General features: G+C 40.8%; 1 protein-coding gene and 1 non-coding gene across 2 annotated transcripts; one reads left to right on the top strand and one right to left on the bottom strand.

Annotated features, from left to right (window-relative positions):
- Positions 1–8,036: 8,036 nt before the first annotated feature.
- Positions 8,037–8,144, bottom strand: LOC130959535 (small nucleolar RNA R71). Its single transcript, XR_009078609.1, has one exon. It is a non-coding gene; the product is annotated as a small nucleolar RNA R71 (small nucleolar RNA).
- Positions 8,145–17,760: 9,616 nt separating this feature from the next.
- On the top strand, positions 17,761–20,828 carry LOC130956039 (ATP-citrate synthase alpha chain protein 1-like). The gene is made up of 5 exons (XM_057883061.1): positions 17,761–18,040; positions 18,503–18,583; positions 18,660–18,711; positions 18,836–18,950; positions 20,671–20,828. The coding sequence occupies exons 1-5, from the start codon at positions 17,885–17,887 to the stop codon at positions 20,804–20,806; spliced, it is 540 nt and encodes a 179-aa protein (XP_057739044.1). The 5' UTR covers positions 17,761–17,884; the 3' UTR covers positions 20,807–20,828.
- Positions 20,829–72,089: the final 51,261 nt, after the last annotated feature.

Genomic DNA, 72,089 nt, shown 5'->3' with positions numbered 1-72,089 from the left:
TCCCTGCACTCGAAATGGATTTTCTGGACCTACAGAACTCCAAATGGCGCGATCTCAACGGCGTTGGAAAGTAGACATCCAGAGCTTTCCAGAAATATATAATAGTCTATACTTTGTTCGGGAATTGACGACGTAAATTGGCGCTCAACGCCAATTCCATGTTGTTGTCTGGAGTAAAACGCCAGAAACACGTCACGACCCGGAGTTGAACGCCCAAAACACGTTACAACTTGGCGTTCAACTCCAAAAGAAGCCTCAGCTCGTGGATAGATCAAGCTCAGCCTAAACATACACCAAGTGGGCCCCGGAAGTGGATTTATGCATCAATTACTTATTCCTGTAAACCCTAGTAGCTAGTTTATTATAAATAGGAATTTTTACTAGTGTATTAGATATCTCTGGATGCCTAGTCCTTAGACCTTCATGGGGGCTGGCCATTCGGCCATGCCTGAACCTTTCACTTATGTATTTTCAACGGTGGAGTTTTTACACACCATAGATTAAGGGTGTGGAGCTCTGCTGTACCTCAAGTTTCAATGCAATTACTATTATTTTCTATTCAATTCTCTTTATTCCAATTCTAAGATATTCGTTGCACTTCAACCTGATGAATGTGATGATCCGTGACACTCATCATCATTCTCACCTATGAACGCGTGTGACTGACAACCACTTCCGTTCTACCTTAGGCCGAGCGCATATCTCTTGGATTCCTTAAACAGAATCTTCGTGGTATAAGCTAGAATTAATGGCGGCATTCATGGGAATCCGGAAAGTCTAACCTTGTCTGTGGTATTCCGAGTAGGATTCCGGGATTGAATGACTGTGATGAGCTTCAAACTCCTGAAGGCTAGGCGTTAGTGACAGACGCAGAAGAATCAAGGGATTCTATTCCAACCTGATTGAGAACTGACAAATGATTAGCCGTGTTGTGACAGAGCATTTGGACCATTTTCACTGAGAGGATGGGATGTAGCCATTGACAACGGTGATGCCCTACATACAGCTTGCCATGGAAAGGAGTAAGAAGGATTGGATGAAAGCAGTAGGAAAGTAGAGATTCAAAAGGAGCACAGCATCTCCATACACCTATCTGAAATTCCCACCATGGAAATACATGAGTAACTTTATCTTTATTTTATGTTTATTATTTACTATTAATTTTTGAAAATCCATAATCAATTACTATCTGCCTGACTGAGATTTACAAGATGACCATAGCTTGCTTCATACCAACAATCTCTGTGGGATCGACCCTTACTCACGTAAGGTATTACTTGGATGACCCAGTACACTTGCTGGTTAGTTGAATGGAGTTGTGACCACGCATAGCAAAGTGCCATAATAATAAATTTCATACAAGTACAAAGAGACCAACTTTGATGCTCACAATTTCGTCCACCAGCAGGTCGCAACCCACCTCGGTGAGTTGCATGGGTGGTGATAGAAGTAGAGGATCCAGATATCTTTTTGAAGTTCTTTTGATTTCTTTTGTTTATACATCTCTCATTTTTGTTTTTTGTTTTGCCTAGAGGCATATATAGAGAGAATAAAACTTGAATAAGCCATTTTAAACTTCAATTTCTTTTGTCTATATGTTTGGCTAGCCAGCTTAAACTCCGCGAGCCGTGGCTAGATTTTTTTGATATTATACTAGTATCTCTTGTTATATTGTATCTGTTTCTTGTGCTTTAAGTTAGTAGCTTCGGTATTATGTTATGCGCTTTTCAAATCCTATTTTTGAGTTATACCTTTCATCAGGCTTCTAGATAATATTATTTCTTCTATATATTATATGTATGAGCTTAGAACTGTCGTAATTCTTGATTAACCTTTGCTTTGCGTCGCGAGGTAAAGCTTAGGCTAATTAGGGTGTTACATTTAGCAGTATCAGAGTGGTTCGTCCTCGTGAACCTGAGGGATGGACCGATTCTGCTTCATTGCATACTCTGTGTGTCTTTTCTTTGATGGTATTAGGTTATCTACTTGATATTGCATAGCATGCTTGTTTGTGAGTGCCTGTTTAGGATAAATGAAACACTAGGCTTTTGATATTGAGAATGATCACCTCGATATCGATTGTTTGGTGTAGACAGGAAACCCATTGGCCACTCGTGGACGAGGTCGAGCACGTTCACGAGAGTATAGAAATGAGCAACTGGCCGATAACCATGCCGAGTTCATTGTGGCGATGGTGAATTTGGCCCATGGAAGCGAATGCTGCTGCGACTTTGCAAGCTGTGTAGAGGTTAACCCAACCAGTCGGAAGCGGAAACTAAAATGGAGAGGGTTCATGGGTGGAAATTAGATTTCCGCACAATCTCACCAACAAGTATACTGGGTCGCATCAAGTAATAATAACTCACAGGAGTGAGGTCGATCCCACAGGGATTGATGGATCAAGCAACTTTAGTTAGGTGATGAATTTAGTTAAGCTAACAGTTGTAAAGTGAGTGAAATTGATGAACAGAACGTAAATTGCAATGAATATAAAGTGCTGAATGTAAATGGCATTAAATGTAAGGGGACTGGATGCTGGGAAATTAAATGAAGCAGAAAATCAAAGCAAGAACAAGTAACAGAAAGGAAAATTCATTAGGAATTGGAGATATCATAATCCACAATGAATCAAATGAGGCTCAACTTCTTTCTCAATCATATGAGTAGATCTATGGCAGATTGAAATTAATTGGATCCCAATTCATTGGCAATCCAATCTCTCTAATCATAATCAATCTCGCCAATTCCTTGATCTAATTGTCATGAGAAGAGGTGAGGTGCATGTCTCTCGTCCATAAGCCACACTAACTCTCAGGATCTCAATTTCTCCCGAATGGTGTTGATCAAGAGAGTAGTGAAGGATAGAGCCTCAGTTCTAATGCTCATGATTCCCCTTCCGAGGCTCACACAAACATTCACAGATTCAAACCCCATTCCAGAGTGAATGAATCATCAATCGAAATAGAGGATGTCCAATAGCTATACAGATGATAGATAAGAAGAAGAAGTTCACTCAATCATGTGAATTCAAATAGAGCTCCTCCCCCTAATGAATTGGGGTTCAATGGATCATAGGTCAAAGAATATTTGTAGAAAATGTAAATTGCAGGAAAGTAAATCAAGCACGAATAGAAACAGAAATGTAAACTTGGTAGAAAGGAAAGTTGCAAAAGAACAGAATTGCAGGAAATTGAAATTGCATAAGCTAAATTGAATTCAATACTGAAATGTTAAAGTGCAGAAATGTAAAAGTGTTTACAAGAGCCTTCTACTCTACTCTTACTCCTACCCCTACTCCTACTACTACTACTACTCCCGTGAGAGCTCCTCACTAACCTCCTCTGTTAAGACCTCCATTCTTAACATAACTAAAGCCTTTTTATAGGCATTCTTAAATTACAAATGAAATTCAAATTGAAAAAAAAATTATAACTCAAATGAAATTCCTATTCTAACTGTTTCTTGTGCCTTTGAGTGATGTCAATGGGCTCTGCTTGCTTTAAAGTTTTAATGGGCTTGGAATCAGATTAATTTGGGCAGAAATTCACTTCTAGGAGAGCGTAGTGTTCATTTAGAGAACGGAGCGTTCAGGCACCCACGTGTATGCGTGCTATACACTTGCGCGTCCCTGATGTTTTGGCTCCTCGACGCGTACGCGTCATACATGCGTACACGTCCATTGAAACATTCACTAAACGAATGTAGCATTCATGCAACGAACGCTCGTTCCACGCGTATGCGTTATCCACGCGTACGCGTGGATTACAAAATGTCACATCCACGCTGAGCCTCATTCATGCATTTGCGTGCTTCATCCCAATTGCCACACCCACGTGTACGTGTCATGCACGCGTACCCGTCGATGGCTAAACATCAAATCCAAATTTCGTGCTTTTGTCGCAGGCGTTCTTTGGTAATGAACGTAGCGTTCTTGCTGAGTGAACACTAATCCTCCTTCCACGCGTATGCATCACTTATATGTACGCGTCGCTGACTCTTCTCTGCTTCTTCTTTTTTTTGCTTCTCTTCATCTATCATTAATTAAACACATACATCAAAGCCTTGCCAAATCATAAGATATTGCATCATTCATAATATCAACTAAATCTTGCAAAAATCTCATGATAATTGATGAGCGGATAATTTATACGCTTTTTGGCATTGTTTTTAGTATGTTTTTAGTATGATCTAGTTAGTTTTTAGTATATTTTTATTAGTTTTTAATTAAAATTCACTTTTCTGGACTTTACTATGAGTTTGTGTGTTTTTCTGTGATTTCAGGTATTTTCTGACTGAAATTGAGGGATCTGAGCAAAAATCTGATCCAGAGACTCAAAAGGACTGCAGATGCTGTTGGATTCTGACCTCCCTGCACTCGAAGTGGATTTTCTGGAGCTACAGAAGCCCAATTGGCGCGCTCTCAACGGCGTTGGAAAGTAGACATCCTGGGTTTTCCAGCAATATATGATAGTCCATACTTTGCCCAAGATTTGATGGCCCAAACCGGCGTTCAAAGTCACCTCAAGAAATTCCAGCGTTAAACGCCGGAACTGGCACCTAGATGGGAGTTAAACGCCCAAACTGGCATAAAAGCTGGCGTTTAACTCCAAGAAGAGTCTCTACACGAAAATGCTTCATTGCTCAGCCCAAGCACACACCAAGTGGGCCCGGAAGTGGATTTTTATGTCATTTACTCACCTTTGTACACCTTAGGCTACTAGTTTTCTATAAGTAGGACCTTTTTACTATTGTATTTGACATCTTGGTAGCTATCTTCAAATTTTATGCTATCTTAGATCACTTTGGGAGGCTGGCCATTCGGCCATGCCTAGACCTTGTTCTTATGTATTTTCAACGGTGGAGTTTCTACACACCATAGATTAAGGTGTGGAGCTCTGCTGTACCTCGAGTATTAATGCAATTACTATTGTTCTTCTATTCAATTCCGCTTGTTCTTTGTCCAAGATATCACTTGTTCTTCAACTTGATGAATGTGATGATCCGTGACACTCATCATCATTCTCACCTATGAACAAGGTGACTGACAACCATTCTTGTTCTACAAGCATTCGAGGCCCTAGTGTTTATCTCTTGGATTTCTGATTGCATGATGCATGGTTGATCGCCTGACAACCGAGTGCTCGCCGGACAAACGAGCCAGCCATTCCGTGAGATCAGAGTCTTCGTGGTATAGGCAAGAACTGATGGTGGCATTCAAGAGAATCCGGAAGGTCTAACCTTGTCTGTGGTATTCTGAGTAGGATTCAATGATTGAATGACTGTGACGTGCTTCAAACTCCTGAGGGCGGGGCGTTAGTGACAGACGCAAAAGAATCACTGGATTCTATTCCGGCCTGATTGAGAACCGACAGATGATTAGTCTATGCTGTGACAGAGCATCAGGGACGTATTTTCAATGAGAGGATGGGAGGTAGCCACTGACAACGGTGAAACCCTACATGAGCTTGCCATGGAAAGGAGTAAGAAGGATTGGATGAAGGTAGTAGGAAAGCAGAGAGACGGAAGGGAAGGCATCTTCATTCGCTTATCTGAAACTCTCACCAATGATATACATAAGTATCTCTATCTTTATCTTTATGCTTTATTCGTTTATCACTATACCCATTTGAGTTTGCCTGACTGAGATTTACAAGGTGACCATAGCTTGCTTCATACCACCAATCTCCGTGGGATCGACCCTTACTCGCGTAAGGTTTATTACTTGGACGACCCAGTGCACTTGCTGGTTAGTTGTGCGAAGTTGTGTTTATGCCATGGTATTGAGCACCAAGTCTTTGGAGCCATTACTAGGGATTGTTTATGTTTTGAAAAGTAGTGATCACAATTTCGTGCACCAAGTTTTTGGCGCCATTGCCGGGGATTGTTCTTGTGTATGGACAACTGACGGTTCATCTTGTTGCTTAGATTAGGCATTTATTTTTTTTCGAAATTCTTGAAGATGAATTCTAGAGTTTCATGATGATTTGTTGAAATCTGGCTGGCTGTAAAGCCATGTCTAATTTCATTGGACCGAGGTTTCAACTTATCATCACAAGAGCTTGTTGATCTTGCTTTTGGAGCAGTGATCTGCTAAGGCTTGGTTGGCCTTTGGCCATGTCTAGTGTTTTGGACCGAAGCTTTCTTTGAAAGCTTGGCTGGCTGTGAAGCCATGTCTAATTCCTGGACCGGAGTCTTAGACTAGCATTGCACTGATTCCTGGAATTCTCATTAAGAATTTTGATGTTTTCACTTAATTTTCGAAAAAACACAAAAAAATTTTACAAAATCATAAAATCCAAAAATATTTCTTGTTTGAGTCTGGAGTCTCATCTTAAGTTTGGTGTCAATTGCATGCATTCATGTGTCTTTATTAATCTTCAAGTTGTTCTTGATGATTCCCTTGTTTTGATCTTTGAATTCTATTGACTTGAGTGTTTTGTTATTTTCTCATATGCATTCTTATTTAGTTAGTGTCAGTAGTGTACAAACTGCTAAGTTTGGTGTCTTGCATGCATTGTTATTTTATTTTAGTTGCATTTTGATTATTCCTCATTTTTAAAAAATCCAAAAATATTTTCAATTTGTGTCCTTTCAAGTCAATAATACAGAGAATTGAAGACTCAGAACATACTGCAGAGGAATTATACAGAAAAAGCTGGGCATTCAAAAATGCCCAGTGAAGAAGGCAGACTGGCGTTTAAACGCCAGCCAGGGTACTTGGTTGGGCGTTTAACGCCCAAAAAGGGTGCATTTTGGGCGTTAAACGTCAGAATGGATGCCATTCTGGGCGTTTAACGCCAGGATGGCTAAAGGGGGAAGATTTTGTTTTCAAAATCAATTTTTTTTCAAATTTTCAAAGTTTTTCAAAATCAAATCTTTTTCAAATCATATCTTTTCAATCAAATGTTTTCAAAATCAATTTCTTTCTTTTTTTTAAAGACACTTACTAACAATTAATGATTTGATTGAACATCTCAGATTTGTTACCTTTTCTGTTGAGAAAGGTTTAATGTTTGAATCATATCTTTTCTTGTTAGGCAAGTCATCAATTTTTAAAATCAAATCTTTTTAAAAATGTTTTCAAATCAAATCTTTTTAAAATTGTTTTCAAATCATATCTTCTCAATCACATCTTCTCAATCACATCTTTTTCAAAATAAGTTTTCAATCAAATCTTTTTAACTTTTAATTTCAAATTTTTTTCAAAAATCACTTGATTTCTTTCTCACTCTTATTTTCGAAAATCAATTAGTGTTTTTCAAAAATGTTTTCAAAATATTTTAATTAATTTTCGAAAAATTACTTCCCTCCTTCTCACATCTTTCTATTTATGGAGTACCACTCCTTCTCAATACACAATTCGAACCTTATCTAATTAAAAGTTCGAATTCTTCTTCTCCTTCTTCTTTCTATTTCTCTTCCTCTGACACCTCAAGGAATCTCTATACTGTGACATAGAGGATTCCACATTTTCTTGTTCTCTTCTCTTTCATATGAGCAGGAGCAGAGACAAAGGCATTCTTGTTGAAGCTGACCCTGAACCCAAAAGGACCTTGAAGAGAAAGCTAAGAGAAGCCAAAGCACAACTCTCTTTAGAGGACCTGACCGAATTCTTCAAAGAAGAAGAAGACATGGCAGCCGAAAACAACAATAATGCAAACAATGCAAGGAAGGTGCTGGGTGACTTTACTGCACCTACTCCCGACTTCTATGGGAGAAGCATCTCTATCCCTGCCATTGGAGCAAACAACTTTGAGCTTAAGCCTCAATTAGTTTCTCTAATGCAACAGAATTGCAAGTTCCATGGACTTCCATTGGAAGATCCTCATGAGTTCCTAGCTGAATTCTTGCAAATCTGTGACACAGTCAAGACTAATGGGGTAGACCCTGAGGTCTATAGACTTATGCTATTCCCTTTTGCTGTAAGAGACAGAGCTAGGATATGGTTGGACTCACAACCTAAAGAAAGCCTGGACTCTTGGGAAAAGCTAGTCAATGCCTTCTTGGCAAAGTTCTTTCCACCACAAAGATGGAGTAAGCTTAGAGTGGAAGTCCAAACCTTCAGACAGAAGGATGGAGAATCCCTCTATGAAGCTTGGGAAAGATACAAACAATTGATCAAAAGATGTCCTTCTGACATGCTTTCTGAATGGAGCATCATAGGTATTTTCTATGATGGTCTCTCTGAACTATCTAAGATGTCCTTGGATAGCTCTGCTGGAGGATCTCTTCATCTGAAGAAGACGCCTACAGAAGCTCAAGAGCTCATTGAAATGGTTGCAAATAACCAATTCATGTACACTTCTGAGAGAAATCCTGTGAACAATGGGACAAGTCAGAAGAAAGGAGTTCTTGAGATTGATACTCTGAACGCCATTTTGGCTCAGAATAAGATATTGACTCAACAAGTCAATTTGATTTCTCAAGGTCTGTCTGGAATGCAAAATGCACCGAGTAGTACTAAGGATGCTTCATCTGAGGAAGAAGCTTATGATCCTGAGAACCCTTCAATGGAAGAGGTGAATTACCTAGGAGAACCCTATGGTAACACCTATAATTCTTCATGGAGAAATCACCCAAATCTCTCATGGAAGAATCAAGAGAGACCTCAACAAGGTTTCAATAATAATGGTGGAAGAAACATGTTTAACAATGGCAAACCTTTTCCATCATCTTCTCAGCAACAGACAGAGAATCCTAAGCAGAACCCCTCTGACTTAGCAACCATGGTCTCTGATCTAATTAAAACCACTCAAAGTTTCATGAATGAAACAAGGTCCTCCATTAGAAATTTGGAGGCACAAGTGGGACAGCTGAGCAAGAAAGTTACTGAACTCCCTCCAAGTACTCTCCCAAGCAACACAGAAGAAAATCCAAAAGGAGAGTGCAAAGCCATTAACATGGCCGAATTCTGGGAGGAAAGAGAGGAAGTGGACGCCACTGAGGAAGACCTCAATGGGCGTGCACTGACCTCCACTGAGTTCCCTAATGAGGAACCATGGGAATCTGAGGCTCAAAATGAGACCATAGAGATTCCATTGGACTTACTTCTGCCTTTCATGGGCTCTGATGAGTATTCTTCCTCTGAAGAGGATGAGTATGTCACTGAAGAGTAAGTTGCTAAATACCTTGGAGCAATCATGAAGCTAAATGACAAGTTATTTGGAAATGAGACTTGGGAGGATGAACCTCCTTTGCTCATCAAAGAACTGGATGACTTGTCTAGGCAGAAATTACCTCAAAAGAGACAAGATCCTGGGAAGTTTTCCATACCTTGTACCATAGGCACCATGACCTTCAAGAAGGCTCTGTGTGACTTAGGGTCAAGTGTAAACCTCATGCCTCTCTCAGTAATGGAGAAGCTAAGGATCTTTGAGGTACAAGCTGCAAAAATCTCATTAGAGATGGCAGACAACTCAAGAAAACAAGCTTATGGACTTGTAGAGAATGTTTTGGTTAAGATTGAAGACCATTACATCCCTACTGATTTCATAGTCCTAGAGACTGGGAAATGCATGGATGAAACCATCATCCTTGGCAGACCTTTCCTAGCCACAGCAAAGGCTGTGATTGATATTGATAGAGGTGAACTGATCATTCAAATGAGTGGAGAATCCTTTGTGTTTAAGGCTCAAGGATATCCCTCTGTCACCATAGAGATGAAGCATGAAGAGCTTCTCTCAAATCAGAGTCAAGAAGAGCTCCCACAGTCAAACTCTAAGTTTGGTGTTGGGAGGCCATAACCAAACTCTAAGTTTGGTGTTGAACCCCCACATTCAAACTCTAAATTTGGTGTTGGGAGGTTCCAACATTGCTCTGAGTATCTGTGAGGCTCCATGAGAGCCCTCTGTCAAGCTACTGACATTAAAGAAGCGCTTGTTGGGAGGCAACCCAATATTATATTTTACATATTTTCTTTTGTTATTTTATTTTATTTTGTAGGTTGATGATCATAAGAAGTCACAAAATTAATTGAAAAAGCAAAAACAGAATGAAAAACAGGAAGAAAAACAGCACACCCTGGAGGAAGATGCTGCTGGCGTTCAAACGCCAGTAAACCTAGCAGTTGGGCGTTTAACGCCCAGTCTGGCACTATTCTGGGCGTTTAATGCCAGAAAGGGGCACCAGACTGGCGTTAAACGCCAGAAAAGGGCAAGAACCTGGCGTTAAACGCCAGGAATGGGCACCAGCCCGGCGTTTAACGCCAGCAATGGCTCAAAACGTGAATTTTGATGCCATTTGGTGCAGGGATGACTTTTCCTTGACACCACAGGATCTGTAGACCCCACAGGACCCCACCACCACTCTCTCTCTTCTTCCCCCATTCACCAATCACCTCAACACCTCTTCCCCAAAAACCCTTCACCTATCAAATCCCATCTTTCTCTTCACCACTCACATCCATCCTTCATAAAACCCCACCAACCTCACCCTTCAAATTCAAACCACTTTCCCTCCCAAACCCACCCATAATGGCCGAACCTCATCTCCCCTCTCTCCTATATAAACCCTTCTTAACCCCTTCATTTTCACACAACCTAAACAACACTTCTCCCCCTCTTTGGCCGAATACACCACTATCTCCCTCTTCCTCATTTCTTCTTCTTCTACTCTCTTCTTTCTTCTTTTGCTCGAGGACGAGCAAACATTTTAAGTTTGGTGTGGTAAAAGCGTTGCTTTTTTATTTTTCCATAACCATTATGGCATTCAAGGCCAGAGAAACCTCTAGAAAGAGGAAAGGGAAAGCAAAAGCTTCCACCTCCGAGTCATGGGAGATGGATAGATTCATCTCAAGGGTGCATCAAGACCACTTCTATGAAGTTGTGGCCTTGAAGAAGGTGATCCCCGAGGTCCCCTTTTCACTCAAAAAGGGTGAATATTCGGAGATCCGCCATGAGATCCGAAGAAGAGGTTGGGAAGTGCTTACCAACCCCATTCAACAAGTCGGAATCTTGATGGTTCAAGAGTTCTATGCCAATGCATGGATCACCAAGAACCATGATCAAAGTATGAACCCGGATCCAAAGAATTATCTCACAATGGTTCGGGGGAAATACTTGGATTTTAGTCCGGAAAGTGTGAGGGTGGCGTTCAACTTGCCTATGATGCAAGGAGATGAACATCCTTACACAAGAAGGGTCAACTTTGATCAAAGGTTGGACCAAGTCCTCACAATCATATGTGAAGAGGGCGCACAATGGAAGAGAGATTCAAGAGGCAAGCCGGTTCAATTGAGAAGGCATGACCTCAAACCCGTGGCTAGAGGATGGTTGGAGCTCATCCAACGCTCAATCATTCCCACTAGCAACCGGTCCGAAGTTACTTTAGACCGGGCCATCATGATCCATAGCATCATGATTGGAGAAGAAGTGGAAGTTCATGAGGTCATAGCCCAAGAACTCTACAAGGTGGCGGATAAGTCCTCTACCTTAGCTAGGTTAGCCTTTCCTCACCTCATTTGTCACCTCTGTTATTCAGTTGGAGTTGACATAGAGGGAGACATCACCATTGATGAGGATAAGCCCATTACCAAGAAAAGGATGGAGCACACAAGAGACCCCTCTCATCATGAGATTCCTGAGATGCCTCAAGGGATGCACTTTCCTCCACAAAACTATTGGGAGCAACTAAACACCTCCCTAGGAGAATTGAGTTCCAACATGGGACAACTAAGGGTGGAGCACCAAGAACACTCCATTCTCCTCCATGAAATAAGAGAAGATCAAAGAATCATGAGAGAGGAGCAACAAAGGCAAGGAAGAGACATTGAGGAGCTCAAGCACTCCATAGGACCTTCAAGAGGAAGGAAGAGCCGCCATCACTAAGGTGGACCCGTTCCTTGATTTCCTTGTTCTTTATTCTTCTGTTTTTCGAATTTTAGTGCTTATGTTTATCCATGTTTGTGTCTTATGATCATTAGTGTCTTAGTGTTTATGCCTTAAAGTTATGAATGTCCTATGAATCCATCACCTTTCTTAAATAAAAACGTGCTTAATTGAAAAGGAAAAGAATTGCATGAATTTTGAATTTTATAACAGTTTAATTATTTTGATGTGGTGGCAACACTTTTGTTCTCTGAATGTATGCTTGAACAGTGCATATGTCTTTTGAATTTGTGGTTCATAAATGTTGGCTCTTGAAAGAATGATGAAAAAGGAGACATGTTACTGAGGATCTGAAAAATCATAAAAATGATTCTTGAAGCAAGAAAAAGCAGTGAATACAAAAAAAAAGAGAAGAAGCAAGCGAAAAAAAAACCGAAAAAAAAAGAGGAGAAAAAGAAAGAAAAAGAAAGAAATAAAGTTGTGATCCAAGGCAATAAGAGTGTGCTTAAGAACCCTGGACACCTCTAATTGGGGACTTTAGCAAAGCTGAGTCACAATCTGAAAAGGTTCACCCAATTATGTGTCTGTGGCATGTATGTATCCGGTGGTAATACTGGAAGACAGAGTGCTTTGGGCCACAGCCAAGACTCAATAAAGTAGCTGTGTTCAAGAATCATCATACTTAACTAGGAGAATTAATAACACTATCTGGATTCTGAGTTCCTAAAGAAGCCAATCATTCTGAGTTCCAAAGGATAAAGTGAGATGCCAAAACTATTCAGAGGCAAAAAGCTAAAAGCCCCGCTCATCTAATTAATACTGATCTTCACAGATGTTTTTGGAGTTCATTGCATATTCTCTTCCTTTTATCTTATTTGATCTTCAGTTGCTTGGGGACAAGCAACAATTTAAGTTTGGTGTTGTGATGAGCGGATAATTTATACGCTTTTTGGCATTGTTTTTAGTATGTTTTTAGTATGATCTAGTTAGTTTTTAGTATATTTTTATTAGTTTTTAATTAAAATTCACTTTTCTGGACTTTACTATGAGTTTGTGTGTTTTTCTGTGATTTCAGGTATTTTCTGACTGAAATTGAGGGATCTGAGCAAAAATCTGATCCAGAGACTCAAAAGGACTGCAGATGCTGTTGGATTCTGACCTCCCTGCACTCGAAGTGGATTTTCTGGAGCTACAGAAGCCCAATTGGCGCGCTCTCAACGGCGTTGGAAAGTAGACATCCTAGGCTTTCCAGCAATATATGAAAGTCCATACTTTTCTCAAGATTTGATGGCCCAAACCGGCGTTCAAAGTCACCTCAAGAAATTCCAGCGTTAAACGCCGGAACTGGCACCTAGATGGGAGTTAAACGCCCAAACTGGCATAAAAGCTGGCGTTTAACTCCAAGAAGAGTCTCTACACGAAAATGCTTCATTGCTCAGCCCAAGCACACACCAAGTGGGCCCGGAAGTGGATTTTTATGTCATTTACTCACCTTTGTACACCTTAGGCTACTAGTTTTCTATAAGTAGGACCTTTTTACTATTGTATTTGACATCTTGGTAGCTATCTTCAAATTTTATGCTATCTTAGATCACTTTGGGAGGCTGGCCATTCGGCCATGCCTAGACCTTGTTCTTATGTATTTTCAACGGTGGAGTTTCTACATACCATAGATTAAGGTGTGGAGCTCTGCTGTACCTCGAGTATTAATGCAATTACTATTGTTCTTCTATTCAATTCCGCTTGTTCTTTGTCCAAGAAATCACTTGTTCTTCAACTTGATGAATGTGATGATCCGTGACACTCATCATCATTCTCACCTATGAACAAGGTGACTGACAACCATTCTTGTTCTACAAGCATTCTTGGCCCTAGTGTTTATCTCTTGGATTTCTGATTGCATGATGCATGGTTGATCGCCTGACAACCAAGTGCTCGCCTGACAAACGAGCCAGCCATTCCGTGAGATCAGAGTCTTCGTGGTATAGGCAAGAACTGATGGCGGCATTCAAGAGAATCCGGAAGGTCTAACCTTGTCTGTGGTATTCTGAGTAGGATTCAATGATTGAATGACTGTGACGTGCTTCAAACTCCTGAGGGCGGGGCGTTAGTGACAGACGCAAAAGAATCACTGGATTCTATTCCGGCCTGATTGAGAACCGACAGATGATTAGCCTATGCTGTGACAGAGCATCAGGGACGTATTTTCAATGAGAGGATGGGAGGTAGCCACTGACAACGGTGAAACCCTACATGAGCTTGCCATGGAAAGGAGTAAGAAGGATTGGATGAAGGCAGTAGGAAAGTAGAGAGACGGAAGGGAAGGCATCTTCATTCGCTTATCTGAAACTCTCACCAATGATATACATAAGTATCTCTATCTTTATCTTTATGCTTTATTCGTTTATCACTATACCCATTTGAGTTTGCCTGACTGAGATTTACAAGGTGACCATAGCTTGCTTCATACCACCAATCTCCGTGGGATCGACCCTTACTCGCGTAAGGTTTATTACTTGGACGACCCAGTGCACTTGCTGGTTAGTTGTGCGAAGTTGTGTTTATGCCATGGTATTGAGCACCAAGTCTTTGGAGCCATTACTAGGGATTGTTTATGTTTTGAAAAGTAGTGATCACAATTTCGTGCACCAATAATGCATAAAATTAACAATGTTTGATTGAATCAAGACAAGCATGAAATTCTTATTCAAACACTTACTTATGGCTTAAGAAATGTATGAAAACTAAGAAAAAATAGATAAAAATTGCTAGTAAAAGATGCACAACATGACTTGTCCTCACAACACCAAACTTAAACATTGCTTGTCTTCAAGCAAGAAAAGGATCATGCAGTAAAGTTTGACAAAGCAAGGTGAGAAGAGTAGTAATTTTTATGTTCATGGTTGGCTAATTTTCTATGCATGCATCAATCACAAAAAAAATTCAAATGATTGATGTTTTTATCTAGCTCATTTTATAAGATCTTTTCTTTATATTTCTTCCTTGAAGCAAGCTTTTCATTCTCTTCTTAGCTTCTCCTTTTGGGTGCTTTGCACCATGAGTTAATAACAAAGCTACGACTCTAAATGCTTTGTTTTCAAGTATTATCACTTGATACATAAGCACCACAAGCATTTGATTAGAGGAATTTCTTTAAGCTCATTTGTTTCTTTTCTTTACTCTCTAATCATTGATGCTCAGAGCCTTGAGCTTTGAGGGAGTGCTTTTGCACTTGAGCCTAGCCTTGATTTCTAAGTGTTTTGTTTTCAAGCTTTTTGCCTGATACATAAACACCACAAGTACTTTACAATTGAATTGCCATTAGTACTCAGAGCCTTCAGCTTTTTCATTATTTTCCTTTTGCTTTTCTTGCCTTAATTTGCAATTGCTTCTTTAAGGTTTTCATGATTTCAAAAAAATTTCATAAAATGTCCTAGATGGAAACTTCAATTAAACAAATTCAAATGCAATGGAGCAATAAAAATTAATCATGCTAGCCTTCCAGTACTTGTATGTCCATGCTAAGTTCTTCTTTAATTACCTTGTTTGTTTATGATCATGATTCCTTAATTACTTTTCAAGATGGTAGTCATAATGTCATAGCAACATGTTACAATTCAAAATTCAGGCTATGCTTTATTCATACGGAGCAGCCACACATGCATAGAAAGGAATAAAAGACAATCATGCAATTTAAAGTGTTGGAAACAAATAAGAAGAAAAAGGAATGTTACCACCTTGTAGTTCATCTTCATTGTTGTTGTCCTTTTCCTCTTATTCTTCCCTTTCCTATACCAAACTCAAAATGCTTGCTTATCCTCAAGCAACAATTAAAACAGTGGTGATGGGGTCTATGATGGATCATAAGTGTCGTACATAATGAAATGTGATTAATGCACGTGCTTAAGCAAGCAAAATTAAGGATACAATAAAGGCACAAGAAAATGGAGACATTGTGATTGCTAAACTAAGAGGGTGTGCATGATACATTGCATAAAAGATAAGTGGCACACCAAACTTAGTGTGACACTTTCACTTGGAATTAATGCAAGTATCCAGTAAAGATTGGAAATAAATTTTGTTGCATAGCAACAGCAAACTTAGAATACAGTAACATGTCAATTTATTTGAACAAAAACTAAGTAAAGAAAAATGTCATATGTTAATAACACAATCACCAAGAGAAACAAATGTCACGCGTAAGGATTTCTTGGTGAGGCATTAACACAGACAGTTGGAGACAATAAAAAAGTATTAAAAATAAAGAGATGACTAAAACAAAGATAAAGAAAAATAGAACAGAGAAATTCAAAGCAAAGGAATTATAATTGTACAAACAAGTGGTGTTGTTGGGTATATTGCATAGAAAAATAAGTGGCACACCAAACTTAGTGTGACACTTTCTCTTTAGAATGATGCACCCAGTGAAGATTGAAAATTAATTTATTGCAAGGCAACACCAAACTTAGAATACAATCATATGCCAACTTATTGAAAATAAACAAAGCAAAGAAAGAAAAAAACAATGCAGAGAAATGAAATGTTACCTAAGGTTGGCTTGCCTCCCAACAAGTGCTCTTTTAATGTCATTAGCTTGACATATTGTTCTCAACTTTCTTCCTCTTCTTCCAGTTTGTTAAGAGGAATGACCTCTGGTAGAAGGAAGAGCCAGTCAGTGCCCCCTTTCTTAGCTTATTCCCAGCGTGCTTTCTTTGGTTATTTGCTTGATTAAACTTGCTTGCTGGTGGTTCAAGGGTGGGATTGTTTGCAGTTGACCTTTTTTTCTTCATGAATGTTGTCCTTTGTAGCTTGGTGATAAACCACTATTTTATGGATTATCTTATGCTAAATTGAGTGGTCTTCATCAATTCTTTGCATACTTATTCATATTATTTGCATGATTTTACAATTCCTTCCCAATCTTGTTCTATGGTTGAAAAATTCCTTCCTAAGCCCTTAAATTATGTTTTTTTAATTCCTCTTTTTACCATTTGATGCCGTGATTCGTGTGTTAAGTATTTTCAGGCTTTATAGGGCAGCAATGGCTTAGTGGATGAAAGGGAAGCTTGCAAAAATGAAAGGAACACAGGAAACTAAGGAGCTGACCAGTGAGAATCGACGCGCACGCATGCATAACGCGCGCACGCAATTCGGCACATTCCATATCAACGCGGACATGTACTTGACGCATACGCATAGCACGCGCAGAAGACCATCGACGCGTATGCATACCTGACCCGTACGCGTGACATGCGCCACGTGCAGAATTTGCAGAAAACACTGGGGGTGATTTTTGGGCTGAGTTTGGACCCAATTTTTGGCCTAGAAACGCATACTAGAGCTAGGTGACAGCAGAGACTCAAGACACATTCACACATTCTCAATTTTTAGTTTTAGTTTTAGTTTTTGAATCTGGGAGAGAAAGTATTACTTCCTCTAGGGTTCTTCACATTCAGAGATTTCTAGTTTTATGCTTTTGAGTTGGATATTGAGAAGAGTTACTACATCCGTTGAAGTCTTTATCATTCTAGTTTGTTTTCTATTTCCTTACTCTTTTAATTCCCCTTTACCTTGTTTAGAGAAACATATGGATATCTTCAACTTTGGAATTTATTAATGCAAGGATATTTTTCAATTTAATTTCTTTATTTGTTAATTATTTTCAATTAAGTTTAATTACCATGTCTTCCTCCTACTCCCTTTACATTCATGCGAAAATGGCATCCATGTCAATGGAGTAGGCGCTCAACTTTACTTTGGAATTGATTAATAGAAGACCCTTGAGTTGGAATACTCAAGAGTCAAATTGAAACTGGAAGTTGTTGGTTGGCTTTCTAGTAATATTTTTCGTGGTGTTTTATTAGCACGATTCTCTATTAATAGAAGGATGATTTAGAAAAAAAAAAACAGAAAAAAATATTTTTAACACAATTAAATATTTCAGAGAAATTAAATTATATATTTTAAGAGGTTAGTGATAAATTGCGTAGGAAGTAAAGTTTTGTGGTAATTTTTTTCCCCATCAGATTATATTTCCCACTTTTTTATTGTAGGTTGAGATGGGTGGATGCAAAGGACCTATAACAACTTTTATTGTTGAACCTTTCATCCCACACAATGAAGAGTTTTACCTCAACATTGTCTCCGAGAGACTTGGGTACAGCATAAGCTTTTCAGAGTGTGGAGGAATTGAAATTGAAGAGAACTGGGACAAGGTGATAAAAATGAGGATTTTATTTATTTATTTATTTTTTACTTATGGATTAATCTATTTAATATCTATCTATCTATCTATCTATCTATCTATCTATCTACTTAGTACTTAATATATCTACTTAATATACTAAAAATAGAGTTTTAACCAAATTTATTGTGTGCTATTGATATTTAATAACATAAAGTATTGTTTCACATAAGTAAATTTTCTTTGAATGTCGGAATAAACAGATTATTATAATAGGGCATTATCTACATGGATATATAGTATATATATATACTGACTAATTTTTTTTTTTGTTGAACTATATATACTAGCATAAGTAGATCTATTTTTGTATATCATGTTTCTGTTGATCAAATTATTATATATGTATTTTATTATTGTTTCTTGCATTTAAAAAAATTATAATTTACATATTGAATATATTAATTTTAATTTAACAAAGTAAGTGTTTCAGGTTAAGACTATATTTGTTCCAACAGGAGTGTCTCTTACATCAGAGAATATTGCCCCTCTTGTTGCAACCCTACCCTTGGAGGTATATTCACTTTACTTTATACTATTTTCGGTTCACAATATCTACTACTAAAAAAGTTATTTATTCATGTTTACAGATTAAGGGAGAAATTGAGGAATTTCTCAAGGTGATATTCAATCTATTTCAGGGTATATTACAAGATACATATTTACTTACTTAAATACCATTCAATAAGCATTTGAAATTTGAAGACAAGTTCAACAATGATTAAAGATTTTAGTCTTTAACATATTGTTTTCCATCTTGTGTTAGATCTGGACTTCACTTTCTTAGAGATGAATCCTTTCACTTTGGTCAATGGAAATCCTTATCCTCTGGATATGAGAGGAGAGCTAGATGACACTGCTGCTTTCAAGAACTTCAAGAAGTTGGTTAATTACTTCCCACTAAAAACATTAACAACTATTATTTGACGAATAGAGAAATTATTGCACCCTATATTATTCTTTGATAGAGTGACGTATGATCGTTTTATTTTAGGATAAGAAAAGAACCACAATTTTATTTAGGGGTGTTCATGGATCGGATCCGATCCGCATATTCGCAGTATTTATCCGAATCCGATCAAAAAATTGCGGATATGGATCCGATCCACAAGGCTTTCGGATCGGATCCACACACTAATCGGATTAGATTGCGGATTTTGTGTTGGTATCCGCATATTTGCGTATCCGCAAAAATAAAAAAATAAATAAGTACATATTCTTTTTATGTTTTATTTCAACTAATAATTATCATATATGTTGTATTATTTTAATTTATTATTTAAAAAAAATACGTTTAATATTATTTTAAAAGTAAACATATTTAAAAAAATAGAAAAATAAATTTTATTGATATTTTTTAATAAAAAATAAGCTTTTAAAAATATTTTTGTGTTTTGCGGATATATCCGATATCCAATCTTAAAAACTGCGGATATTGGATCCGATAATTTTAGTACAAATCGGATCAAAATTTTATCCATATCCAATTCGATCCGATCCGCGTTCACCCCTAGTTTTATTAGAAATGTCAGTATATCCATGGATGGAGCACAATCCACCTAAATATTATGCATTAATTTAGGGTTCTAACAATCCAATCGGCCATTGAACCAAAAGTTTAAAAGTTCAACTAAAGATAAATTGAATATAATAAAGTGATATATTTATGTATAAAATATATAATACTTTTTTATAATTTATTATTTTAAACTGGTTAATTTCGCCTATGTTACACTTTGCGGTACATAGCCGGTCCCAAGCTCGGATAAAGGAGGAGGGTTGTGTTAGGAATTCGACAACCAACATAAAAATATAGTCGAACCCCCATGACATGAATCAAAGACATTATTGGGCTAAAACTAGGTCGTTGCCGGGAAGCAACGCACTGTATGGCTCGAGTACAGTGTCAAATAAGCAAGAGCCGGTACATCGGTACCCAGATGTAATGTTAAATGAGTGTTGGACGACCAAAGAGGAGCACGAAGATAAGTTGAGTGTGGCAGAGATGAAGATATTGAGATGAATGAGTGGTCATACGCGATTGGATAAAATAAGGAACGAATATATAAGGGAAAGAGTTGGAGTAGCACCCATTATGGAAAAGATGGTTGAATCGCGTCTCAGGTGGTTTGGACATGTGAGAAGAAGACCGATAGAACACCCAATCAGGAGGGTGGATGAGATAGAAGATGGACAAGGGGCGAAAGGCAAAGGAATACCTAAGAAGACCATCCATGAGGTGGTCAAACGAGATCTACATATAAACGGTCTCTCTGCAGATATGATACATGATAGAGTACAATGTCGTCGTTTGATTTATGTAGCCGACGCCACCTAGTGGGACAAGACTTTGTTGTTGTTGTATTATTTTAAACTGGTTAACGACTAAAAAACTGTTTCAGTTTGACAAATTAACCGATTTTTTTAATTTTAACCGATTTATTACCAAGTGATTTTTATCTTAAATTAAATCGGTTTGATAACTAACACCTGGTTAACCGGATCAATCTGGTTCTTAGAACCATGCAATAATTTCTCCCCTATCTCTAATTCATATTTAAAAGTTGAACCAATATATCTGCTTGTTCTTGTTATTTGCAGATGGGGGAACGTTGAATTTCCAATGCCATTTGGAAGGATTATGAGTACTACTGAGTCTTTTATTCATGGATTAGATGAAAAGGTGAAGGCATATACTTCAAATCTTATTATCTACAATCTTATCCATCGCATCTGATCTGTATATGGATCTCCAGGATTAATTGAATTCCTTGATTGGTACTAATCAAGAATCAATAATAATCTTGCTTCCAACAATATCATGGGGCAGGGCCTATAAATGTTTACTCAAAACTTAATTCGCTTGACTAAATCAACTGCAACCTAAAATTGCTCAATCCTTCAATCCCTGTGGGATCGACCTCACTCATGTGAGTTATTATTACTTGATGCGACCCGGTACACTTGCCGGTGAGTTTTGTGTCGGATCGTTTTCCGCACCATCAAGTTTTTGGCGCCGTTGCCGGGGATTGAAATAGATTGACAATGATTAAGTGAAGTGGAGGTCTAGATTAAGCACTTTTTCTTTTCTGTTTCTCTAACACACTAACTTTGAATTTTTGCTTAAACTAACTAAAACCTCATTCTAGCAATAGATTGAAGTTTTATTGATTTTCTGGATCTGTGTGTTTATTGTTGTGTGTTTGTATGTCAGGTACAGGAAGATCTTCCCCTGTCCTCTCTGAAATTGACCAAAGAACTCTTCGAAGAATAAGAAGAGCTGAAAGAGGAAAGAACGTTATTGGAGAGGAAGAATCTGAGGAGAAATTCCAAGAAATGGAAGGAGATCCATCAAATCCCAATCAACCAGAAGGAGGAGCCAATAATAATCAACAACAAAGAAGAGTACTGGCTTCCTATACATTTGCAAATGCTAGACACTGTGGGAGTAGCATTCTTCCCCTAATGTCAATGTAAACAACTTTGAATTAAAGCCACAACTCATCAATTTGGTTCAAAACAACTGTTCTTTTGGAGGAGGACCATTGGAGGACCCAAATCAACACTTATCCACCTTCTTGAGGATTTGTGACACTGTTAAAACCAATGGTGTGCCTCCTGACAGTTACAAGTTGTTGCTCTTTCCATTTTCTCTCAGAGACAAAGCCACTCAATGGCTAGAAACGTTCCCAAAGGAAAGCATCAACACTTGGGATGACTTGGTGAGCAAGTTTCTTGCCAAATTTTACCCCCCTCAAAGAATCATAAGATTGAAGACTGAGGTGCAAACATTCACTCAAATGGAGGAAAATAATTTATATGAAGCATGGGAAAGATATAAAGCTCTATTGAGAAAATGTCCACCAGAGATGTTTACTGAATGGGATAAGTTGCAAAACTTCTATAAAGGACTTACTCTAAAGGCTCAAGAAGCACTTGATCACTTAGCTGGAGGCTCATTACAACTCATGAAAACCACAGAGGAAGCTCAAAACCTCATTGATATGGTGGCCAACAACCAATATTTCTTTGCTCATCAAAGACAACGCCAACCATCACAGAGAAGAGGAGTAATGGAGTTAGAAGGAGTGGATTCAATTTTAGCTCAAAACAAGATGATGCAGCAGCAGATTCAACAACAGCTTGAGCAAATGGCCAAAAGAATTGATGGCCTGCAAGTGGCAGCAGTGAGCACCACAAGCCAACCATCAACCACATGGGTGCAAAGTGAAGAGACCCAAGAGGAGCAACAGCAAGAGCAAGTCCAATACATGCACAACCAAAATCCTGGAACAAATGAAGTTTATGGTGATACTTACAATCCATCTTGGAAGAACCATCCCAACCTCAGATGGGGAGACAACCACAATCAAAACCAACAACCATGGCAAAGAAACTCAAGTCAGAACAATTGGAAAAACACAAACCACAACCCCCAGCCGAACACTAACCAAAATACACACAGAAAACCACAAAATAACTACCCCAATTCTAACCATCACTTACCCAATAACCACCCAACTAACCAAAGTACTTACCATCATCCATCAACATCCCAAAACCAACCAATCTCACAAGACTCTCAGAGGATCACTAATCTAGAGTTGCTCATGGAGAAAATGATGAAGAACCAAGAATTGACAACAAAGAACCAAGAAGCTTCCATGAAGAACCTAGAGAGACAGATTGGTCAACTCTCCAAACAAATTTCTGTTGAAAAACCATCAAGCTCACTACCAAGTGATACCATTCCTAACCCAAAGGAAGAATGCAAGGTTGTGCAACTAAGAAGTGGAAAGATGTTAATGGATGGTAACCAAGGAACAACCAAGAAACTTATGGAGAATGACAATGAGCCAACAAAGAATGCTGAAGCCATCAACAAGGACATGACAACCAAGAATGACCCAGAAAAACTCACAGAAGAAAACAACCAACCGCAAAATCTGAAGAAGGGAAAGCAGATCATGGAAGAGCCAATTCCAAGACAATTTCAAGGGGAGAAGAGCTTAACATCACCTCTACCTTATCCACAAAGATTCCACAAAGAGACAAAGGATCAGCACTTCCACAAATTTCTTGAGACTTTCAAGAAGCTGGAAATCAACATACCTTTGGCTGAGGCATTAAAGCAAATGCCTCTGTATGCCAAGTTCTTAAAGGAGCTCATCAACAAGAAGAGAAGTTAGAATGAGAAGGAAACGGTAATGCTCAGTGAAGAATGCAGTGCACTCATCAAAAAGGGACTCCCTCCAAAGCTTGAAGATCCTGGAGGTTTCTTCCTACCCTGCACTATTGGAAACCTATTCATCAACAAGGGGATGTGTGACTTAGGAGCAAGCATAAATCTAATCCCATCTTCTTTAGTGAAAAAGCTTGGCATAGAGGAGATGAAACCAATACAAATATCCTTGGAGTTGGTAGATCAATCAGTAGTACATCCTAAAGGGCTGATTGAGAACCTTTTAGTTAAGGTTGATAAGTTCATCTATCCGGCAGATTTTGTGATCTTGGATTCTTCAGAAAATGGAAATGACTCCATAATACTTGGTCGACCATTTTTGGCCACTGCTAAAGCCATTGTGGATATAGAACAGGGAGAGCTAACCCTCAGGATGCATGAGGAAAGCATCACCTTGAAAGTCTTTCCAGAGTCACAAAGGAATGAAGAACCAAGCAAGACAAGTGGTGACTTCCTTCCAAAGCAAGCAACCGACAAAACAATAGAACAAGAGAGTGAGATTGTACAAGGAAAAAAAAGGAATTCAAAAAGAAGCTGGGATGATAAACAAAAAGGAAGGTATCACAACTCAAGTCACTGTCAAAGGAAGCATATCAACAAGGAAGAAAAGGAAGAAAAACAAGAAAAAGGCCTACAAAGGGTGGAAGAATAAGAAAATCCCAACAGAAGGATTTGCCAAAGGTGACAAGGTGCAACTAGTGTATCAACAGCTGGGAACAAAAGATTATTACACTGTTAACCAAGTACTCTCTCTTGAGCACATTGAAATTGAGCATCAAGGCACACAGAGAAAGTTTACAGTGAGAGGTGACAAGTTGAGACATCACCAACATCAACCACCCTAAAGGGAGTCCAATGTCAAGCTAGTGACAATAAAAGAGCGCTTCATGGGAGGCAACCCATGATTTAAGATTTCTGTCTTCTCTTTAATAAGCTATGATTTCCTGAGTATGATTTTGAACTTCCATATTTGATAAATGCATATTTCATTTTAGAGCATAAGTCAGACTTCTAAGTTTGGTGTCCCTTAAGGCACACTTAATTTCTGCTTTTCAAAAAGAAAGGGAGCTATTCTTAGAACATATGCGTAATTCTTTTGATGGAGCATATGACCAAACACTAAGTTTGGTGTCTGCATGTATAACAAAGTTCAAAAGATCACTTCCTAATCATGGAATCAAAACCATACAGAAAGGAATCATGCATCAAAATTTTTTTTTAAAAAAAAAATTACATCAATTGTGAAGAATAGCTTGCATTGCTAAGCCGTCCCCTTAATAAAAGATAAGTTTGGTGTTCACCAATTTTTAGCATCTTTAATTAAGGGACACAATTGACAAAATTTTTTTTTAAAAAAAAAATAGTAATAAACAAAACAAAACAATTCTTTTCCTTTAATACAAATCAATTGCCAACGACTATATTGATGATCTAAGGCTAGTTGTTTTGGTTCATGCAGGAGAAAAAGATTGAGACAAAAGCAAGGAGGGACCACGGCTAGGATCAGCTATGAGAGGATGGTCACATGTGCCTAGAAGAACGCGCTCATGGGGAACAGAATTTGCATGCATGCAACATTGAACACCTAAATGCATGCAGCCAATGGGAGAAGGATCCTCGTCAAAGCCTCAACAATACATGCAGGCCGTCCATTTCATGCATTCCTTGGATGAACAACTCAATCTTAACCATTCATGAGCACCAACAAGTCCCTTTCTCACTCATTATGGTTTTGTTGGAAAGCTTGAAGAATCCACCTATAAATAGCCGTTGGCACCAACACGGTATACACACTCATTCAAGCCACTTTCATATGAAAGCCATAATCTCTTCCACTTCCAAAACCAACATAATTCCCTTATCTCACACAACAAAACCGAACCAAAACTCATCCCAAACACAACACATACTTCTTCTATTCTCACTTTTTCTTTCTTCTTACCTCAAATCCAATGGCCTCCTGATGAGCGGATAATTTGTACGCTTTTTGGCATTGTTTTTAATATGTTTTTAGTATCTTTTAGTTAGTTTTTAGTATATTTTTATTAGTTTTTAGTTAAAATTCACTTTTCTGGACTTTACTATGAGTTTGTGTGTTTTTCTGTGATTTCAGGTATTTTCTGACTGAAATTGAAGGTTCTGAGCAAAAATCTGATTCAGAGACTGAAAAGGACTGCAGATGCTGTTGGATTCTGACCTCCCTGCACTGAAAGTGGATTTTCTGGAGCTACAGAAGCCCAATTGGCGCGCTCTCAACGGCATTGGAAAGTAGACATCCTGGGCTTTCCAGCAATATATGATAGTCCATACTTTGCCTAAGATTTGATGGCCCAAACCGGCGTGGCAATTCGGCCTCAGAAATTCCAGCGTTAAACGCCGGAACTGGCATAAAACTTGGAGTTAAACGCCCAAACTGGCATGAAAGCTGGCGTTTAACTCCAGAAAAGGTCTCTACACGAAAATGCTTCATTGCTCAGCCCAAGCACACACCAAGTGGGCCCGGAAGTGGATTTTTACGTCATTTACTCATTTCTGTACACCCTAGGTTACTAGTTTACTATTAATAGGATCTTTTGACATTGTATCAAGCACCTCATGACATTTTTACACATTTCATTGTATACCTTCCACGGCATGAGTCTCTAAACCCCATGGTTGGGGGTGAGGAGCTCTGCTGTGTCTTGATGGATTAATGCAATTACTACTGTTTCTTATTCAATTATGCTTGCTTCCATTCTAAGATATCACTTGCTCTTAACCCGGATGAATGTGATGATCCGTGACACTCATCATATTCTCACTCATGAACGTGTGCTTGACAACCACCTCCGTTCTATTTTAGATTAAGTAGATATCTCTTGGATTCCTTAATCAGAATCTTCGTGGTATAAGCTAGAACTGATGGCGGCATTCAAGAGAATCCGGAAGGTCTAAACCTTGTCTGTGGTATTCTGAGTAGGATTTAATGATTGAATGACTGTGACGTGCTTCAAACTCCTGAAGGCGGGGCGTTAGTGACAGACGCAAAAGAATCACTGGATTCTATTCCGGCCTGATTGAGAACCGACAGATGGATAGCCGTGCCGTGACAGGGTGCGTTGAACATTTCCAATGAGAGGATGGGAGGTAGCCATTGACAACGGTGAAACCCTACATACAGCTTGCCATGGAAGGAGCCTTGCGTGTTTGATGAAGAAGACAGTAGGAAAGCAGAGATTCAGAAGATGGAGCATCTCCAAAACCTCAACCAATTCTCCATTACTGCTGAACAAGTAATAATTTCATGTTCTTTCGCTTTTCACAATCAATCAACAATTGCTCCTGATGACTGAACAGTTAGCAGAATTTAAAGAAATGCTCCATAATACTAAGGTTGCTAACAAGAGTATAGAACTGCAGTTGAATCAAGCAAAACAGCAAATATCTAAACAGATAACTGAAGAATGTCAAGCAGTTCAACTGAGGAGTGGGAAGACACTGAATACCACTGCTCAAAAGAGCAAAAAGCCAAACAAGGAACAATTGACAGGGGATAACCAAACCACTGTTCAAAATCCCTCTGAGGACAGTCAGAGCCCAGAGAGGAATGTTATTGGCATTCAAACGCCAGAAAGGGAAGGAAAGCTGGCGTTAAACGCCCATTCCTTGCCCAGTTCTGGCGTTCAAACGCCAGAAAAGGGGGAAAAGCTGGCGTTAAACGCCCATTCCCTGCCCAGTTCTGGCGTTCAAACGCCAGAAAAGGGGGAAAAGCTGGCGTTTAACGCCCATTTTCCACCCAATCCTGGCGTTCATATGCCAAGGGAGGATCAGACACTTGAGAGTGCTGACAGTAACCCCTCTAAAAAGGCTTCTTCAACCACTTCTGTAAGGAATAAACCTGCAGCATCTAAGGTTGAGGAATATCAAGCCAAGATGCCTTATCCTCAGAAACTCCGCAAAGCGGAACAGGATAAGCAATCTGCCCGCTTTGCAGACTATCTAAGGACTCTTGAAATAAAGATTCCGTTTGCAGAGGCACTTGAGCAAATACCTTCTTATGCTAAGTTCATGAAAGAGATCTTAAGTCATAAAAAGGATTGGAGAGAAACTGAAAAAGTGTTTCTCACTGAAGAATGCAGTGCAGTTATTCTGAAAAGCTTACCAGAAAAGCTTCAAGATCCTGGAAGCTTTATGATACCATGCACATTAGAAGGTGCTTGCACCAAGACAGCTCTATGTGATCTTAGAGCAAGCATCAATCTAATACCTGCATCCACTATCAGAAAGCTTGGGTTGGCTGGAGAAGTCAAACCAACCAGGATATGCCTCCAACTTGCTGATGGCTCCATTAAACACCCATCAGGCATAATAGAGGACATGATTGTCAAGGTTGGGCCCTTTGCCTTTCCAACTGACTTTGTGGTGCTGGAAATGGAGGAGCACAAGAGTGCAACTCTCATTCTAGGAAGACCTTTCCTAGCAACTGGACGAACTCTCATTGATGTACAAAGAGGGGAAGTAACCCTGAGAGTCAATGAGGATGAGTTCAAGTTGAATGCTGTAAAAGCTATGCAGCATCCAGACACACCAGATGACTGCATGGGCGCTGACATTATTGACTCTCTGGTAGAAGAGATCAATATGGCTGAAAGCCTAGAATCAGAGCTTGAGGACATCTTCAAAGATGCTCAACCTGATCAAGAAGAACTAGAGGAAGCAAAGGAATTTTCGAAAATTCCTCAGGAGGAGGATAAACCTCCCAAACCTGAACTCAAACCTCTACCACCATCCCTGAAGTACGCATTTCTGGGAGAGGGTGACACTTTTCCAGTGATTATAAGCTCTGCTTTGAATCCACAGGAAGAGGAAGCACTGATTCAAGTGCTAAGGACACACAAGACAGCTCTTGGGTGGTCCATAAGTGATCTTAAGGGCATTAGCCCAGCTAGATGCATGCACAAGATCCTGTTGGAGGATAATGCCAAACCAGTGGTCCAACCACAGAGGAGGCTAAATCCAGCCATGAAGGAGGTGGTGCAGAAAGAGGTCACTAAATTACTAGAGGCTGGGATTATTTATCCTATTTCTGATAGCGCCTGGGTGAGCCCTGTCCAAGTTGTCCCCAAAAAGGGAGGCATGATAGTGGTTCATAATGAAAAAAATGAACTGGTTCCTACAAGGACAGTCACAGGGTGGCGCATGTGTATTGACTACAGAAGGCTCAATACAGCCACCAGAAAGGATCATTTCCCTTTACCATTCATAGACCAAATGCTAGAAAGACTAGCTGGTCATGATTACTACTGCTTTTTGGATGGCTATTCAGGCTACAACCAAATTGCAGTAGATCCTCAGGACCAAGAGAAAACAGCATTTACTTGCCCTTCTGGCGTGTTTGCCTACAGAAGGATGCCTTTTGGTCTGTGCAATGCACCTGCAACCTTTCAGAGGTGCATGCTCTCTATCTTCTCAGATATGGTAGAGAAGTTTCTGGAAGTCTTCATGGATGACTTCTCAGTATATGGAGACTCATTCAGCTCCTGTCTTAACCACCTATCACTTGTCCTGAAAAGGTGCCAAGAGACTAACCTGGTTTTAAACTGGGAGAAATGTCACTTTATGGTGACTGAAGGAATTGTCCTTGGGCACAAAATTTCAAGCAGGGGAATAGAGGTGGACAAGGCAAAGGTAGAGGTAATTGAAAAATTACCACCACCTGCCAATGTTAAGGCAATCAGAAGCTTTCTGGGGCATGCAGGATTCTACAAAAGGTTTATAAAGGATTTTTCGAAAATTGTAAAACCTTTGAGTAACCTGCTAGCTGCTGACACACCATTTGTGTTTGACACACAGTGTCTGCAGGCATTTGAGACCCTGAAAGCTAAGCTGGTCACAGCACCAGTCATCTCTGCACCAGATTGGACATTGCCATTTGAATTAATGTGTGATGCCAGTGATCATGCCATTGGTGCAGTGTTGGGACAATGGCATAACAAACTTCTGCATGTCATTTATTATGCTAGCCGTGTTCTAAATGATGCACAGAAGAATTACACAACCACAGAAAAAGAATTACTTGCAGTGGTTTATGCCATTGACAAGTTTAGATCTTATCTAGTAGGATCTAAGGTGGTTGTGTACATTGACCATGCTGCTCTTAAATACTTACTCACAAAGCAGGATTCAAAACCCAGGCTTATCAGATGGGTGTTGCTTCTGCAAGAGTTTGATATAGAAATAAGAGACAGAAAAGAGACAGAGAACCAAGTAGCTGATCATCTGTCCCGAATAGAACCAGTAGCTGGGGCGTCCCTCCCTTCTACTGAGATCTCTGAGACTTTCCCAGATGAGCAACTCTTTGCCATTCAGGAAGCTCCATGGTTTGCAGACATGGCAAACTATAAAGCTGTGAGGTTCATACCCAAGGAGTACAGCAGAGTGCAAAGAAAGAAATTAATTTCAGATGCCAAGTACTACCTCTGGGATGAACCATATCTCTTTAAGAGATGTGCTGACGGAGTGATCCGCAGATGTGTACCCAGAGAAGAAGCACAAAGGATCCTATGGCACTGCCATGGATCACATTATGGAGGACATTTTGGAAGTGAGCGAACAGCCACTAAAGTCCTCCAGTGTGGCTTCTACTGGCCTACTCTCTATAAAGATTCCCGAGAGTTTGTGCGTAACTATGATAGTTGCCAAAGAGCTGGTAACCTGCCTCACGGATACGCTGGTGCACGAAATTGTGATCAATACTTTTCAAAACATAAACAATCCCTAGTAATGGCTCCAAAGACTTGGTGCTCAATACCATGGCATAAACACAACTTCGCACAACTAACCAGCAAGTGCACTGAGTCGTCCAAGTAATAAACCTTACGCGAGTAAGGGTCGATCCCACGGAGATTGTTGGTATGAAGCAAGCTATGGTCACCTTGTAAATCTCAGTCAGGCAGACTCAAATGGTATAGTGGTAACGAATAAAGCATAAAGATAAAGATAGAGATACTTATGCATATCATTGGTGTAAGAGCTTCAGACAAGCGTATGAAGATGCCTTCCCTTCCGTCTCTCTGCTTTCCTACTGCCTTCATCCAATCCTTCTTACTCATTTCCATGGCAAGCTCATGTAGGGTTTCACCGTTGTCAGTGGCTACCTCCCATCCTCTCATTGAAAATACGTCCCTGATGCTCTGTCACAGCATAGGCTAATCATCTGTCGGTTCTCAATCAGGCCGGAATAGAATCCAGTGATTCTTTTGCGTCTGTCACTAACGCCCCGCCCTCAGGAGTTTGAAGCACGTCACAGTCATTCAATCATTGAATCCTACTCAGAATACCACAGACAAGGTTAGACCTTCCGGATTCTCTTGAATGCCGCCATCAGTTCTTGCCTATACCACGAAGACTCTGATCTCACGGAATGGCTGGCTCGTTTGTCAGGCGAGCACTCGGTTGTCAAGCGATCAACCATGCATCATGTTATCAGAAATCCAAGAGATATTCACTAAGCCTCATATGCTTGTAGAACAAGAATGGTTGTCAGTCACCTTGTTAATAGGTGAGAATGATGATGAGTGTCACGGATCATCACATTCATCAAGTTGAAGAACAAGTGATATCTTGGACAAAGAACAAGCGGAATTGAATAGAAGAACAATAGTAACTGCATTAATACTCGAGGTACAGCAGAGCTCCACACCTTAATCTATGGTGTGTAGAAACTCCACCGTTGAAAATACATAAGAACAAGGTCTAGGCATGGCCGAATGGCCAGCCTCCCAAAGTGATCTAAGATAGCATAAAATTAGAAGATAGCTACCAAGATGTCAAATACAATAGTAAAAGGTCCTACTTATAGAAAACTAGTAGCCTAAGGTGTACAAAGATGAGTAAATGACATAAAAATCCACTTCCGGGCCCACTTGGTGTGTGCTTGGGCTGAGCAATGAAGCATTTTCGTGTAGAGACTCTTCTTGGAGTTAAACGCCAGCTTTTATGCCAGTTTGGGCGTTTAACTCCCATCTAGGTGCCAGTTCCGGCGTTTAACGCTGGAATTTCTTGAGGTGACTTTGAACGCCGGTTTGGGCCATCAAATCTTGGGCAAAGTATGGACTATCATATATTGCTGGAAAGCCCAGGATGTCTACTTTCCAACGCCGTTGAGAGCGCGCCAATTGGGCTTCTGTAGCTCCAGAAAATCCACTTCGAGTGCAGGGAGGTCAGAATCCAACAGCATCTGCAGTCCTTTTCAGTCTCTGAATCAGATTTTTGCTCAGGTCCCTCAATTTCAGCCAGAAAATACCTGAAATCACAGAAAAACACAAAAACTCATAGTAAAGTCCAGAAAAGTGAATTTTAATTAAAAACTAATAAAAATATACTAAAAACTAACTAGATCATACTAAAAATATACTAAAAACAATGCCAAAAAGCGTATAAATTATCCGCTCATCATACGCCATGCCTCAACAAGGGATATTAGAGATAGAATTGTTTGATGTATGGGGAATTGACTTCATGGGGCCATTCCCACCATCATACTCAAACACTTACATTCTGGTGGCGGTAGACTATGTATCTAAGTGGGTAGAAGCAATTGCTACACCCACTAATGATACCAAGACCGTGCTAAAATTCCTCCAGAAACACATCTTCAGCAGATTTGGTGTTCCCAGAGTACTGATCAGTGATGGGGGCTCTCATTTCTGCAACAAACAGCTATACTCTGCTATGGTTAGATATGGAATTAGCCATAAAATGGCAACAGCATATCATCCACAGACAAATGGGCAAGCTGAAGTCTCTAACAGAGAGCTAAAAGAATCCTAGAACGGACTGTGATAGCCCGAAGAAAGGATTGGGCAAAGAGCTTGAATGATGCTCTGTGGGCATACAGAACAGCATTCAAGATTCCTATAGGGACCTCTCCATACCAATTGGTGTATGGGAAGGCCTGTCATTTGCCTGTGGAACTGGAACATAAAGCCTACTGGGCAACCAGATTCCTAAACATGGATGCTCAGTTAGCTGGTGAAAAAAGATTGCTCCAGTTAAATGAGCTAGAGGAGTTCAGACTCAATGCCTTTGAAAATGCAAAAATTTATAAGGAAAAGGCAAAGAAGTGGCATGACAAGAAATTGTCAACCAGAGTCTTTGGGTAGTTTCCTGAGTTTGGGTAGTTTCCTGAGTTTGTAACTAAGTTTGTAATTGAGTTTCCTGAGTTTCCCAGCCTATCTTTTCTTTTTGAATGATTTGAAATGTTGAAACAGCTTGTTTGGGTTGAATCACAAACTGTTCTATTTTCTTTGTTAACAAAATATGCAGTTAGTTGGAATAAAGCTTGAAAAATTGAAGTTGTTTTGGCTTCTTTGTTGATTGGTTATAGGCAAAAGTTGTTTTGGCTTCTTTATCATTCTTATGCATTTTGGAGTTTGATTTTATTCTGATTTTACAATTGTGGAGAGAATCACAAACTACATACTGTTCTGTTTTCTTGGTTAACAAAATATGCACTTAGTTTTATGTTGATGTTAACTTTGATGTCATTGAGTTCCTTCAGCCTCATCAAATTTTTTCCAAACGAACTGGTTAGCATAATTCAGAAAGAGTTCTAAATCAGTCTTTGGTTTTATATTCTCGTTTTCTTCATTCATCTCCAGAAGGATAAAATCTTCACAAAAAGGTCCTGAAATATTATTACAGTCAACATTAACCTTCTTGTTTAAAATAAAAATTCTGAGTGCAGGGTATATGTTACAATGTAAAAAACGTGGAGGCAACTAGCCTCACCACATGATAATGAGTCTTGCATAGTTGCACCAAATCAATTGACCTGATCAATGGTTACTTATTTTTCAAATTTTTGAGATGCATCATTTTGGAACCTTTGCCCTTTTCGCTACGGAAATTTTTAAATTGGTTCAAAAGCCATTAACTGAAAATTTGAATTCTTTTTGTTTTTGATTTGATGGACAAGCATGGATGGATTCTTTACATTTAGAAGTTTAATCCAATAAATTTTGTTAGAACTTAGCAGGTTAGGAGTCTAAACAAGTAGCATAGAGTGTTATCAAATATTCAAATCAAAATAAATTAAATGTCAAGGGTTGTGAATACCGAAAGGTGAACTTGTTAGGTGCAAGCTTATGATTTTGTGCATTTATGATTTGGTTTATTCTAATTTTGTAATTATGCATTTATGATATGATTTATGTTAATTTTATACCCTCATGTATCCTCTAATTTTGTGGGCACCTTTGGGAAGTAAAGGTGATATATTGATTAATCTTCATTTATGTTAATTTGTTTCATAGTACCGATTAATTTGTTAATTGTTATCTCTTTTAATTTTCAGGTTTAAATCTTGATTTGCAAACTTTTAATGATGATGAAGATGTTAAAAGTGATCAAGAATAAGGGTTGAAGATCATTGTTATTTTAGTTAATGACATTGTATGAATTTTATGTTTGTATTTTAATTTATCTATGAATTTTAAATTTTTGTCTTATTTTATATATGAATAGGTAAAAATTAAAATAGGTAAAAATTAAAATATTTATGTTTTACAGGGGCGGGTCGGGGTGGGGCGGGTACCCGCAGGGGCGGGTTCGGGTTCTGTTATTTACTACCCGCGGGTAGTGATGGGGGCGGGTAGTATATGCATAACAGGACGGCGGGGCGGGGTCGGGTAGGGCAAAAACCCGCCCCTACCCGCCCCACTGCCACCCCTATCCAAAACTCCAACATATTCTCCATTACTGCATTACAAGTAATTAATTCATGCTCTTTTATTTTTCTAATAATTCCAACTGATAATTTTAATTGATATCCTAACTAAGAATAATAAAATAAACATAGCTTGCTTCAAACCAATAATCTCCATGGGATCGACCCTTACTCACGTAAGGTATTACTTGGACGACCCAGTGCACTTGCTGGTTAGTTGTGCGAATTGTCAAAGAGTGGGATTGTATTTCGTGCACCAAAGGTTATCCCCACTCCTCGAGTTCGTTTGGTTGATCCTTCACAAGCTTCTGCTGGTACCTCCTCTCCTTCCGCCGCTCCTCCTTCAAAAAGACCTCAAACTGTCGAACCTTTTAGTCTGGGTGCTCCCGACTTTGATGCTGTCGGGTTTGTGGATCAACAGATTGCTCCCTAAGTTATCATGCCTACTGATGATGTATCCATTCTTCGTCATTTAGACTTTATTACTCAGAGTGGTATTACACTGGCACACATGGGAGCGGCTTTATACCAGACTGCTCAAGATCTTCCTATCCATGCTACCAAGGCCTTTATGGAGGAGGCCAAATAGGAGTTTGACCGAATTAAGCATTTAAAGGAGGAGCTCGAGGTAAAAGTCATCGAGCTGGAAAAGGAGTGATGCATGTGGAAACTTGTCTCTCAACAAATCTCCCTTCGGCAAGTGTACCGAATTGTCGTTAAGTAAAACTCACAATAGAGTGAGGTCGAATCCCACAGAGATTAACGGATTAAGCAATCAATGGTTAATTGATTATCCTAGTTAGACGAATCATATTGGAGTGATAAGTAACAAGGAAATGTAAATGGCAGAAAAGTAAAGAAAGCAATAGAGTGCAGAGAAGTAAAATGGCAAGAAAAGTAAATGTAAGAACTAAAAATAAAATGAACATTGGGATCAAGAGATATTGCAATCCTCCGGATCAAGTTCATTCTCATCTCTTCCTCAATCATTCATTGATCTTCTTGGCAATCTTAAGTGATCGAATTACAATTACTTGTAATTCAATCTCTCAAATCTTAATCAATAGCCAATTCTTTGGTCAATTGCTCATGAGAAGAGATGAAGTATGGTCACTGCTTATACCACATGCATTTCCAAATCAAGTGTTGGAGGATTATAGTCACATATCCTTCCAAACCTAATTTGGTACAACATGAGAAAGCATTTCTAGCATGATCTCTTCATTCCTCTTCTAAGGTTCAGAAGAGATCCAAGTATGAATAGCTTCTTTTCCAAGATAACTACTGTTCATACCCTGACCGAACTCCTCCAAACTCGGCAAATTCATAAAAGGTCCGACCTCTTCCTAAGGCCCACGCCTAAAGGTCGGACCTCGGACAATCAAGCAAAGGAAGGCCCATCAAAAGGAACGCAGCCCAAAACCTAAAGGCCGAAAGGGCCTAGAAAAGGCGGTTCCACGAAGATAGAGATAAAACTCCCAAAGATAAGATAAGATAAGAATATCTTATCCAGGGAAGATCACGGCCAACTACTATAAATACACTGGAGCACCCAGGTATGGCATTCATTCTACATTCTACATATATCTGCTTGAACCCATGCTAACTTAAGCATCGGAGTGTCATTGCAGGTACAACCACCAACCACTCTACATATCAAGCTCGGGTCCCGGACCCCCACCTCGGGCCTCTCCAGACGACCGAGCTACACGTTTCAGGTAACCCTCGGAACATTGGCGCCGTTGCCGGGGACCTGGAAGTCATCCCTCTACCATGGCGGACGACCCTCACAACAATGACTGCGCTGCATCTGAACAAGAGGAAGAAATTGACACCGGAGAACGTCCGGACAGCCCTCTATCACCACGCACTCCAGAAGGAAACAAACAGAATCGCCCAAAGACATCACTCCCAAACAAAGATCCACAAAATCCCGAAAAAGAAAAGAGCTCGGAAATTCTAGAAGCAGTCCAGGCACAACAAAACCGACTGAAACGACTCGAAGAGGACATAAAGAAACAGAAAGAAACTGAACAAGATCTGAGGAGGGAGACTCGAAAGCGCAGAGAATTAGAAGAAAAACTGCGGAAAATAGAGGCCAACCTGAAAGGCCAGACAGAACGCGGCACCACCCCCGAAGGCAACCATGATCCCTTCACGCAAGAGATCATGAAGGAGAAGGTACCGCGAAACTTCAAACCACCCGATATGGATCTCTACGACGGCACCACCGATCCAAGTCACCACCTCAGCAACTTCAGAAGCAGAATGTACCTAGTCGATGCCTCCGACGCGATTCGGTGCAAAGCCTTCCCCACCACTCTCACCAAGTCAGCCATGAAGTGGTTCGACAACCTGCCACCAAGATCAATCACCAGCTTCGAAGACCTGACCAAAAATTCCTAACAAAGTTCTCTATTCAAAAGGACAAGACAAAACATGCCCCCAGTCTACTCGGGATCAAACAAGGTAACCAAGAAACCCTCCGAGAATACATGGAGCGATTCAACAAAGCCTGCCTGGACATACAACACTTACCCACTGAAGCAGCCATCATGGGACTAGCAAACGGCCTAAAAGAGGGACCGTTCAGCCAATCCCTATCCAAACGATACCCGACCTCCCTATACGAGGTGCAGGAGCGGGCAGAAAAATATATCAACATGGAGGAAACCTCCCAGCTAAGAGACTCTTCTAGGAAGGAATCAACCTACCCACTCCGAGATCGAGATCGGGAACAGAAGAAGAAAGAAGAACCCAACTCGGACAAGCCACGGAAGTACCACAACTACACCCCCCTCCGAGTCTCCCTGGTAGACGTCTACAGAGAAGTATGCCACACCGAAAAGATCCCCCCGCCCCGACCTCTAAAACACAAGAGAGCGGGGAGAGATCGGTCCGAGTACTGTGAATATCACAAACTCTACGGTCATTCTACTAACGACTGCTACGACCTAAAAAACGTTATAGAAAAGCTAGCCAGAGAAGGAAAGCTCGACAGATACATAGCAGAGAAAGGAGAAGAGACCAGGAAAAGAAGGCGGGGAGATAACGAAGGTCGGGCCGAACAAACCCCGCGAACCCCCGAAAGGCACGTACACATGATAAATGGAGGTTTTGCAGGCGGTGGAACATCCAGATCCTCACGAAAAAGACACCTCAAAGAAATCTATCATGTCCGAGAAGACAGTCCCCTGCCCGAATTACCTACTATCTCATTTACCCGAGAAGATGCTCAAGGGATAATACCCGGGCACGACGATCCAATGGTAATCACCATTATCCTAGCAAACGCCAACTTACATCGAACCCTGATTGACCAGGGAAGTTCAGCAGATATCCTGTTCAAAACGGCCTTTGACAAGCTCGGACTTGAAGAAAAAGAGCTAAAGGCCTATCCCACCGACCTATTTGGGCTAGGGGACACCCCGATCCATCCCTTAGGGTACATCTCGCTACACACTACCTTCGGAAGAGGCGAGCAATCTAAAACATTAAGCATCGACTACATTATAGTCGACGTCACTTCAGCATACAATGCCCTCATTGGGCGACCAACCCTAAACAGATTGGCGGCAATAGTCTCGACCCCACACCTCTGTATGAAGTTCCCTACCGCGAAAGGAATCGCTACCCTAAAAGGTGACCAAAAACTAGCGCGGCGATGCTACAACGAAAGCATGAGCCTAAAAGGGAAAGAGATCAACACAATAGAACTCGGGCGAGTTCAAGCCCGAGAAGATCTTCGGCCACAACCAGAGGGAGAAACCGAAAAAGTCCAGATTGGGAACACACCTGAAAAAATAACAAACATAGGAGCAAACCTTGAGGCAGGCCTAAAAGAGGAACTCATAACCCTCTTAAAAGGGAATTCCGACCTCTTCGCCTGGAAAGCCTCCGACATGCCAGGCATAAGCCCCGACCTAATGTGCCATAAACTATCAGTATACCCGGGATCCAGACCTGTCCAACAAAGACGCCGGAAGCTCGGACCCGAACGCATGCAAGCGATAGAAGAACAAGTACAAGCACTGCTAGATGCAGGGTTCATTAGGGAAGTAAAATACCCCCTATGGCTCGCAAATGTGGTCCTGGTAAAAAAGCCTAACGGAAAATGGAGGATGTGCGTCGATTACACGGATCTCAACAAAGCCTGCCCCAAAGACCCATATCCACTACCAAACATCGACGCCTTAGTAGACGCAGCCTCAGGCTACAGATATCTCTCCTTCATGGACGCATACTCGGGATACAATCAAATCCCGATGTACGGACCCGACCAAGAAAAGACCTCGTTCATAACCCCAAAGGCAAACTACTGCTACGTAGTAATGCCCTTCGGGCTGAAGAACGCAGGGGCAACCTACCAGAGGCTAATGAACAAAGTGTTCTCAGAGCACATCGGACTACAGCTGGAAGTGTACGTCGACGACATGCTGGTAAAGACACAAGAAGACAGAAACTTGCTAACCGACCTCACCAGTGTCTTCGGCACCCTCAGAAAACACAACATGAGACTTAACCCGACAAAGTGCACCTTCGCCGCAGAAGCCGGAAAGTTCTTAGGCTTCATGCTGACTCAAAGGGGCATCGAAGCGAACCCAGACAAATGCCAAGCAATACTCAATATGAAGAGCCCGACGTGTGTCAAAGAAGTACAGCAACTGAATGGAAGGCTAGCCGCCCTATCAAGATTCTTGGCAGGATCAGCGATAAAATCACTACCTCTCTACTCGCTCCTAAAGAAAGGGAAACCCTTCTCATGGACCCCGGAGTGCGAAAAGGCCTTCCAAGAATTCAAGGAATTCCTCGGGCAGCCACCAATCCTAACCCGACCTTTAAAAGGAGAAGAACTCGTACTATACCTCTCGGTTGGAAATCGAGCAGTCGCTTCAGCGTTAATACGAGAGAATGACCAAGGACAACGCCCCATATACTTTGTAAGCAAGGCACTACAAGGGGCCGAATTAAACTATCAGAAGATAGAAAAATTCGCCTACGCCCTAGTGTTCACAGCTCGGAGGCTCCGTCCCTACTTTCAAGCCCACACCATCAATGTCCGGACAAACCAACCCGTGAGACACATCCTGCAAAAAACAGACCTGGCAGGACGAATACTACAATGGGCGGTGGAACTGTCCGAGTTCGACCTCCACTATGAAGCCCGAACTGCCATAAAATCTCAATATCTAGCCGACTTCATCGCAGAATACACTGAGACCCCTGGAACCCCACTCTCATGGAACCTGTATGTCGACGGGTCCTCAAATAAAACAGGAAGCGGAGCCGGGGTTATACTCGAAAGCGACCAAGGAACACGGATAGAACTATCCCTAAAATTCGAGTTCCAGGCTTCGAACAACCAAGCCGAATATGAGGCCCTACTAGCAGGTCTAAAGCTAGCCGAAGAGGTCGGAGCCCAGAAAATCACGATCTTCAGCGACTCCCAGGTCGTCACATCACAAGTAATTGGAAGCTACCAGGCCAAAGACCCAACTATGAAGAAATACCTGGACCAAACACAGGCACAATTACGCCACTTTTTAGAAATACAGATCCAGCACATACCTCGGGAACAAAACGCCCGGGCAGACGCCCTCTCAAAGCTCGCCAGCACCAAGCCCGGAGGCAACAATAGAAGTCTCCTCCAGGAAACCTTACGATCTCCCTCCGTGCTAAGAGAGGAAGAAACGCTAAATATATCCAGCCAACAGCAAGGATGGATGACCCCCATACTCAACTACCTGAAGTCGGGAACTCTCCCCGCCGAAAGAAAGGAAGCCAAAAGACACACGAAAGACGCCCAGAATTATACGCTAATTCACGACGTATTATACAGAAGAGGATTCTCAAACCCCCTCCTTAGGTGCGTCCCAACCTCAGAAACAAAAAGCGTCCTCGAAGAAGTCCACGGAGGCATGTGTGGGAACCATCTCGGAGCTCGGGCATTATCCAAGAAAGTAGTCCGAGCCGGGTTCTACTGGCCGACCTTGCAAAGAGACGCAACGGAATTTGTGAAGATATGCCCCCTGCCAAAAACACGCCAATTTTCACAAGGCACCACCCGAAGACCTTATCAGCATCACCGCACCATGGCCCTTCGCAAAATGGGGACTTGACCTACTCGGCCCGTTCCCCCAAGGACCGGGGCAAGTCAAATACCTCATAGTAGGGATCGACTACTTCACAAAGTGGATCGAAGCGGAACCCTTAGCCACCATTACGGCTCAGAAAAGTCGCAAATTCCTATACAAAAACATTGTCACAAGGTTCGGAGTCCCCTACTCCATCACAACAGACAATGGAACACAGTTCACAGACACAAGTTTTCAGAACTTGGTGGCCAAACTAAAAATCAAACAACAATTCACCTCAGTCGAGCACCCACAAGCCAATGGACAAGCAGAGGCTGCAAATAAAGTTATCTTGGCCGGGTTAAAACGGAGACTCCAAGAAGCCAAAGGGGCATGGGCCGAAGAGCTTCCCCAGGTGCTATGGGCATATCGGACAACTCCACACTCTACAACGGGAGAATCGCCATTCCGACTAGCCTATGGGATGGAGGCAATGATTCCTGTCGAAATAGAGGAAGGGTCACCTAGAACCATCTTCTACAACGAAAAAGGTAACCCGCAGGCACAAAAGGAAGAACTCGACCTCCTCCCCGAGGTCTGAGAAAGAGCCCGAATCCGAGAAGAAGCCTTAAAACGGCGAACGGCCCTCAGATACAATCAAAAGGTAATAAAGCGAAGCTTCTCCATTCACGACCTGATTCTAATCCGAAATGACATCGGAACACAAAAGTCGGGAGAAGGAAAGCTAGCTGCAAATTGGAAAGGACCCTACAAGGTAACAGAAGTCTTAGGAACAGGCTATTACAAAGTATCCGACCTAGAAGGCAATGAGCTGCCCAGGGCCTGGCACGCCTGTAATCTAAGACGCTACTACAGCTAGAAAAATTTAACCCGAGGTGTACTCTTTTTCCCTACAAGGGTTTTTTAATGAGACACCCGGTTAAAGTAAGACACCCGACCTAGTCAAGGGTAAACACTCTGTAAATATTCTTTCTTTTTTAATACTAATCAAATTTTTCTTTTTTCTTTTCTTCTTCCTCATGATGAAACGAATCCTAGAAAGTACCTCGCCAAGGCGCATTAATTTATGCTCGGCAAAACGCAAAAAATCATTTGCCAAGAGACCACACAAGGTCGGCAAAGATAAAGCGACGAGGTTCAAATTAATGTGAGAAGTTATAAAGCAACTCTGAAAAGGCTCAAAAAGCCAAATAAAAAGAGATTACAAAAATAACTTAAAAGGCCGACCAACGACAAGGTCGGACCCAACAAAAGGAGGTACTCGAAAGCCCGAGGTCCGAGAAAAAGCCCGGATCCAAGAAAGAAGCCTTAAAACGGCGAAAAACAAAAGTTTCAAAGCGCTAGCTAAAAAGTTGTTATCCAAAACAACTAAAAAGCATAAAAGCGGAACGAAAAGTCAAAGCGCAAACAAGGGTAAAACAAAAGTTTCAAAGCGCTAGCTAAAAAGTTGTTATCCAAAAACAACTAAAAAGCATAAAAGCGGAACGAAAAGTCAAAGCGCAAACAAGGGTAAAACAAAAGTTTCAAAGCGCTAGCTAAAAAGTTGTTATCCAAAAACAACTAAAAAGCACAAAAGCGGAACGAAAAGCCAAAGCGCAAACAAGGGTAAAACAAAAGTTTCAAAGCGCTAGCTAAAAAGTTGTTATCCAAAACAACTAAAAAAGCATAAAAGCGGGACAAAAAAGCAAAACACCGCATAATAAGCTAAAAAAGTTACTACAAAGTAGCTAATAGCAGAAAGGCATCCAAAGCGTTCACAGAAACCATCCAAAAACAAAAGAGCCCACAGGCTGGGCAAAGAACCAAAAATAAAAAATTACAGAGGATCAAGGTCCTTTCCGGACTCCACATCAACAGAAGGCTGAAACATAGAAATCGGGACTGCATCGACGGCACCGTCATCCCGGTTTAAAACCTCCACGCCAGATCCATCCCCGGCCAAAGGTGAAGTCGGGTTCGCAACCGGAACATTGGGGTCGGACACCGGAACCTCATCCTCGTCGGGAGCAGGAACAATCTTTCCCTCCACAACGACGTTACCCGTACTAAATAAGCTCAGATCCAGGTCAGGAGCAAGAACCTGGACCTGAGCCTTCAAATTTCCAAACATAGCATCCATACCCTTGGCCACATGACCCTCTAGCTCGTAAAAATCATCCTGAGCAGATTGCAACTTCTCCTTTGTCTCCACAAGCTCGGCGTATATCCGAGTATAATTCTCCGTCGCCGCCTTCGCCATCTCCTCAGATGCTTTCGCTGCCGCCATAGCCGCGGTAGCTTTAGCTTTCTCTTTCTCCAAAGAGGCCTCCAGCTCAGTAATCCTAGCAGCCTTCAGCTCACTAAACCTCTCGAACTCAGACTGAGCCTTCTCAAGTCGGGAGCTGGTCGCACCAATGGGGGATTTCTTGAACTCCCGGGCGATAGCAGCATGAAGACTGGCCATCCAGACACAGCTCCGCGCCATATACTGAAAATGGTGCTCCATAGACACATCATCAGTAGAAATAAAAGTCTGAGGGAGAATATGCTGTTCAATCCAACCAAGAGCATCAAAATCCTTGTCATTAAAACCCGCAAGCTCTTGAGAGGTCTTCTGTTTCTTGGGAGGAGGACCCGAGGACGAAGGCGGGGAAGAGTGACCAGGTCCAGAGGTCGGAGGATCTTGAGTTATAGCTCGGAACTGGGGAGTCGGAATAGTCTTCGACCGAGTAGTAACACCCACAGTAGTCTTCTGCGGAGAAGATCGGGCAGAAGCCTCCCCAGCCTCGATATTTCGAGCAGCCACAGACTTCTTCGCCCGACGAAGGAACTTCATGGAATCCGCCTGGGAGGACATCTCTGCAGAAATAAAAGAAAAACGATCACCACAACAGAAATTCCACCAAAACAAGCAAAACCAAAATACTAAAAAGATGAATCTCGGAGAGGTCGGGAACTACCTAACTCGGAACGGAGAAGGCTTGGATCTCCCAACATTTTCTTCATGTCCAAGTGAGGTGCCCGACCCCATAAACTGCTCACCACACCCACAAAAGCCTGCTCCACCTCATCTAGACTCTCAAAGGTATACTTAGCAGACACTACATTCTCCTGCCAACAAAGAGGAAAAGAAGGCTCCCCACTCTCATCTAGAAAGAAAGGTCGGACGTCTCCCGTAGCCCGGACCTTGAAATAAAAGTTCTTAAAATCATGAAAGGACTCATCATACAGGGTACAAAACTTCCTTCCCTGGTTAGCCCTAAAAGAGACCCAAGATACCTTCCCTCCACCCGACCCCGGCTTCGTCAACACAAACAAATAGGAAAAAAGAGAAATAGAGGGAGCGACGCCCAAAACTGACACAAAAGTTGAAACAGCTTTAGAAACGCCCAAGAATTTGGATGGAGCTGCGTAGGGGCAAGGTTACAAGACCATAACACCTCGGACTCCAGGTCGGTAAAGGGAAGTCGGACACTCAGCTTAGAGAAAAAACAATCATAAGCATAAAAGAAGAGCTTCTCGGAACTATCTAGCGGCGGGAAGCACACTCTCTCCTCGGAATCCGGGGCTACTAGTTCATAATCCCTCTCAGACTCTCTATTTTCACATATGCTACAGTGCCTACGAAACCTAGCTAAATACTCAGAATCTACCACAGAAGGGACTTTCAGAGGAAGAGGGTCTACCCAACCAAGACCACTTGGAATCTTGGTCGACATCGCTTGAAGAACCTTTCGAGACATAAAACTCTTACCTACAAAGAAGAAATACAAACAGCAAGCAAAAATCACATAAAGCAAGAAACAAAAACCCAACGAAGAAAATACGGCAACCCGGAACAAAGTACCAGAAAACAAAAAGAGCCCCCCCATATACAAACAACAAAGCAATGGCGGCGCCTCTTTTCGGGGCAACCCAGGCATAAAGAAAAAAGAAACAAACAAAGGCCACACAAAGAACAGAAGCATATGTGCACAAGAAAAGAGAAGCATGGGAACAAACCTGGAAGGAAAAAACGAAGACGACAAGCTCCGAAAAACGAGACGACGGCACACAGAGAGATTCGGGGAAGCAGAGCAAAGAGAAGGAAGAAGCAATGCTCGAAAAAAGATAAAGAAAAACGGTGAACGCAGAAAAAAGGAGGAAAGGGGCAAATAAATAAAGCCTTCACAGAGCCCGAACGGAAATCGAGGAAAAACGGTAAAACGCAATAAATGCAGGAACGGCCACTTTTTGAAATTTTGAAAAACTACTGTGCCCGAGCTCGACCTCCCAAAAAGGACGAACTCGGGCAGGGGCACTGTTCATACCCTGACCGAACTCCTCCAAACTCGGCAAATTCATAAAAGGTCCGACCTTTTCCTAAGGCCCACGCCTAAAGGTCGGACCTCGGACAATCAAGCAAAGGAAGGCCCATCAAAAGGAACGCAGCCCAAAACCTAAAGGCCGAAAGGGCCTAGAAAAGGCGGTTCCACGAAGATAGAGATAAAACTCCCAAAGATAAGATAAGATAAGAATATCTTATCCAGGGAAGATCACGGCCAACTACTATAAATACACTGGAGCACCCAGGTATGGCATTCATTCTACATTCTACATATATCTGCTTGAACCCATGCTAACTTAAGCATCGGAGTGTCATTGCAGGTACAACCACCAACCACTCTACATATCAAGCTCGGGTCCCGGACCCCCACCTCGGGCCTCTCCAGACGACCGAGCTACACGTTTCAGGTAACCCTCGGAACAACTACCAAATTAGATGAAGATCGAAAGCTTTCAAGCAAAATCAAGAGAAAAGATAGAAGAAGAAGAATAAGAACTACACTTAATCCATTGAATCACAATAGAGCTCTCTAACCCAATGTAAAGAGTTAGTTGGTCATTGCTCTACCAAAATAGAAAAAGAAAGAAAGTGCAGAAAAGTAAAGATGAAGATTAAAACTGAAAATAAAACTTCAAAATTCATAAAGGAAAAGTACAAAGAAAGAATAGGAAAAGTGTGTGAGGGGAGGGAGTCCGAAGACCCATCTTCAATCCCCTAATTCCCGAATGCCCTCAACGTAAAGACTAAGGCCTTTATATAGGCTCTCCTAAATTACAAAATGAAATTAAAAGCAAATTACAATTAAATTAAAATTCCTATTCTAGATGCTTCTTGTGGTCCTGATTGGTTGACAATTGTGGGCTTGCTTGCTTGAGCTTTGAAGTGGACTTCTTCATTTAGGCTTGTCTTTACTTGCAGAGAGAAAGTGTGAATTGGGCAGAGAATTTAGCTCAGGATGTTAGGGGTGTTAACGTTTAGTGAAAGTATGAGTTCGAGAACGTTAGTGACACTCAACATTGTCACTAACGTTCTGATGAGCGGATAATTTATACGCTTTTTGGCATTGTTTTTAGGTAGTTTTTAGTAAGTTCAAGCTACTTTTAGGGATGTTTTCATTAGTTTTTATGTTAAATTCACATTTCTGGACTTTACTATGAGTTTGTGTGTTTTTCGGTGATTTCAGGTAATTTCTGGCTGAAATCGAGGGACTTGAGCAAAACTCTGATAGGAGGTTGACAAAGGACTGCTGATGCTGTTGGAATCTGACCTCCCTGCACTCGAAATGGATTTTTTGGAGCTACAAAATTCCAAATGGCGCGCTCTTAATGGCGTTGGAAAGTAGACATCCAGAGCTTTCCAGTAATATATAATAGTCCATACTTTATTCGGGAATTGATGACGTAAATTGGCGCTCAACGCCAATTCCATGTTGTTGTCTGGAGTAAAACGCCAGAAACACGTCACGACCCGGAGTTGAACGCCCAAAACACGTTACAACTTGGCGTTCAACTCCAAAAGAAACCTCAGCTCGTGGATAGATCAAGCTCAGCCCAAACATACACCAACTGGGCCCCGAAAGTGGATTTATGCATCAATTACTTATTCCTGTAAACCCTAGTAGCTAGTTTAATATAAATAGGGCTTTTTACTAGTGTATTAGACATCTCTGGACGCCTAGTCCTTAGACCTTCATGGGGGCTGGCCATTCGGCCATGCCTGAACCTCTCACTTATGTATTTTCAATGGTGGAGTTTCTACACACCATAGATTAAGGGTGTGGAGCTCTGCTGTACCTCAAGTTTCAATGCAATTACTATTATTTTCTATTCAATTCTCTTTATTCCTATTCTAAGATATTCATTGCACTTCAACTTGATGAATGTGATGATCCGTGACACTCATCATCATTCTCACCTATGAACGTGCGTGACTGACAACCACTTCCGTTCTACCTTAGGCCGGGCGCATATCTCTTGGATTCCTTAATCAGAATCTTCGTGGTATAAGCTAGAATTGATGGCAACATTCATGGGAATCCGGAAGGTCTAACCTTGTCTGTGGTATTCTGAGTAGGATTCTGGGATTGAATGACTGTGACGAGCTTCAAACTCCTGAAGGCTGGGTGTTAGTGACAGATGCAAAAGAATCAAGAGATTCTATTCCAACCTGATTGAGAACCGACAGATGATTAGCTGTGCTGTGACAGAGCATTTGGACCATTTTCACTGAGAGGATGGGATGTAGCCATTGACAACGGTGATGCCCTACATACAGCTTGCCATGGAAAGGAGTAAGAAGGATTGGATGAAAGCAGTAGGAAAGCAGAGATTCAAAAGGAACACAGCATCTCCATACGCCTATCTGAAATTCCCACCATGGAAATACATGAGTAACTTCATCTTTATTTTATGTTTATTATTTACTATTAATTTTCGAAAACCCATAATCAATTACTATCCGCCTGACTGAGATTTACATGATGACCATAGCTTGCTTCATACCAACAATCTCTATGGGATCGACCCTTACTCACGTAAGGTATTACTTGGATGACCCAGTACACTTGCTGGTTAGTTGAACGGAGTTGTGTCCACACATAGCAAAGAGCCATTATAATGATTCCATACAATAACAAAGAATACTACATTGATGTGATCACAATTTCGTCCACCAAGTTTTTGGCGCCGTTGCCAGGGATTGTTTGAGTTTAGACAACTGACGGTTCATCTTGTTGCTCAGATTAGGTAATTTTCTTTTCAAAATTTTTCAAAAATCTTTTTCAAAATTTTTCTTTTCTTTTTCGTTTTTCCAAACTTTATTTTTGAAAAAATTAATAAAAATCCAAAAAATTTAATAAAATCATAAAAATAAAAAATGTTCAAGTCTTGAGTCAACTTTTAAGTTTGGTGTCAATTGCATGCTCTAATTTTTTTTTTTGCATTTTTTGAAAATTCATGCGTTCATGGTGTTCTTCATGATCTTTAAGTTGTTCTTGACAAATCTTCTTGTTTGATCTTGATGTTTTCTTGTTTTGTGTTGTTTGTTGTTTTTCGTATGCATTTTTTTGTTTGTTAGAGTCCATGCATTAAAGATTTCTAAGTTTGGTGTCTTGCATGTATTCTTTGCATCAAAAATCTTTCAAAATTATGTTCTTGATGTTCATCACGATCTTCATAGTGTTCTTGGTGTTCATCTTGACATTCATAGTGTTCTTGCATGCATTCTTTGTTTTGATCCATAAAGAAAAGAGAAAAACACAAAAATGACGTTTTTAATTTTTCTCTCTCATCATTAAAAAATTCAAAAAATCAAAAAATATCTTTTCCTTATTTCTCTCCAAATTTTCGAAAATTTGAGTTGACTTGGTCAAAAATTTTTAAAAATTAGTGGTTTCTTAAAAGTCAAGTCAAATTTTCAATTTTTAAAAATCTTATCTTTTCAAAATCTTTTTCAAAAATCATATCTTTTCAATTTTATCTTTGTTTTTCGAAAATTTTCAAAAAATCTTTTTCAAAATCTTTTTCTTATCTTTATATCATATTTTCGAAATTACACTAACAATTAATGTGATTGATTCAAAAATTTGAAGTTTGTTACTTTCTTGTTAAGAAAGGTTCAATCTTTAAATTCTGGAATCTTATCTTTTAGTTTCTTGTTAGTTAAGTAATTAATTTTAATTTCAAAAATTTAAATCTTTGTCAAAATATCTTTTTCCTAAAAATCTTATCTTTTTCAAAATTTTATCTTTTTCAAAATTTGATTCCAAAATATCTTATCTAACTTATCTTCTTATCTTTTCAAATTTAATTTTAATATCTTTTTCAACTAACTAATTAACTTCTTTGTTTCTTATCTTTTTCAAAATGGACCATACTAGATATATTCTATTATGGTCTATCTGAATTTTCCAAGATGTCATTGGACCATTCTACAGGTGGATCTATTCACCTAAAGAAAACGCCTAAAGAGGCTCAAGAACTTATTGACATGGTTGCAAATAACCAATTCATGTACACTTCTGAGAGGAATTCCGCGAATAGTGGGACGCCTCAGAGGAAAGGAGTTATTGAAATTGATGCTCTGAATGCCATATTGGCTCAGAACAAAGTGTTGACTCAGTAAGTCAACATGATCTCTCAAAGTCTGAATGGATGGCAAAATGCATCCAACAGTACCAAAGAGGCAGCTTCTGAAGAAGCTTATGATCCTGAGAACCCTGCAATGGCAGAGGTTAATTACATGGGTGAACCTTATGGAAACACCTATAACTCATCATGGAGAAATCACCCAAATTTCTCATGGAAGGATCAATAAAAGCCTCAACAAGGCTTTAATAATGGTGGAAGAAATAGGCTCAGTAACAACAAGCCTTTTCCATCATCTTCTCAGCAACAGACAGAGAATTCTGAACAAAGCTCCTCTAATTTAGCAAATTTAGTCTCTGATCTATCAAAAGCCACTTTCAGTTTCATGAGTGAAACAAGATCCTCCATCAGAAATCTGGAGGCACAAGTGGGCCAGCTGAGTAAGAAAGTCATTGAAACTCCTCCCAGTATTCTCCCAAACAATACAGAAGAGAATCCAAAAGGAGAGTGCAAGGCCATTGATGTGATCAATATGGCCGAATGCACAAGGGAGGAGAAGGACGAAAATCCTAGTTAGGAGGACCACCTGGGACGTCTCTCAAGCAAGAGGGAGTTTCCTATTAAGGATCCAAAGGAATCTGAGGCTCATATAGAGACCATAGAGATTCCATTAAATCTCCTTCTGCTATTCATGAGCTCTGAAGACTATTCTTCCTCTGAAGAGGATGAAGATGTTACTGGAGAGCAAGTTGCTCAATATTTAGGAGCTATCATGAAGCTGAATGCCAAGTTGTTTGGTAATGAGACTTGAGAAAGTGAACCTCCCTTGCTCATTAGTGAACTAGACACCTGGATTCGGCAAATTTTACCTCAAAAGAGACAAGATCCTGGCAAGTTCTTAATACCTTGTACCATAGGCACCATGACCTTTGAAAAAGCTCTATGTGATCTGGGGTCAGGGATAAATCTTATGCCACTCTCTGTAATGGAGAAGCTGGGGATCATTGAGGTACAACCTGCCTTGTTCTCATTACAATTGGCAGACAAGTCATTAAGACAAACTTATGGATTAGTGGAGGATGTGTTAGTAAAGGTTGAAGGCCTTTACATCACTGCTGATTTCATAATCTTAGACAGTAGGAAGGAAGATGATGAGTGCATCATCCTTGGAAGACCTTTCCTAGCTACAGCAGGAGCTGTGATAGATGTCAACAGAGGTGAAGTAGTCCTTCAATTGAATGGGGCTACCTTGTGTTTAAGGCACATGGCCATCCCTCTGTGACAAAAGAGAGTAAGCATGAAGAGCTTCTCTCAGTTCAGAGTCAAGAAGAGCCCTCACACTCATAATCTAAGTTTGGTGTTGGGAAGCCACAACCAAACTCTAAGTTTGGTGTTAAGACCCCATATCCAAACTCTAAGTTTGGTGTTGGGACTATACAACATTGACCTGATCACTTGTGAGGCTCCATGGGAGCCCACTGTCAAGCTAATGACATTAAAGAAGCGCTTGTTGGGAGGCAACCCAATTTTTATTTATCTAATTTTAATTTTATTTTATTGTTATTTTGTGTTTTATTAGCTACATAATCATGTGGAGTCATGAAAAAAATATAAAAATTAAAAACAGAATCAAAAACAGTAGAAGAAAAATCACACCCTGGAGGGAGGACATACTGGCGTTCAACGCCAGTAAGGAGCATCTGGCTAGCGTTCAACGCCAGAACAGAGCATGAATCTGGCGCTGAATGCCAGAAACAAGCAACATCCTGGCGTTTGAACGCCAGGAATGTGCCTTGAGGAAAGCTGGCGCTGAACGCCAGTAACAAGCATGGAACTGGCGTTCAACGCCAGAAACATGCTACACATGGGCGTTGAACGCCCAGAGTGTGCATCATCTCGGTGTTTAAATGCCAGAATGGTGTGCAAAGGCAATTTACATGCCTAATTGGTGCAGGGATGTAACTCCTTGACACCTCAGGATCTGTGGACCCCACAGGATCATCTCAGGATCTGTGGACCCCACAGGATCCCCACCTAACATATTTCCATCTCAATCTCTCTTCCCCATCACCTCTTCACCACTCACATCCATCCATCCTTCCCACCCAAACCCACCCTACATGGCCGAAACACAACCTTCTCTCCCTCTCCTCCATATCTTCTTCTCCTTCTTCTATTCTTTCTTCTTTTGCTCGAGGGCGAGCAACATTTTAAGTTTGGTATGGTAAAAGCATAGCTTTTTTTGCTTTTCCATTACTATTAATGGCACCTAAGGCCAAAGAAACCTCAAAAAAAAAAAGAGAGAAAGAGAAGAGAAAAGGGAAGACAAAAGCTTCCACCTCCGAATCATGGGAGATGGAGAGATTCATCTCAAGGGTCCATAACTCAGTAGAAGAGCATTTGACTGCAAATCAAGAGATCCCTGAGATACCTTAGGGGATACGTTTTCCTCCACAACTATTGGGAGGAACTAAGGGTAGAACATCAAGAGCACTCCATCATTCTCCATGAAATTAGAGAAGATCAAAGAGCAATGAGGGAGGAGCAACAAAGGCAAGGAAGGGACATAGAAGAGCTTAAGAACATCATTGATCCTTCAAGAAGATGACGCCATTAAGGTGGACTCCTTCCTTGTTCTTATGTTTCTCTGTTTTTCGAATTTCTATGCTATATGTTTATCTATGTTTTGTGTCTCTACTTCATGATCATTAATATGTAGTAACTATGTCTTAAAGTTATGAATAATTCCATGAATCCTTCACCTCTCTTAAATGAAAAAAGTTCCTAAATCAAAAGAACAAGAAGTACATAAATTTCAAAATTATCCTTGAATTTAGTTTAATTATATTGATGTGGTGACAACACTTTTTGTTTTCTGAATGAATGCTTGAACAGTGCATATTTTTTATATTGTTGTTTATGAATGTTAAAATTGTTGGCTCTTGAAAGAATGATGAACAAAGAGAAATGTTATTGACAATCTGAAAAATCATGAAAATTGATTCTTAAAGCAAGAAAAAGCAGTGAAAAAGCAAAAGCTTGTGAAAAAAAAATGGCGAAAAAAATAGAAAGAAAAAGAAAAAGCAAGCAGAAAAAGCCAATAGCCCTTAAAACCAAAAGGCAAGGGTAAAAAGGATCCAAAGCTTTGAGCATCAATGGATAGGAGGGACCAAGGAAATAAAATCCAGGCCTAAGCGGCTAAATCAAGCTGTCCCTAACCATGTGCTTGTGTCATGAAGGTTCAAGTGAAAAGCTTGAGACTGAGTGGTTAAAGTCGTGATCCAAAGCAAAAAGAGTGTGCTTAAGAGCTTTGGACACCTCTAACTGGGGACTCTAGCAAAGCTGAGTCACAATCTGAAAAGGTTCACCCAGTCATGTGTCTGTGGCATTTATGTATCCGGTAGTAATACTGGAAAACAAAATGCTTAGGGCCACGGCCAAGACTCATAAGTAGCTGTGTTCAAGAATCAACATACTTGACTAGGAAAGTCAATAACACTATCCGAAATTCTAAGTTCCTAGAGAAGCCAATCATTTTGAACTTCAAAGGAAAAAGTGAGATGCCAAAACTGTTCAGAAGCAAAAAGCTACAAGTCCCACTCATCTAATTACAATTAATATTCATTGATATTTTGGAATTTATAGTATATTCTCTTCTTTTTATCCTGTTTTATTTTCAGTTGCTTGGGGACAAGCAACAATTTAAGTTTGGTGTTGTGATGAGCGGATAATTTATACGTTTTTTGGCATTGTTTTTATGTAGTTTTTAGTAAGTTCAAGCTACTTTTAGGGATGTTTTCATTAGTTTTTATGTTAAATTCACATTTCTGGACTTTACTATGAGTTTGTGTGTTTATCTGTGATTTCAGGTAATTTCTGGCTGAAATCAAGGGACTTGAGCAAAACTCTGATAGGAGGCTGACAAAGGACTGCTGATGATGTTGGAATCTGACCTCCCTGCACTCGAAATGGATTTTCTGGAGCTACAGAACTCCAAATGGCGCGCTCTTAATGGCGTTGGAAAGTAGACATCCAGAGCTTTCTAGAAATATATAATAGTCCATACTTTATTCGGGAATTGATGACGTAAATTGGTGCTCAACGCCAATTCCATGTTGCTGTCTGGAGTAAAACGCCAGAAACACGTCACGACCCGGAGTTGAACGCCCAAAACACGTTACAACTTGGCGTTCAACTCCAAAAGAAGTCTCAGCTCGTGGATAGATCAAGCTCAGCCCAAACATACACCAAGTGGGCCCCGGAAGTGGATTTATACATCAATTACTTATTCTTGTAAACCCTAGTAGCTAGTTTAATATAAATAGGACTTTTTACTAGTGTATTAGACATTTCTGGACGCCTAGTCCTTAGTCCTTCATGGGGGATGGCCATTCGGCCATGCCTGAATCTCTCACTTATGTATTTTCAACGGTGGAGTTTCTACACACCATAGATTAAGGGTGTGGAGCTCTGCTGTACCTCAAGTTTCAATGCAATTACTATTATTTTCTATTCAATTCTCTTTATTCCTATTCTAAGATATTCGTTGCACTTCAACTTGATGAATGTGATGATCCGTGACACTCATCATCATTCTCACCTATGAACGTGCGTGACTGACAACCACTTCCGTTCTACCTTAGGCCGGGTACATATCTCTTGGATTCCTTAATCAGAATCTTCATGGTATAAGCTAGAATTGATGGCGGCATTCATGGGAATCCGGAAGGTCTAACCTTGTCTGTGGTATTCCGAGTAGGATTCTGGGATTGAATGACTGTGACGAGCTTCAAACTCCTGAAGGCTGGGCGTTAGTGACAGACGCAAAAGAATCAAGGGATTCTATTCCAACCTGATTGAGAACCGACAGATGATTAGCCGTGCTGTGACAAAGCATTTGGACCATTTTCACTAAGAGGATGGAATGTAGCCATTGACAACGGTGATGCCCTACATACAGCTTGCCATGGAAATGAGTAAGAAGGATTGGATGAAAGCAGTAGGAAAGCAGAGATTCAAAAGGAACACAGCAACTCCATACGCCTATCGGAAATTCCCACCATGGAAATACATGAGTAACTTTATCTTTATTTTATGTTTATTATTTACTATTCATTTTCGAAAATCCATAATCAATTACTATCCGCCTGACTGAGATTTACAAGATGACCATAGCTTGCTTCATACCAACAATCTCTTTGGGATCGACCCTTACTCACGTAAGGTATTACTTGGATGACCCAGTACACTTGCTGGTTAGTTGAACGGAGTTGTGTCCACACATAGCAAAGAGCCATTATAATGATTCCATAGAACAACAAAGAATACTACATTGATGTGATCACAATTTCGTCCACCACGTTCCAATGTACCCCTTTGCCTCACGTTAGAGCCCACGTTAACTAGGTTAACGTGGCTTCTAACATGGCCTTGCCAACCTTCGAGAACGTTAGTGACACTCAACATTGTCACTAACATTCCAATGTGCCCATTTGTCTCACATTAGGGTCCACGTTAACTAGGTTAACGTGGCTTCTAACGTGGCCATTCTTAGCCATCCCCAACGTTAGTGACAATGTCGAGTGTCACTAACGTTGGCTCATCATTCACTCATCAACGTTAGCTTCCACATTAACTTAACGTGGCTCCTTGGGGGTTTTGTGGTTGCTTCCAACGTTAGTGACAATGTTGAGTGTCATTAACGTTGTCGACCTCCCTTGCCTCTTACGTTAGCTCCCACGTTAACCAAGTTAACGTGAGAGTTAACGTGGTACATTGCACTTTAGGCCAACGTTAGTGACAATGTTGAATGTCACTAACGTTGGCTTCCTTCCCTTTTTTAACATTAGAGGCCACGTTAACTAAGTTAACGTGGACTCTAACGTGGCCACTTATGATCATTGGCCAACGTTAGTGATAATGTTAAGTGTCAGTAACATTGGCTCAAAGTCCCTTCTTCACGTTAGAGTTCACGTTAACTTAGTTAACGTGACTCTTAACATGGGCAATGATGGCTTCGAGAGCGTTATTGGCAATCACTTTTCTCATTAACTTTGCAAGTTACCTCCCATTCCACATTAGTGGCCACGTTAATTAGATTAACGTGACTGCTAAGTGGTTCTTCCTTGCTTCCTTTGGTCCGGAAATCAAGCAATAGAGTGCATCAAAGTTCTAATCCAAGTCATGGGTAATGCAACATACAATTTGTGACTAAACTCATGCAAAATCCTCATGAAATCATGTAAAATGCACAATGTATGCTTGAATCAAGGTATAAGTGAATATCCACCCAAAACTAGCTTATTTCCTAAGGAAATGCATGAAACTACCCTAAAAATAGTAAAGAAAAGGTCAGTAAAACTGGCCAAGATGCCCTAGCATCAAGGAGTTAAAGGGGGAAAAGGCTCGGGCTATTGGTCTGGCGGCTGCTGTGCAACTGACTGAGGATACGACGTTAAAACATAAGGATAGCTATGTTACCACCTATAGAGAAATGATGGAGCTCAGGAGTAGCTTGGAATCTGTTCGGGCCGATTATACCGAACTTCAAAGTCACCTTGTAGGCAGTGTTACTGGTGCTTATGAGAATCTAAAGGAGCAAGTTCAAGTTCTCACGCCAGATCTCGATCTTTCCCTTTTTAGTTTGGACAACATTGTTAGGGATGGTAAGATTGTTCCTGACAATCCTGATGATGATGATGATGATGATCATCCTTCACTGCCCGCCACCAAGACCTCTGTTGCGCCGACTTCTCCGACTTCCACTGCTGAGATCAATCGCCCTGAGGGGGAACCAGATTTCCAAATCTTGAACCGGGATGATTGGATGGTGGATGCGGTGACGCTTCAAACTCATCCTCCTTCACCCCAAGTTGATGCTGCTGAGAAGCCTTCGAATGTTAACTGAATTTTCTTATTGCTTGTTGTAGATAGCCTGGCTTGTGGGCTTTTTAAACTCTTTATTTTGTAAATGATGTTTTGATGACTGTTGATACCCTTTTAGTTGCTTTGTTTAGCAACTTTATTTAAAAAAAGGTAGTTTTCGAGCTTTTGGGGCTGCTTCTGGTGGCCTCTGAAGTTTGCTTTTTATCTTAACTAGAAATTTTTATGTCAGGCCTACTTGCACTTGGCTTAGTACCTTTCTAGGTTTTGGGAGTGTTAGAACTTTTCCTTTGTCTGACCTCTCTAGATTGGCTTGATTTCTTTGCTTGATGCTATTTTCAGCAATTTGTTTTGTTCTTTGGTTCGATGTGGTTGTTGATTTTGTCATGTTGATTTTGTCCAAAGAGTTGTTAGTGACCCTGTTTTAGGGGTTACTTTGGTAGCCTTATGTTTTGGACCGACTTCGTCACGTCGGGCCATGTCGAGTTACTTTGTAATCCTCCTTCTTGGACCTTTGTTCAGGTCTCTTTCAGGGATTACCTTTGTAGCTTTATATTTTGGGCCGACTTCATCATGTTGGGCCCTGTTGAGTTACTTGGTAATCCTCTTTCTTGACCTTGTTCAGGTCTCTTTCAGGGATTACCTTTGTAACCTTATATTTTGGGCCAACTTCGTCATGTCGGGCCATGTCAAGTTACTTGGTAATCCTCTTTCTTGGACCTTGTTTTGGTCTCTTTCACGGATTACCTTTGTAGCTTTATGTTTTGGGCCGACTTCGTCATGTCGGGCCCTGTCGAGTTACTTGGTAATCCTCTTTCTTGGACCTTATTCAGGTCTCTTTTAGGGATTACCTTTGTAACTTGTTCGTGGGAGTCCGACTTCATCATGTCAGGCTCTTCTAAGTTATAGTAATCCTCTTTTATAGGGTTGGCCAAACCTCTTTCCAGGGCTTTACTTATAACTTCGGTTATTGTGGCTGGTCCAACTTCTTTATGACGGCCAGTCTTTATGTTATTTTATAGCAATCCATTTTATTAGGACCTCGTTAGGTCCTTCTATGGATCACTTTCTATAACATCTTGCATTATTCTATTTTCATCTTTGCTGATTTTGTAGAGATTGGGTTTTAACCCTTCTTTGGTCGACCTTTTAATGAATTTGGTTTTCATCTTTGGTCTTTATCGCGATCGCGCAGTAAATTTGATTTTTACTTTCTATCGATCTTTAGCTTTATAATCGAACGATGAATGTTTCAGACTAATGCGGCTTGAGCATTTGTAGAAGATCTAAACAGATTTTATTAGAAGAAAATGCAAATATATACATGCGGGGGGTTAATTCCCTAAGTCGGGTGATTTGTATGTCTTGGCTTGGCGCCTCATTAAAAAACCTTTTCAAGAAAAAGAGTGCGCCTTCTCCCAAGGTCCTTCATCATTCCTATCTATAGTACTTTCTTAGGTTTCAGGCATGCCATGACCTAGGAAGCTCTCGCCTGTCGAGTTCGGAAAGCCTGTAGTAGCCCTTCCCCAGCACTTCTATGACTCGGTAGGGTCCTTTCCAGTTTGCTACCAACTTTCCTTCTCCAGGTCGAGTTGTTCCGATGTCGTTTCGGATTAGAATGAGGTCGTCCTCAACAAAGGCCCGCTGTATTACCTTTTGATTATATCTGGAAGCCATTCGTTGTTTTAATGCCTCCTCCCTTATCCGAGCTCTTTCTCGGACTTTCGGAAGTAGGTCGAGCTCTTCCCTTTGAAGTTGGGAGTTGGCTTCTTCGCTATAGTGGATCACTCTAAGCGACCTTTCTTCAATCTCTACTGGGATCATTACATCCATTCCGTATGCTAATCGGAAGGGTGATTCCTTTGTGGTGGAATGTGGTATTGTTCCATATACCCATAAGACCTGTGGGAGCTCCTCGGCCCAGGCTCCCTTTGCATCCTGTAATTTCCGCTTCAGCCCAGCCAGTATGACTTTATTGGCAGCTTCAGCTTGTCCATTGGCTTGGGGATGCTCAACAGAGGTGAATTGTTGTTTTATATTTAAGTCGGCCGCTAGCTTTCTGAAGCCTGCATCTATGAACGGAGTACCATTGTCTGTGGTGATGGAGTATGAAACCCCAAACCCTGTGATGATGTTTCTATATAGGAACTTCTGACTTCTTTGAGCAGTGGCGTTGGCTAGGGGTTCTGCCTCAATCCACTTTGTGAAGTAGTCTATTCCCACTATGAGGAATTTGACTTGTCTCGATCCTTGAGGGAAGGATCCGAGAAGATCGAGTCCCCATTTTGCGAATGGCCACGGTGAGGTCACGCTGATGAGTTCCTCTGGTGGGGCGATGTGAAAGTTGGCATGTTTCTGACATGATGAACATGTCTTTACAAATTCTCTGGCTTCCTTTTGTAGAGTTGGCCAATAAAATCATGCCCGAAGTACTTTTTTGGTGAGTGCCTGTGCTCCGAGGTGATTGCCACAAATGCCACTGTGTACTTCTTCTATGACTTCCTTTGTGTTGGAAGTTGGCACGTATTTTAGCAGTGGTATTGAAATTTCTCTTTTGTATAGAGTATTATTTATGATAGTGTAATATTGTGCCTCCCGTTTCAATCTCTTTGCCTCCTTTTCCTCTGTGGTGAGTGCTTTTGTTTTGAGGTAGTTAATTATGGGAGTCATCCATCCTTGATCGCAACCTGTTATGGTCAGTACTTTTTCCTCTTCTGAGATTGATGGATTCTGCAGGATTTCTTGGATGAGACTTCTATTGTTGCCCCCTGGTTTGGTGCTGGCTAGTTTTGAGAGTGCGTCAGCTCGGGCATTCTGTTCTCGGGGTATATGACGGACCTCATGTTCTCTGAATTGTCTGAGCTGTTCCCTGGTTTTGTCCAAGTACCTTTTAATGATGGGGTCTTTGGCTTGGTAGCTTTCTGCTATTTGTGAAGTAACTACCTGTGAGTCACTGAAGATGATAAGCTTTTGAGCTTTAACCTCCCTAGCCAACTTTAAACCAGCCAGTAGTGCCTCATATTCTGCTTGGTTGTTTGATGCAGGGAACCCGAATTTGAGGGAGAGTTCGATTTGGGTTCCCTGGTTGCTTTCAGTTATCATACCCGCGCCGCTTCCCATTTTATTTGAGGAACCGTCCACGTAGAGATTCTATTCTGTGGGGATTTCCGGTGTGTCCGTGAACTCCGCAATGAAGTCGGCCAGGTATTGTGATTTGATGGCCATTAAAGCTTTGTATTGAAGATCAAATTTGGACAACTCGACTGCCCATTGCAAGATTCTGCCCGCCAGGTCTGTTTTCTGTAAGATTCCTTTTATGGGCTGGTTGGTCCGAACTTTAATGGTGTGGGCCTGGAAGTATGGGCGAAGTCGTCGTGATGTTAGTATGAGACCGTAAGCAAACTTTTCTATTTTCTGGTAGTTTAGCTCGGATCCTTGTAATGCTTTGTTGATGAGATATACGGGTTGTTGCCCGCTGTCGTCTTCTCGGACTAGTGCTGAGGCTACCGCCCGAATTCCTACCGCGAGGTACACTATGAGTGGCTCTCCTTCCCGTGGCCGAGTTAGTATAGGTGGCTGTCCCAGGAATCTTTTGAAATCCTGGAAGGCTTGCTCACACTCCGCTGTCTATTCAAACTCCTTTCCCTTCCTTAGGGTGGCGTAGAAAGGGAGAGATTTTATTGCCGATCTGGCCAGGAATCTGGACAAGGCTGCCAACCTCCCGTTGAGTTGTTATACCTCTTTAACACAACTCGGACTTTTCATGTCGAGTATGGCCTGGCATTTATCCGGGTTTGCCTTGATTCCTCTCTGTATGATCATAAAACACAAGAATTTACCGGCTTCTATTGCGAAGGTGCATTTTGCGGGATTGAGTCACATACCATGCCGTCTTATAGTGTCGAATACTTGGGTCAGATCGGATAATAACATCCCTTCATTTCGTGTCTTTACTAGCATGTCGTCCACGTAGGCTTCCATAATTTTTTCGATGTGATCTGAGAAAACCATATTCATTAATCTTTGATAAGTGGCTCCTATATTTTTAAGACCGAAGGGCATGACAACATAACAGTAGTTTGCCTTTGGGGTTAAGAATGAGGTTTTTTTCTTGGTCGGGTGGGTACATTGGGATTTGGTTGTATCTCGAGTATGCGTCCATAAAGGAGAGGTATTTATATCCGGAGGAGGCATCGACCAGTGCGTCAATGCTTGGGAGTGGATAAGGATCTTTTGGGCAGGCTTTATTGAGATCGGTATAGTCGGTGCACATTCGCCACTTCCTGTTTGATTTTTTCACCAAGACGATGTTAGCAAGCCATAGTGGGTATTTGATTTCTCTTATGAAACCTGCCTCCAGTAGAGCTTGTACCTTCTCTTCCACAGCTTGAGAGCGTTCAGGTCCTAGCTTTCTACTCCTCTATTGCACCAGCCGAAATCCTAGGTAGACTGCTAGCTTTTGGCACATTAACTTGGGATATATGCCTGGCATGTCTGCGGCCTTCCAAGCAAAGAGGTCGACATTATCCCGTAGAAACTGTATGAGTGATTCTTTTATGTCTTCTTTTAGGAGTGTGCCGATATTGGTCGTTTGGTCTGGGGTATCCCCGATCTGGACTTTCTCTATTTCACCTTCAGGTTGTGGCCGGAGTTCTTCCCGCCTCTGAACTCCACCGAGTTCGATTGTGTGGAATTCTTCTCCTCTGCCTCTGAGGTTTAGACTTTCGTTGTAACAGCGGCGCACCATCTTCTGATATGCTTTTATCGTAGCTATCCCCCCTACAGTTGGGAACTTCATGCATAGATGTGGAGTTAAGACTATTGCACCGAGCTGATTCAACGTTGTCCGTCCTATTAGGGCATTGTAGGTTGAACTTACGTCGACTACGATGTAATCTATCTTGAGTGTTCTTGACTGGTTTCCTTTTCCGAAAGTTGTGTGTAGCTAGATATATCCCATCGGTTGAACCGGGGTATCTCCTAGTTCGAACAGGCTATCTGGATATGCTCTGAGTTCTTTTTTCTTCCAAGCGGAGCTTGTCGAAGGCAGTTTTGAATAAGATATCGGCGGAGCTCCCCTGGTCTATCAGCGTGCGGAGGAGATTTGCGTTTGCGAGTATAATAGTGATGACCATAGGATCATCGTGTCCTAATGTGATGCCGGATGCGTCTTCTTTAGTGAAAGTAATCGCGGGGATATTGGGTGCTTCCTCCTTCCCTTCGACATAATATACGTATTTGAGATGTCTTTTGCGAGATGATTTGGAGATTCCTCCCCCGGCGAATCCGCCGTGTATCATGTGGACATGTCTTTCTGGTGTACAAGGTGATCGCTCGGTTTGTCCAATATCTTTTGCTCTTTTTCTTTTCCTTTGCTCATCGTCGTGGGTGGCCAGATATCGATCTAGCTTTCCTTCTCTTACTAGTTTTTCTATGACATTTTTTAGATCGAAACACTCATTGGTGGAATGCCCGCGGATCCGATGGTATTCACAATATTCAGCCCAGATTCCTCCTCCTTTTTTGCCTTTGAGTGGCCGAGCTGGTGGTATTTTTTCCGTGTTGCAAACCTCTCTATATACATCCATAAGAGACACCCGAAGAGGTGTGTAGTTGTGGTATTTTTCGATTTTCTCTCCATGTTGATCTTCCTTCTTTTTGGAATCTTTGTCCTTATCCCGGGAGGCAAATCCGGTTTTCGAGGCCTCTCCTAGTCGGGAGTTTTCCTCCATGTTGATGTACTTCTCTGCTCGTTCTTTCACTTCGTTCAGAGATGTGAGGTATTTTTTGGATATAGATTGACTAAAAGGTCCTTCTCGCAAGCCATTAATGGGGCCCAAAATAGAGGCCTCTGTCGGTAGGTTCTGTATGTCCAGGCACGTCTTATTGAATCTTTCCATGTAGTTGCAAAGGGTTTTCCGTTCTCCTTGCCTGATTCCTAATAGACTCAGAGCGTGTTTAGCCTTGTCTTTTTGGATAGAGAATCTGGCCAAAAATTTCTTGGCCAAGTCGTCGAAACTTGAGATGGACCTGGGAGGTAGGTTGTCGAACCATCTGATTACCGTCTTTGTCAAAGTAGTCGGAAAGGCTTTGCAATGAACTGCATCTGAGGCGTTGGTGAGGTACATTCTACTTCTGAAATTGTTGAGATAATGGTCGGGATCTGTAGTGCCGTCGTATAAGGTCATGTCTGGGAGTTTAAAGTCTTTTGGGATTTTGGTCTTCATGATCTCCTTGGTGAATGGGTCTTGCTCCTCGCGGGAGCTATCCTCGTAAGGGGATCGGTTGGCTTTGGTCTTGATATCGACTTCAAGTTTTAAGAGTTTGTTCTCTAATTCCTGGCGTCGCCTTATTTCCCTTTGTAGGCCTTTCTCCGCCTCTCGTTGACGTAGAGCTTCTTCTTCAAGTTGTCTTAAACGGCCTTGGAGTGCATCCATGGCCCCCACATTTGGAGAGTTCTTCTTGTTGTTAGGTTGGGAAGTATCTTTTGGTGTGGTGTCCGCGTTTTTATGCGGTGTTCTATCCTTTAGATTTGAAGTGTGGTCATTGTCAAGGTCATCCGCCACAATGATGAGATGACTTCCAGGTTCCCCGGCAACGGCGCCAATGTTCCGAGGGTTATCTAAAACTGTAGGTCGATCTCGGACGAGATCTTCTGCGCTGGTCAGAGCTGTTGTGTCTGACTTGTTGGACTTGGTAGTGGTGTCCCCGGAGGGTGGGGGGTACCTGCAAGGGACTCCGATGCTTAAGTTAGCAAGGGCATTAAGCAGGTATTGAGTAGAATCAGAGTATGAGTTATACCTGGGTGCTCCAATGTATTTATAATGGCATAGAGTGACCTTCTTAGATAAGATAAGTTAGTTATCTTATCTTATATTTATCTTATCTTCAAGTGAGGTCATCTTATCTTCAAGGGAACCGCCCTTCTCTCTATAGGCTTGGGCTACCTTAGGATTTGGGGCGTGGTCCTCCATTTGGGCCCTTTTTGGGCTTTCCTGGTGATTTGGCCGAGGTCTTTAAGAAAAGGTCGGATTATTCTGACCTGAAGAGGTCGGTCGCTTTGTCTGTAGAATATCCCGGGTCAGACAGCTCGACCTAGGGTATGAACAGCAGCCTTGTCCAAATTTCTAGCCGATCAGAAATAAGATCTTTTCCCTTCTACGCCACTCTAAGGAAGGGAAAGAAGTTTGAATGGACAACAGAGTACGAGCAAGCCTTCCAAGATTTCAAAAGGTTCCTGGGACAACCACCTATTGATGACAAGTCATCATATACCTATTTTTCAATGTTTTTTCAAACAAGAAATTGATGATTAGTGCTTAAATATTGCATTCTTTTGTGCTTAATTAGAATATTTCCTTGATATTTTAAATTTATAAATCTTGTAGGAAATAAGAAGAAAAAGAAGCAAAGAAGCACAAAATAAACTAAAAAGGAGAAAAAAAGAGCTTTGGGGCACACTTTGAAGTTGGAGCACACTTTGGAGTCTTAGGCCAAGCTTTTAAAAGCGTGGCCCATGACCAAATTAATGGAGAATAAGCAATTAGCTCACACTGCTCTGCCCTTGCCAAGGGCAGGGCAATATCGTGATGAAGCAAAGTGAGGTTGAAGCAAATTTTCGCTAAGTTAAATTTGGGGCGCTCACAGCATGACCATGCCTCCTTCAAAGGGCTATAACTTGAGCTACAGACGTCCGATTGATGTGCTTCCAGTTGTATTGGAAAGCTGACATTCAGAGATTTCCAACAATATATAGCAATTCATATTTGGCATAAAATTGGGGCATGAGTGAAAGGCATCTTTAAGGGCCAAAAATAAGCAAAAATAAACCAAAGTGCTTCCACCAAGGCTCGAAGAGGGAGACACAAGGAAACCAAGGAAGTCTACTCTCAAGGAGAGCAGAGTGCTCTCTTGGAGGGCAATGTCGTATTTCTCTTCATGAAAAATCAAGGAAAATTGCTCCCCCAAATGCTTTCACCAAGGTTCGAACTTGGGACCTCACCCAAGAACAAGGAAAGTTTTGCTCCGCTCACAAGGAGAGCAGAGGGCTATTCCTTGGTGCATGAGGCACAATTTGGCACGGTCAAGGAACTTGGTGCGTGCACAAGACACACCACAAGCCAATGCTCCGCTCTCCACAAGGGCAGGGAAATCCCCTGGTGCCTCTCCTATACTTAGCACGCAACATGCATCCCCACACAAAGCTTCACTGCTCTGCCCTCCACAAGAGCAGAGCAGCCTCCTGGGAGCAAACAATCATAGGCCAAAAGTTCAACCAAAATTTCATTTAAATTCAATTCCTCACCAAATTGAATCAAGGCCAACCAAACCTATTTCTCCTCAAATCCAAAGCAAGCAAAGCCCACATCATCACTCAAAGGTGATGGTGTTTTTGCGGAAAACGAATTTCCAACACACAAATCCAACCGGCAAGTGTACCGGGTCGCATCAAGTAGTAATAACTCACTTAGAGTGAGGTCGATCCCACAGGGATTGATGGATCAAGCAACTTTAGTGGGTGATTAGTTTAGTCAAGCTAACATTGAAGTGAATTTGGATGAAGTGTAGCCAACAGAAAGTAAATGACAGGGAATTAAAAGTGCAGAATAATTAAATTGGTGAAACTTAAAGAACAAGAAAGTAAAATAGCTGAAACTTAAATTGCAAGAAATATAAATTGCATGAAATATAAAGGGGAGTGGGTGCTGGAAATTAAAATTCAACAGGAAAGTGTAAATAGCAATCAAACAGAGAAGTAAAAGGTGCAAAATCATGCAATAGATCTAAACAGAAAATGGAAATTGCTTGAAGAATTCTAAACAGAAAAGCAGTGCTTAATTTGCAGCAATTTAAAAGAATGTTGAAGATCTCAGGGAATCAATGAGACTAGAGAACAAGTCTAGATCTCACTCCCTTCCTTGATCCAACAAGAGAGAAGTTGCAGAAAATTTAAAAGAACAGATTGCAGAAGAAGAAGATTTAAAACAGCAAATGAAAATTGAGTTATGCAGTAAGAGAACAAGATGAATCTCAAATCAGGAATGAAACAGAATTCCTTCCTTCCCAATCCAAAATTCCAAAACAGCAATAAAAACTAAGAGAGAGCTCTCAAATCCTAATATTCCCTAGTGGGTCTCGCCTCCTTTCTCTTTCTAATCGAGCTCTAATTGATGCCTTTATATAGGCTTTACAAAGTGAAAATGAAAATGAAATTAAAACAAAATAAAAATCCTAATCTAATTGATCCATGTGCCTTTGAGTCATGTTGAGTGGGCTTTGCTTGCTTTGGATTTGAGGGAAATGGGTCTTGGATGGCCTTGGTTCAATTGGTGAAGATTTGAGTTCAAAAGGAATTTGAATTGAATTTTGATTGAATTTGGCCCATGACACTCCCAGGAGGCTGCCCTGCCCTTGTGGAGGGCAGGACAGAAAATGTTGCTTGCGCCCTTGGTGCGTGCGTGATGCGGGCTTAGTGTGTGAAGATGCTGCCCTGCCCTTGTGGTGGGCAGGGCAGAAAAATCTGGTGCGCCAGTTTGGTGCTTGTGCGTGCTGCTGGTGCTGCCGAAGGATGCCTTGGTGCGCCAGAATGGTGCGCCTGTGTGCACCACAAAATGCTGCCCTGCCCTTGCGGAGGGCAGGGCAATGTTTCCAAAAAATGAAGCTCCGCGTTCGATACTTGGTGGATGCACACGCTACTTCTTTTCCTTGGTTTATTTTTGCTTATTTTTGGCCCTTAAAGATGCCTCTCGTTCCTGCCTCAATTGTTCGCCAAATATGGATTGCTATATATCGTTGGAAAGCTCTGAATGTCAGCTTTCCAACGCAACTAGAAGCACATCAATTGGACGTCTGTAGCTCAAGTTATAGCCCTTTGAAGGAGGCATGGTCATGCTGTGAGCGCCCAGATTTTACCTTAGCGAAATTCTTGCTTCCAATCCTCAATGTGCATCACGATTCTGCCCTGCCCTTGGCAAGGGCAGGGCAGTGTGCGTGCTGGCTGCTTCCTTCCTTGATTTGGTCATGGGCCACGCTTTTAAAAGCGTGGCCTAAGGCTCCAAAGTGTACCCCAACTTCAAAGTGTGTCCCAAAGCTCTTTTTTTCTCCTTTTTTTGTGCCTCTTTGCTTCTTTTTCTTCTTATTTCCTACAAAATTTATAAAATTAAAAGATCAAGGAAATATACCAATTAAGTATAAAAGCATTCAATATTTAAGCACAATTTATCAATTTCTTGTATGAAAAAGCATAGAAAAATAGGTATATGATGACTTGTCATCACAACACCAAACTTAAACCTTGCTTGTCCCCAAGCAAGAAAAGAATCATGCAATAGAAATTGACAATCCAAGGTAAGAAGAATAGCAACTCAATGTTCATGGTAAGCTAGTTTTCTAAGCATGCTTCAATCACAAAAGAAATGTAAATGATTGATGCTTCTATCTAGCTCAATTTATGAAATCTTTTTCTTATAATTTTTCCTTGAAACAAGCTTTTGAAAAAATTTTTTTTTTAAGCTTCTCCTTTTGGGTGCTTTGCCCCATGAGTTAATAACAAAGCTACGACTTCTAAATGCTTTGTTTTCAAGTATTACCACTTGATACATAAGCACTACAAGCATTTAATTAGAGGACTTCATTAAGCTCATTTTTCTTTTCATTTCTTGACTCTCTAATCATTGATGCTCAGAGCCTTGAGCTTTGAGGGAGTGCTTTTGCACTTGAGCCTAGCCTTGACTTCTAAGTGTTTTGTTTTCAAGCATTTGGCTTGATACATAAACACCACAAGCACTTAGCAAATAAATTGCCATTGGTACTCAGAGCCTTCAGCTTTCTCATTCCTTCCCTTTTTCTTTTCTTGCTTTAATTGTATTTGCTTCTTCAAGGTTTTCATGATTTCAAAAGATTTCACAAAATGTACTAGATGAAAAACTTCAATTAAATAAAATCCAATGCAATTGAGCAACAATCAATCATACTAGCTTTCCAATACTTGTATGCACATGCTAAATTCTTCTTTAATTCCTTGTTTGTTTATGATCATGATGCTTTTTTGCTTTTGGATTCACAAAACTCAAGTTGGTAGTCATAATGTCACAACAACATGTTTCAAATCAAATTCAAGCTATGCTTAGTCATACCACACATGCCTAAAGAGAATATAAAGACAATCATGCAATTTAGAGTGCTGGAAATAAATTAGAAGAAAAGGAACTCTACAACCTTGTAGTTCATCTTCATTATTGTTGTCCTTTTTCCTCTATTCTTCCTCTTTCCCTTGCCAAACTCAAAATGCTTGCTCATCCTCAAGCAACAATTAGAACAATGGCTATGGGGCTAAGATAGATCATGAATGTCTTACATAATGAAATGTTAGCGTTACATGTGTTGCAAGCAAGCAAAAATGAAAAATAACAATCAAGGCATAAGAGACAGCGACATTTTGATTGCAAGCATAAGAAGGTGAGCACAATACATTGCATAAAAGATAAGTGGCACACCAAACTTAGTGTGACACTTTCACTTGGAATTAATGCAAGTATCTAGTAAAGATTGGAAGCAAATTTTTATTGCATAGCAACACCAAACTTAGAATGCAATCATATGTCAATTTTATTTAAAAAAAAACTAAATGAAACTGTTGTATGTTAAAGACAATCACCAAGCCAATAATCTGTCATGAATAAAGCTCTATTGGTAAAGTATTAACAAACACAGTAAATAAGCAAACTAAAATGAAAGCAAACAGAAAAATGACTAAAGAATTTAGAATGAAAAAGTGTCAAATTAAAAGAAAAAAATAAAACTGCAGAGGCATTATGATTATGCAGACAAGTAGTGTTGCTTGAATGAATTGCATAGAAAATTAAGTGGCACACTAAACTTAGAATCTTAGTGTGTCACTTCCATTTTTGATTTGATGCAATCATCCAAAAAGATTAAAAACAAGTTGTTGCAAGACAACACCAAACTTAGAATGTAACCATATGCCCATTTATTGAATTTAAACAAAGTAAAGAACGAAAATAAAGCAGAGAAGAAATTATACCTACGGTTGGGTTACCTCCCAACAAGTGCTCTTTTAGTGTCATTAGCTTGACATGTTATTCTTCACTTTCTTCCTCTTCTTCCAATTAGTTAAGAGGAATGACTTCATGGGGGGAGAAGTTTCAGCTTTTGTCCCCTTTCATGGTTTCCTCTCAGCAAGCTTTCTTTTGAAATTGGCTTGGTTGAGCTTGCTTGCTGACTTAGGGACAGAATTGGTGCTCTTGTTAGTTGCCTTCACTTCTTTGTTGTTAAGACATGGTTGCTGTGTGATTTTTGGAGTTTGATCTTCATCTAGAGCCTTTTGAATTGGTGGTTCCATGACCACTTCCTTCATGTGATTTTCTGCTTTACTTGAGTTTGACTTCTCTTGAGTGTCTTCCTCCCTTTCTCCTTCATGATTTTCCATTAATGCCTCTGGGAGGGAATCTTTATGTTTCATTGTCACCTCAAGTGGCTCTTGTGAATGTAAAAGTTCAGGATCAAATGCCTCCTCCACCTCATTTTTCATTAAAATTTTGCTTGACACATAGGCTTCTCCATCTTGCCTTCCCACTTTCTTCGTTGCACTCAATAATTGAGCTACGTGCACTTCCATGTTTGTGAAGAAGTTCTCTTTCCTTTTCCAGAATATCTGTGCCTCCCTCTCATATTTTTCAAACATGGTCTCAAGCTTTGAGAGGCTTTGGTTCAAGGAAGTTTGTGTGGGTGGTGAATTTTGATAGAGGCTTTCTGTTGAAGCATGGTCAAGTGATGATATCTTTGGATGAATATCATATGGAGCATTAGAATTTCCTTCCCAGCCACCAGTAGAATCATGACTAGCATCATTTTGTGGTGGAAGAAAATATCCCATATGGTTTTCTTGCTCATCTTGTGGTTCTGAAGCAAATCTCCATGAATTGGAGTGCTCAGAATGTGTATTCTCTTGGTGATAGTCCCAGCCACCATTAGAGATTGGTGATGGTGGGTAATATCCCATAAAATTTGTTTGATCATAAGATGAGTTGAACTCCATTTGAATTTTGTAAAACACAACACCAAGGGAGATTGAAATTCATATCTCAAAGATGAATTTCTTAGTGAGGCAATAACTCAAACACCTTGGTTTCAACTTAGAACAGAGAACAAAAATAAAGAAAATGCTTGATCTAGACTTCTCACCCACTTAATCATTGTTGATCTAATCAATCCCCGGCAACGGCGCCAAAAACTTGATGGTGTTTTTGCGGAAAACGAATTTCCAACACACAAATCCAACCGGCAAGTGTACCGGGTCGCATCAAGTAGTAATAACTCACTTAGAGTGAGGTCGATCCCACAGGGATTGATGGATCAAGCAACTTTAGTGGGTGATTAGTTTAGTCAAGCTAACATTGAAGTGAATTTGGATGAAGTGTAGCCAACAGAAAGTAAATGACAGGGAATTAAAAGTGCAGAATAATTAAATTGCTGAAACTTAAAGAACAAGAAAGTAAAATAGCTGAAACTTAAATTGCAAGAAATATAAATTGCATGAAATATAAAGGGGAGTGGGTGCTGGAAATTAAAATTCAACAGGAAAGTGTAAATAGCAATCAAACAGAGAAGTAAAAGGTGCAAAATCATGCAACAGATCTAAACAGAAAATGGAAATTGCTTGAAAAATTCTAAACAGAAAAGCAGTGCTTAATTTGCAGCAATTTAAAAGAATGTTGAAGATCTCAGGGAATCAATGAGACTAGAGAACAAGTCTAGATCTCACTCCCTTCCTTGATCCAACAAGAGAGAAGTTGCAGAAAATTTAAAAGAACAGATTGCAGAAGAAGAAGATTTAAAACAGCAAATGAAAATTGAGTTATGCAGTAAGAGAACAAGATGAATCTCAAATCAGGAATGAAACAAAATTCCTTCCTTCCCAATCCAAAATTCCAAAACAGCAATAAAAACTAAGAGAGAGCTCTCAAATCCTAATATTCCCTAGTGGGTATCGCCTCCTTTCTCTTTCTAATCGAGCTCTAATTGATGCCTTTATATAGGCTTTACAAAGTGAAAATGAAAATGAAATTAAAACAAAATAAAAATCCTAATCTAATTGATCCATGTGCCTTTGAGTCATGTTGAGTGGGCTTTGCTTTCTTTGGATTTGAGGGAAATGGGTCTTGGATGGCCTTGGTTCAATTGGTGAAGATTTGAGTTCAAAGGGAATTTGAATTGAATTTTGATTGAATTTGGCCCATGACACTCCCAGGAGGCTGCCCTGCCCTTGTGGAGGGCAGGGCAAAAAATGTTGCTTGCGCCCTTGGTGCGTGCGTGATGCGGGCTTAGTGTGTGAAGATGCTGCCCTGCCCTTGTGGAGGGCAGGGCAGAAAAATCTGGTGCGCCAGTTTGGTGCTTGTGCGTGCTGCTGGTGCTGCCGAAGGATGCCTTGGTGCGCCAGAATGGTGCGCCTATGTGCACCACAAAATGCTGCCCTGCCCTTGCGGAGGGCAGGGCAATGTTTCCAAAAAATGAAGCTCCGCGTTCGATACTTGGTGGATGCACACGCTACTTCTTTTCCTTGGTTTATTTTTGCTTATTTTTGGCCCTTAAAGATGCCTCTCGTTCCTGCCTCAATTGTTCGCCAAATATGGATTGCCATATATCGTTGGAAAGCTCTGAATGTCAGCTTTCCAACGCAACTAGAAGCACATCAATTGGACATCTGTAGCTCAAGTTATTGCCCTTTGAAGGAGGCATGGTCATGCTGTGAGCGCCCAGATTTTACCTTAGCGAAATTCTTGCTTCCAATCCTCAATGTGCATCACGATTCTGCCCTGCCCTTGGCAAGGGCAGGGCAGTGTGCGTGCTGGCTGCTTCCTTCCTTGATTTGGTCATGGGCCACGCTTTTAAAAGCGTGGCCTAAGGCTCCAAAGTGTACCCCAACTTCAAAGTGTGTCCCAAAGCTCTTTTTTTCTCCTTTTTTTGTGCCTCTTTGCTTCTTTTTCTTCTTATTTCCTACAAAATTTATAAAATTAAAAGATCAAGGAAATATACCAATTAAGTATAAAAGCATTCAATATTTAAGCACAATTTATCAATTTCTTGTATGAAAAAGCATAGAAAAATAGGTATATGATGACTTGTCATCAAAAGGCACACAGAGAAGCTAGATTAGGAATTTCATTTTATGAATTTGTTTTTAATTTCAATTTCATTTTATTTTCATTTTGTAAAAAGCCTATATAAAGGCATCACTCTCATTTCAGAAGGGAAGCTCCATTTTAAAAGGCTAGCTCCACTAGGGAGCATTAGGAGTAGTAGTAGAGAGCTCTCTCTTTTAATTTTTCTTTCTGTTTTGAATCTGGATTGAGAGTGAAGGAATTCTGTTTCACTCTTGGTCTAAGATTTATCTTGTTATTCTTCTGCAAAATTTTAGTGAATTAATGATTTGAACCAAAACTCTCTTTACTGCTTTCATCTTCTTTTCATCTGCAATTGTTCTTGGTTGGATCAAGGAAGGGAGTGAGATCTAGACCTATTTTCTAGTCTCATTGATTCCCTGAGATCTTGTCTCTTTAAATTTCACAATTGAGCTGAGTTACAATCTGTGTTGCTTCTTCAAGAAATTTTGCCTTGCTGTTTACATCTGCTGCTTTTATTTCATCTACATTTTTACCTTTCTGTTCCTATTACTTCCAATTTACTTCCAAGCAATTTAATCTCCCTGCAATTGTTCTACGCTTTGCTTTACTGCTCTCTTTAATTTCCAACACCCCGGCCCCATTTACATTTGATGAAATTTACTTTTCTTGCAATTTAAGTTTCAGCTCTTTTACTTTCTTGCTCTTTAAGTTTCAATGCAATTTACTTTCTGCACTTTATAATTCCTGCAAATTTACTTTCTGTTGGCTACATTTCATCCAATTTCACTTCAATGTTAGCTTGACTAAACTAATCACCCACTAAAGTTGCTTGATCCATCAATCCCTGTGGGATCGACCTCACTCTAAGTGATTTATTACTACTTGATGCGACCTGGTATACTTGCCGGTTAGATTTGTGTGTTCGAAAATTCATTTTTTGTAAAAACACCATCACCTATCCTAACTCGGCCACGGAAATGAGAACCACTCATATTGTACATCGCGGTAGGAAGTCGGGCAGTAGCCTCAGCACTAGTCCGAGATGACGACAGTGGGCAACAACCCGTATACTTCATCAGTAAAGCATTACAAGGATCCGAGCTGAACTACCAAAAAATAGAAAAGTTTGCCTACGCTCTCATACTAACATCTCGACGACTTCGTCCATACTTCCAAGCCCACACTATTAGAGTTTGGACCAACCAGCCCATAAAAGGGATTTTATATAAAACAGACCTGGCAGGCAGAATCTTGCAATGGGCAGTCGAGTTGTCCGAATACGATCTTCAATACGAAGCTCGGACAGCCATCAAATCATAATACCTGGCCGACTTCATTGCAGAATTTACACACACCGAAAATCCCCACATAATTGAATATCTACGTGGATGGTTCGTCAAATAAAGGAACCCAAATCGAACTCTCCGTCAAATTCGGGTTCCCTGCCTCAAAAAACCAAGCGGTATATGAGGCACTACTAGTTGGTTTGAAGCTGGCTAGGGAAGTTAGAGCTCAAAAGCTTATCATCTTCAGCGACTCACAAGTACTCACTTCACAAA

This window comes from Arachis stenosperma, chromosome 10 (assembly GCF_014773155.1).
Source record: "Arachis stenosperma cultivar V10309 chromosome 10, arast.V10309.gnm1.PFL2, whole genome shotgun sequence".
Classification (NCBI taxonomy): Eukaryota; Viridiplantae; Streptophyta; class Magnoliopsida; order Fabales; family Fabaceae; genus Arachis; species Arachis stenosperma.
This window is presented reverse-complemented; position numbering and strand designations above follow the sequence as displayed.

Coding starts and splice junctions, on each gene's coding strand:
- LOC130956039 (XM_057883061.1), top strand. CDS start 17,885: ATGGGTGGATGCAAAGGACCTATAACAACTTTTATTGTTGAACCTTTC. Junction 18,041..18,502: donor TTGAAGAGAACTGGGACAAG/GTGATAAAAATG, acceptor TAAGTGTTTCAG/GTTAAGACTATATTTGTTCC. Junction 18,584..18,659: donor TTGCAACCCTACCCTTGGAG/GTATATTCACTT, acceptor TCATGTTTACAG/ATTAAGGGAGAAATTGAGGA.